The following is a 72,089-nucleotide window of genomic DNA, read 5'->3' as shown; positions in this document are numbered from 1 at the left end:
CATTACAGCTATTACATGTGCAGTGCAGCATTTTTAAATTCCAAGGTGAGTACAGTACAATATTACTTATCATATGTAATTTTCAAATATTTTCAATTCAATCGAAGACATTTGTCAATATCTGTGGTCAGCTAGAGATCATACCTGTAGAAAAGCACTGATAGTATATTAAATTTAAGTATCCGGATTTTTAATATTGTTAACAGAAAGTCAGAGTTTTGAATGTTGCTAAGGTGCCCAAAGGCTGATATTAGTTTTGCCAATCTAGCTTTTACTTCTGCGCCATGTACTCATGGCTTGTACTCATGGCGCTATCATAAAATGAAGACAAGTTAACCCATTTAACGCGCTTTTTATTCTTTGTAAAGAAACAAGTAATTAAGAGGAGGAAAGGAAGTTCGTCTAAGCAGAGAATGTCTACATTACAGGCGAGGCGGCATCATAGTACGTAAATTATGATTTTGAGCAATATTTAGCCACGATTAACACTAATAACAGAAACCGTCATTATTAAGACTTTTCTTGAAAATATAAACTTATCAACGTTTTTATCCTCACTTTAAAATGTTATTTTATATACTTGCAATTAATATTAGTTTAAATATAATAATTATACTTACTAGTTTAAATAAGTATTTGTTGCATTGTATTTTTTTAATATTTTCAAAAAAAAATTATTTAAACAAATATATTACCATCACTTTAATTATATTTGCTTTATGATAAGTAAAAATTTTTATAATAATAACATAATTTAGCTTTAAAAGTATCAATAAATTAATGTAAATTTTTTATATTATTAAATTTATATATATATTAAATATATACGAGTATTAGTTGTTTTTTTTTTAATTTTAAGAAATTATGTTATTTTTAATATATATGATTAATTAAGTTTCAATGATTTTATTAACACTTTTTAATACTTTTTCATACCAACACTATACCGTAATACACGGGTGTTAAGATTCCGCTTTAATGTTCCAGACACCACAAGTGTTTGTAAACGAATGACAAAAATTTCAGCACTCAAAGTGTGGATGTCCGTTTGGAGAGAAAGTGCTGAATAAAGAGATAGGGAAAAAGGAGTATTTTTTTTATAAAAGAGCAACAAATAACTGTTAAATACAAACATTTTATGAAGTATAGAATTTCTTTTTAAATTAAGGCATAATTAAGCAATGTTTTACCAATAGGAAGCAACTTATATTAGTAAATTTCTATGGAACCAATTTCAGTAATTACACCTAAAATGAATATATAGTATAATAAACAAAAATATTTAATAAAATTAAAAAATATTTTTATAAAATAAAATAAAATTACATTTAACAAATTCAAATACAAAAAAAATATCAGCAATTTAATATTATTTTGACAAACAAAGTCGAAGTTTTCTAAATTAGCCAGATTCCGCATTCTTCTTATTATTAAGAAAAGGGTTGCGTTATTTACAATCAGCCGAAGTATTGATTAACATAAGTATTGAATTGATTATTTTGTTAAAGATGTTATTGAGTTAGATAAAAATAAGTAACCGTGAGCAGTAACATCACAGACGTTTCAGTGTTTCTTCAATCTGCAGGAGTTGTTATAGGACAGGCTTAACCTAAATCCATGTTGTTCTATTACCCAGGATTTTAAACAATTTGCTATTATTTTATTTTTATTGTGGCTTAAATCACAAGTTCTAGATTTTGAGTATGCAACTTATGCCAGCCTTCATATAGCTGCTAATAGAAAGGCAGAAATATTTCTACTGGGTCGTCGCAAAACGTAATCATATATCAATCTTAGTCAAAAAAAGGAATTCATATGAGAGATTCTACCACATAATCATAAAGAACAATTTATAATGTTAATATTTTCTTGCAGAGAGTGACGCGTCTTTATGGGGAAAACAAACAATTTAAAAGTTCGACGAATTCGAATAGCAAAGAAAAGGCAAGAACAAAAATTTAATTAATTTATTAAAATTTGGCTGACAATTTATAATTTATCAATATAGTAAGTAATACAATTGCATTGAAGCTAAAAGCTGTGCATGCAGTTTCCGAGCGTTATTCACACCTCTAGCTATTACTTTTGAAATTTAAGAATTTTGAATTGAATACATTGATGTATTTGTTTATAGTTTTAATTTTTCTTTTCACTAAGCTTACATACATTTTTGAACAGAGAGTGAAGTTAAAAATAGTTTTTGAAATGATATTCAAGTTGTTCTCTAACAATTTTCTTTTAAAGAAACGTTTCACGCTGCGTATGAGTGATTTTTTTATAAGGTGAGATATTCTCTAAATTTGTTTTTATAATAGCAGTCAGTTTTCATTTTAAACTTCATGACATTAATTTGTAAAAATCTTTAAATTCTCATCCAAAAATATATAAAAAGAAATTATATTAAAAACAATATAAAACAAGTGTAATCGATACAAAAAAAATAATAGAAATTTTAACTTATTTCATTCCCAGAGCAAACAATCATATGTCTGTCTTTCAGATTAAATGTCGCATTTTTAGTGAAATTTATTCAAATATTGACTATGTTATAAGTCAAAATGTTCATGGAAATTGTTTGTATAAAAAAAAATCGATTAAAAAAGTACATCAATGTTTGACTGCCAGTTAAAAAAAAGATAAGATGAAATATATTAGGATTATATTTGATGAGCTAGAAATGCTTTAGAAAAACTAAAAAAATATTCAAATATTGCAAAAAAATCTACATATTTTGTTTGTTTTGTAATTATTAGTATTCGAGTAGATTTATACTCCATATTACGGAAGCAAATAAAAATCGACTATGCACTTAAACAAACAATGTAAATGTTACTACTGGTAAAAATAAAATTTAAATTTAAATGAAATTTAGATTAGAGATTTTAAATATACGTAATTTCAATTTCTATAAGCTCTCTTTGAAATAAAGTAATATTTTTTATTATCTGATAGTTGGGTTCGTTCGAGAACACGCAAACAATTCGTGAAGTTGATTGAAAACATTAACGAAAAAATGTTTTTATTTTTATTTTACTTTTAACTCTCAGATATTTACTACTAACAAAAAAAAATTTGTAACATAATTTTATTAACTAATGACCAGCAAATTTTAATTAAATCGGCAATGATGTTCGTCTGGCAGACATTTTAATTTGTGAGTAGAACTTAAATTAGGTATTGACTTCAATAAAATTAATTCATTACGCTCAAAATAATTATTTTCTTGTGGAAAAGTTTATATGGAATGCAAAAAATATGGAATTAATATTTGGATGACATGAAATAAACTTTTAGTTATACTTCGGCCTGACGCAGAATGTCTCCCCAGACGCTTCTACTGCGTGCTTGCCTTCTCCAGTCTCGTATATCAAGTCCAGTTAGTGCTCCCTCAACTTGATCACTCCACCGGAGACACGATTTACTTCTACGTCTTCTTCCGCCAACTACTGCTTCAAACACCTTTTTTGCCGAAGCATCTTCATCCATTCTCACGACATGACCAAGCCAGCGAAGCCGCTGGATGTTAATGCGCTGAATTATATCAATGTCATGAGAAAGCTCGTACAGCTCGTGGTTCATTCTAATGCGGTAGTCGTCGCCATCGAAGAACTTTTCTCTCGAATTTTTCTCTCGAAAACTTTTAGTTATAGTCTTTGATAATAAGCCACATAACATTTAACTAAGCTAACTAAATTGGAATCAGATTATTGTATGGAAGAATTGTAGATTCTTCTATGAAGGACAATAAAAATTAAATTTATATATTAATTTTATTATGCTCTGTAACTGATTAATTATCAATATATCTTTTGTAATAACATATACTGCTTATTTACTTGACAAAAAAATTCGACAACAACTGTTTGCTCTGTTGAGAGCTTATATAATCGTTGTATGAGCTCACTTAATTTCCAAAACACTTGCCTGACAAATTTTATTTATCAAATTATGTCATAAAAAGGCGCTGACACAAAACACATTTTTGTTTTAATATCCTTAGAGCGATTTTTAGAACACAAATACACTCAAAATGATTATGCAAATATATAAAAAGGATGCGTGGGTTGATAATTAGCTTCATTGAAAATCGTTTTAAAATGCTTAGAAAAATAATAATTATGCAATTTAGTTTAATATAAATTTCACTTAATTATTCAAAATGTATAAACATGAAACGGCTTCAGTATCACTTAAATGTGATACTAATTAATATTTTTTAAATTTTTATTTTAGGTTTATTTTTAGCATATATTATGTTATTAACGTAATGTACAAAGATCTGCTAAATCCAAAATATTGAATGACGTCCTTGTCATGAATAATTATATAGCATTCGTCATTGGTGATTCTTACTATGGTTGCATCATCAATATAAATATCCAAAGATTTCCTTATACTTTTAATGTTAACTTTTCCAGAATATCTTTGTGAATTCTCTCAATGTTGATAACCTTGGCAGCCTCTGAACTTTGCACTATCCTTTGGCTAAAATGCGACGTCTTTTTCTCTTGTACTATACAGGCAGCTTTTCTTGAATTTCAATCTGCCGTATTGCAAAAGGCTGAAATTCTTAGCTAATGCCCAGTTTCACGGCTGAACTTGTTCAATAAGCTCTATAAAATCATCATAGTAAGTAAACTGAAGAGATTGTTTTTTGAGAACCTGAACTTTTCCATCTTTGAGTTTGACTACACTAACCAAGTCTTAACTATCTACGCTTTCCACCACCTCCAAAATGAGCTAGGCATTATGAAGCCTACCTAAATTAGCTGCAAGTATTTTATCATTAAAATAATAATAAATACAATAATATACACTGAAATTATTATTCTTTTATTGTTTATTGTAAAGATGGTATAGAGTGCAGGAAATCCAAGTATATAACTTAAAATCTATTTTTCTTAATATGTCACGTTCCTATAATTGCTTTTATTGGATTTTCTTAAACATTAGTTGAAATATAATTACTTTTAATTGAAGATTAGTTGAAATATAATTACTTTTGTAGACTGCCTTGCTCAATTGAATTGTATTAAGTAAAATAATATTAAAAAAAAGATGTTTTAGTTGTTTTTAAAAAATTAACTTATTTAGTCTACATTTTCCGTGATAGATCAAGAGAAATTATTGTTCACTCACTTTTTAATATATCTTGAATTATAAATGAAGTAAAAAAAACTTATAACTTATATAAGTTATAACTTAAACACAAAAAACTTTGATTGAATAAAATAGTAGAAGTAATACTAGAATATATATTCATATAAATCTTAACGATGACAGAATGGTATACTTACTAAAAAGCAAATTTAAAATTTTATTAAGAGTACTAGTCCCAATACTAGTATCACTTTACAAAGGAGATACATAACTGTTAATGAATAAAACCTTTTTAATTTTCAAATATATCCATTTTAAATATTTTTTACTCAAATATGTATAAAGTGACTTGTAGAATTCAAAATTAATTTTGATTTGCTGCTTTTTACTTTATTTTGGCAATGTAATATGTTTTATTGAAATTTAAAATTTTTAAAATAAATCAGATAAAAGATTTTCAGATTAGTATTATTTCGATTTTATAAGCAATAATTTTTTTTTATTTGTCATTGCTTTAATTATTTTTTCATCAACATTTGTTTAATATTCAAATTGGCTTCTGTTCAAGAAAGGATCATAGCGGAAACCTTTAGAATGAATTAATTAACTTTAATGCAAAGCTACCCTCGTAGTAAAGAGTCGCTGGTTTTACATTTATTCAATTAGGATACAGACATTGTCTTTTCAGTAAGAATCCTTTTGGCAACGAACAAAATATTAATATCGCTTGAAAGAGATTATAAAAATATATCTAAAGGATTTTAGAAAAAAAAATCACTCTTGTTCATATTCGATTTATTGGATTATTGGATTTATGTATATTAGTTACTAGCAATTTCTTTTCCTTTTTTTTATTTTTTTAGTCTAATATTGAATTTTTTTTTTGGAAAGTTGAGAATGACAGAGCTGGATATGAAGTTATAATCTATTTTATTTAATACATAAACTTTTATAGAAAGAAATATAAATTTCAATTTGTTGTTGTTGTTGTGATTTGAGTTAGTGCTATTGCGCACTTTTACTCTTTTGTGGCTGGGAGGCTTATCCCTGCCCCAACTAAGCTACAACTATACTGCAATTATTAACATTTATTTATCTTTTCACTGATGACGGACAGTAGATCAACATATCTTCCTGTGCGTCCTGAGGTGAATTTAAGATTTGTTAGGGCGCGGTTGGGCAATATTTTTAACTTTTGTAAATAATTTTAGGGCTCTGTCCGTGATATAATTTTTCACTGAGTCGATCCTTAGATCTCTATGGATGTCTGTTGTTCTAATATACCAAGAAATCCTAATTAGTCTTCTTAATGTTACACATCCGTACAGTAGTGCTGGCCTAATTATTTGTTTATACCAATTAATACTTACAAATGCACAGAAATAGTTTTTTCTGCATATTTCTTACTAAAATATTATTTAGTAGTAAGTGAGTTTTTGAAAAAATCCTAATGTAACAAATCCTTCATATTTTTTAACATGTAGGTAGAAATCTAAAATCTTTATTTATTTTTAACTTTCTTTCTATATTTTTAGCTTTAACATAAGACATGTTTTTGATAATATCTTATGTTATTTAAATTCTTTAATGTATTTTTACCTCATACACTACGAGTGCTTAACTTATTGACATTTATATTCATGATTTGATATTTGTGCCCACTTCTAAATCAAGAAAACTTCAATTAAATCTTTTATCCTTAATAAACTTCATTATATGAATAAATATTTTCTTTGATTATTTTGATGAGATGCCAAAGAATGTAATACAATATTTTCATTTCTGCTGATTTCAGTATTGTTGCTACTTGTTGACCTTTTCTAGGTCATTCATGCATGGACTAGCATAATCCTTTAACGAAGCACATATTGTTTGTAAATAGTTTTAGTTTTGTATTCGTGTACACATGGGTTGTTTACGATAATGAGATTTTCATTGATTTATGACCACTTCTAATACAAAAGAAAAGTTATTATTTGTTATAAACATTTGGAAACGTTATTAGCTCTTATAATTTGAGTATCTCTATTTTAATAGGTAAATTAAAAAATAACGACTTCTTGCATTCCTCAATATTTATTATCCGAAAAACTATATATTTAGCATATATAGCAAATAAGTTAACAATCCCTTTTGTTGAAGATTAAAAAAAAATATTTAAAAAAGAATTTTTATTGATTTGCACATAATTTTGATGTCAAATAATTGGAAATATTTTTATATTTAATGATACGTTTGAAATAACCTTTTGGAATAAAGTTACATTGAATGCATTAACGTTTAAATTTTGCAATAAACAAAGGATAAAAATATTAACTGAAAGCCATCAACGTCCTTTTATAAAAAAAAATGTTGTCTTTTACATGAAATAGAAATTATGAAAAGTCAAAAATGTACAAAATTGTATCCCAAAGGATACAATTTTATGATATAATGTTTGCAATTTCCTTTCAATTTTAAAAACGGAAATTTCTGGTCAGATGCAGAGAATTTGTTCAGGAGAATTGGTTAAATGATGCAATTGCTGTCCATTTCATGTTTAATGAAAAAACAGAATTTTATTTGAAATAAAAGGATTAAAAAATAAATAATTAAAATAAATAATAATAAAAATAAAATTTTTGTTGTTGTAGTTCACTACTGTACGAAAAAAAACCTCTTTAAAAAATAAATAATGTAATTAAATTTAAAAAGATTCGTTATATTTGTTATATTTTTAATGGTTACAATTTTTTAAATATAATATAAAAAACAGTTCTGAAAAATTTATATATATGATAAATTAATATATATAAATTTTTATCTATAAACGCTGTTATGGCTGCTGGTCGTGGATAATATTCTTAATACACTAAATAAGATAGGCGTAAAAGGGTATGCAGATATTGTGGTTATTTTAGGGTCAAATATGTTCCCTAATATAATAAGCGAAATTATGCAAAGCGCTTTGGTTAATATAAGTATTTGGTCCACAGGCTGTAAATATTCCCGATTGTTTTAAGCAAATAAAGTATATTAAAATGAAAGTTACTGAAAGTGCGATAAAGCATTTCCCAGAAATTAAATTAAGTGGAAAAATATTAAGCCAAAGCAAGACAGAAGCTATAAACTGCAAAGTTTAAATTTATTTTGCATTTTATATTTTTTTTAAACTGAATATCCACATTTTATAAAAATTTATGGATAATTTTACATGCTCTACATAGCACTTTTACGTTAAAAAAAATTAAAACGCTTTACATAGAAAATCTCGATGCTTATTTAAATAAACAAATTTTATATTCCTTATATATGAATAATTTAATATATATTCGCACTTGATGTGAATGTATTAACGGGCAATTTCTGTGAATTTTAATGTAATAAACGCTGTTAGTTTCGTAATAAATTACTTATTGCCACATAAACACATGGATATCATTATATAGACTTGATATCTATATACTGTATACATATGTGCACCACATAATTAGTGTAGATTATTTGCAGGGTCCATAGTCATATTGAAATAAATAATAAATTTGAAATGGCGATAAAGTAGCATTATCATCATATTTGATTAATCACTATTTTTGTAGAAAGTCAGGCAATCAAGGTTAGGTACCTCAGTGATGAACATCAAACACAAGGTCACTCTTTGTTAGGTTCCTGGTCATAGAAACATTAAAAGGAATAAGTTAGGACGAGTTGATCAAAACAGGTTCTGAAATGCTCATAAGTAAGGTCGACTCAAATAGTAAGGTATTGACTCAAATAGTGATGTATGAAATTATTTGAAAAATAGGAAAACTTACCATTCCAGTGACAAATAATTTGTGGATTAATCGCAAAGACTGTAAGGTTGCCAGAATTCTATGCCACACTTTAGATAAGAATAAAAGAAAAAGCCTTTAGAGATTCAGCAAACCTGCAGTTCGTCTACGAAAATCCATTGCTTTCATTTTGATTAAATTCTGCTTAAAAACTTTAAAGATGAAAAAAATCCTTATCAAAAACCAACTTTAGTTTCAAAAACTAAAATCCGAAACTAGTGTACTTTTAATTACAATCAAACTGCCAATCAACGGAACACTTGACTTTGATATGTAAAGTACTCGTATATGAAGTGATTGTCCAAAAAGTGATTGCGTGGTTTAATTATCACTTGATTTAGGAAAATCCAACGAAAAACAAAACAAACTTTTCCTTTTTGCCAGTTTTAGTAAACAAATATTGTCACTCTCTAAATAGGTTTTGACATTTATTTGTGTATCTGACTAAAAGCCAAGTCCTTTAGTGGTTTTAATTTACTACCTTTAAAGTGAAATGCATTTGTTAAAGCTATTTTCGAACTAATAGAATTTAGTAAGTAAATTTAGTTATAGTATCGATTGATTTTATTAGTTATGTAGCACATATTCTTTTTTTTTATTTATATAAAAAGTTTAATATTTTCTGAAATAAAGATTATAAAAATTAAATTTCCGGGAAGTTAAGAAACGGACACAGAAAATTAATGCTGAACATTTCGTATACCTCAAGAAAACATCATCATCAAAGCTTTTATTAGCTATTATAAGAAAAATATCCAGTACACTGCTTAGTAAGTATATTTGTATGTTTGCATGTATCGTGGCTGACTTACTTTTATAGAAAACATTAAACAAAATTCAAGGAACAGGATAATCGTTTTAAAGCAAATTCACTAGTGATGGATGTACAAAAGGAAAACCAAGAGAAGGGAAAAATATCATTTTTAATATCCTCTTCATGGTTGCAGTTTTACCGTAGAACGAATTTCCGTTACTTTATTTCATTGTCAGTATTTCGTCTTCTTTGAGCCTATCATGATAATTATATCCTTGAAGGAAAAAGAAATTTTAATGTAATTTGAAATTGAGAAATTTTTAAATGACAAAGAAGACATTCAAGATTCACAAAAAAATAAAAAAAATTACCTACAAAATGAATAAAATTATTATATTATATTATTCATGCAGTATACAAATATTACTTACACAAGAAAGCATGTAAATGCTTTCTCATCCTACTAAGAGGTAAAGATTATTTATTTTGATATGTGAAAATCTTTTTCGATAGTTATTTGAAGTGATTGTGAGTTGTTTTCAATGTATAACAGAGATATATTGAAGACTTTTCATTATAATCTACAAAAATTTTAATAACTAATGCTGCTCTAAAGGCTAAAAAATCTGACAAAATGGATGAATAATTTAATTACTTTCACTAAGAATTTAATTTAATGTTTAATATATGTACAACTAATTTAATTTATTTATAGGAAAAAATTTAATACTTTTTTGAACGGCATTACTTCAATATTCTTTCGCTTCGAGTATACGGCTTAGCAATTCATGGAAGATTTTATTAAATAATATCTTTAAGTACTTTAAGCTATCCTTGATGTATGAGTTTCACTTATTTTTATAAATAAATTGATTTCCTACTTTTCATTTCGTATTCAAACAAAAATTTGGTCTTTGACCTTCCTTAAGGATTTGAACGTTGCACAAAAAATAGAAAGTTGGAACTGATAAAAATTGGTGTGTTTTGTATTTGTTTCATTTCTGAGAGTACATATAAGTACATATCAATATTTAAGAATTTTAAATCTGTTTTGAAGATTAAAAGCTTTTACAGTGATTTTAAGATATTTTCTTTTCAAATTTATTTAAGTAAAATACTTTGAGTATATTCATAAAGGTATGAATAATATATATGTATGAATAATATATATTTTCAAGCATTATTCTGGTCAAATTTTTATTCAAAATCCCACCGAAACCCGTGTTTGCGTTTACTGTTTTTTTGTAAGATCTAGAATTAATTAATCCAGGCAGGTAAGATCTTTCGCACTATATAGTCCACATAAAGTATCTATACGGTGTATTATTCTCAAGTAAAAGGGAAAAATTTATTGTGAAAGGAACTAACCAATAAATATTTTAAGTAAATATATTGATGAAAAATTAACTTATGACTGAAAAAAAAAATTGCTATTAACTATAGTGTGAATAAAAATCAAAAACGATTTAACCCCAAATGTAATCATTTTTATAGGAATTTTTTTAAAAAATTCAAAACCGAATTGTGTAAAAATTTTGTAGAGTGCACTTTAAAGCAATTTTAAGCAAATCAACTATTTCATGAAAAATTCATCTTTGAAAATAAAGGTCATTTCTGGTTTAATAGCTTCGTAACTGTGCGAAAATTTAACATTTACATCTACAAAAACTAACAGTTTTGTGTGGTTTATTTTCCGGAAGTGTATACGAAGAACCATAGTTCCTGAAATTGAAAATGCCATTTCAGTTACCATCAATGTAGAACGTAACGCAAACATGATTACTGATTTTTTGTGGTTTGAATTTGATGATTTCGAGTTGGACGATATGTGGTCTCAATGGTACAACATCCAATTTACTCAGAGAAATGTTAAAAATGCCTATTGCACTCCTCATCACCATTTATTTTAATTGGCTCAAAATATCATTTTAAATATTTTAATATTATTTAAAGTTATTTTTTAATAATTTATTTATTATTAATGCAGATTTTTAAATCAACATTGCTATTCATATGAATTATTATTTTAAGTGCCGAAAAATTCCAGCTTTTTTTTTTTTTTTTGATGACATAAATACATATTTCGATTTGACTAGACAAACAGAAATGATAATAAGAAATCAATAAATGTTTGTTTGTATTAATAATAGAAGTATATTTACTTGTGTAAAAAATATTTATATATTTCTGAATATTTATCTGCCTTTTTTATGTTGTTTTGATGTTCATTTAATTTTGACGAAATATTAAAATATTATTTCGTTCCATTTCACATTCATAATGATATGACTTTTACTTTTGACAAATTGTTCACTTCTTACAGAAAAACATTTTTGAGAAAATTTGAATAAATTACATATTTAAAACCAAAATATTTAAGAAGCTCTACATTGGAAATTTTAAATGAATGAGAAGCAACTTTTCGTCGAATTATAATAATAGCAATATTTTATTTTTCTTTTTTCTTTTATATTTGTTAAATTTGATTTTAATGTCAATTATGAGGGCAGTGACTATCTTATTTAACAGAAACTAGTGTATTTATTAAATAGGTCTCGAATAATAGTGAATTACAATAACAGAATGTTTTATTTATTTTTAACTAATTGTATTTGTGTACCAGGCCGTACCTGAAGCCATGGGTCAGATGGCTAATGAATACTCATTCTGAGTTTCAAATTAGGTGGAGACTTCAACCCTCAAAAAATAATCTCAAAAACTTATTCGAATCTGACTAACCGCCAGAAACATATGTAAACATAAAGCGCAATTGAGCATAGTTTGGCCTGTAAACAACTTAAGGACATGGCGTCAAGGCATTGATGTAAAAATCGATGATGCCGAATATAAGTGGGAAGAAAATAGCGTCAAATACACAACAATTAATATAGACAGTGAAAGTTCTATATTAAGGAGATGTTTTTTAAGCGTAACGCAATGTGGTTAGTTTTTAGTTTCAACAAATTTGTTGCCAAAAATGATTAGTACAAAGATATTCTTGGTAATAAAAACTATGCTCGTTTCTTTTAATTTACATGTAATAAATAATGTCTAATGCCAAAAATAAAAAACTAATTGTTAGTCTATCGTATTGTACTGCACACTTTCATTTCTTTTAGTCTGAGCTTCATAGTCCAGTTATCGCTCTATACTGTGCCACCCTATTTATATGTATATAAAGTTTAAAAATAATCAATATTTTTTCTAATATTTTATTGGCGAAAGAACTTCATTAATGAAAATTTTTCCATATTATCCAACATGTTCTGTTGAATTTCAAATTTAATTTAATTTATATTTTTAAGAACAAAATTAATTGCAAACATCAAACAATTTATACTCATTTCAATATTATTAGCTTTTCATTGTTTGTATTTTTATTGCATTTAGCCATTAAATGCTATTATTATCTTCGGGTAAATTAGTTTCCTCTATTTATGTGGAACACATAAAACGTATAAATATTAAATTTTGTTGGGTTTTCCAAATTAGAGTACAAATAATTTGCTTGCTAATTCATTAAAGTTACGTATACGCCATGACGAACACTCAAAGTGCTTACTATGTATTTTAAACTATAATACTAATTAAAATGTGACTGTAATTAGAGCATTGAATATTTTAGCTACTAACGTTTTTGATTTTAATTAGTTCTTAAATAATAATATTTTTTTTAAAAATGGTTTGAAATATTAAGCTTTTAAGTTTAATGGGTCAAATGTTGTCAGAAAAGTCAAATGAAACGAAATTATACTACTTCATTTATCTTTTAATCAAACATTATCCTTTGGTTATTAGTTTTAAGAATTTTTCTAATAATATAAAAAATTTTTCTTTGAGATATATATATTATAAATTTTTTTTAACAAATATTTGTACTATTTAAATTTATTTGTACTATTTATCTTATAAGTAGAGGTAATGTGCCAGAGCTAGAGTTTGCATCGGAGTACATACTAGATGTATTTTTATGATCAATTGTTATCGTTTATTTAATCATATAATAATAGTTTTGCAAGCATAATCTAACAATAAGCTGTTCACACGACACGAGCAAATGTTCATTGACTGTTGTTTTCAATCTATCTTTATAAAATTTAGATAGAAAAAGAGACTTGATTTCTTTTAGAGATGTTTCGGTTTCATCTGTATAAACTCTAATAATATGATAGCATCTTTAATATATCTGGTACATCATGTCGTTTAATACAATTTTGTAGTTTTTCAAATTATTGCCAAATTAATTAGCAAAATTGCTTGTGAATATCGATTTAAACGCAATAATAATATCCAGCTTAAATTTTACTATGTGAATTTACTAGTTTTAAATAACTTGTATAAAATAGTCGGCGGTAATATAGATTGAAGATTATAGATATTGTTTAAAATCGTAGATCTCATAAAAGATATGATTTTTAAAAACCGGGCGTAATTTTAGTGATAAGTTCTGAAAAGATTATTCTTGCAGTTACAATGAATTTTAATGAGCCTTATTTTAATAAATAAATTTTATAACATTTTATGTTTAAAAATTTTTAATGAAGAGAACTTGCAAAATATTCCATTTCGGAGGACAAATTTTGAAACATTGACGTTATGCGAATTTGAAGTCTTTTACCGGACAATATATCTTATGAAAGCTACCATTTTTATAATGCAGCATAAAAAGCACTTAAAGTAAAAATTGTATAAACTAAAGGAGTTTATACATATATTATATCATTTATAAATATTAAAGTATATCAAATATTATGATTTTAATGCTTTTCAGTTTACATTTTCTTAGGAAATCATTTGTTATAAGTGCTCTAAAGGTTTTAAAATTGATATTAAAAATGTTCATAACATTTTCTTCTTACGTATTTACTAAGTGCTCATAAATAATATTTGAATTAATCGATACACGAAATAAATTTTGTAAATGCTTACAAGATAATTTTCACTTAATCATTTATGGTTTTAACAGCCATTCCAGTCAAGGAACCCTTGAAAATGAAAATGACATAATAAAGAATTTAACGAGAATTTAAAGCCATCCAATAAATACTTAGGTTAGTATTGATACCACAAATGAGATTTATACTTTAACCACAATGCAGAACGTGTTAAAAAAGAGTCTCTCACAGTAGGAAGCAAAAGTTATGTTACCCTTCGTATCCTTGATTTGATGCTAGTATTTCTCTGTTAATAGCATTTATCCTTGTTACTTTAAGCAGACATTATTTTTGTTTTTTAATTTGAATTTTCTACCTGTGTGCTCTTTATTTAATGTAATTATTTCCTTGAATTGTTACAGCATCCTAGACAAATTAAAGTAATTATACTCAATTTGCTGCTCAATGGCTAACCTAATTAAAAGTAATTTTGCTTGTAATTGCAAAATATTATCGTATAATTAAATAAGTAATGGGATATTTTTGATATTACAAGTTGAGTATACATTTATTAGTTTTAGAAATTATTTTTGTATTTTTAAATAAATAAATAAATACATATTCATATTGAGTCTTTTTTAAGTTATGGTAGTGTATCTGTGCACTTTTACTCTATGATAGCTGGGGAGGTTACTGCAGAGTCCCACCCTTCTTATTGGTTAATTCATGCATTTCTCAAAAGCTTTGTGACTATTCGATGACTGGTCTAAGATCTGCGTACCGCCAGATACGGCTACAGATTATTCTGAAATTATATAGTGCTAAGTAGGGGATAGCCTATCTGTTTTCGCAAATAGCTTCAGAGCTCTGTCTCTTATGTGTTTTTTAACCGAGTCTAGTATTCTAAGGTCTCTTAGCATGTCATTTGTGCGGATGTATCAAGGCCTGACTGACTTTAAGCAACTTGTAGCTTCTGAATAGTAGAGTTGGCAGTTTTGCTATACGCGACACACCCATAGATTAGTGCTGGTATGATTATCTAGCTGTAGATCAGGTTTCTGTTCTTCACGCTAAAGTTATTGTGTTTGAAAAGTGGTTGTAAGCAGTGTCACTACTTCTTTTGACTTGTATGTGCTTGTGCCAAGTGAACCGCTAATCAAACGTGATTCCCAAGTATTTGTTGCTGTTTTTCCAATTTATCGCAAACATAGTAATATAGTTAGATTTTCACAATTGTGCTTGTACTGCATTTTTTACCGAGTAGAATTAATTTATACTTGTAGGTTGTAGTTCAAGAGAGATTCGTTAATTCTGTGCTAAACTTTAAAATGTTTAATAAAATATATAGTAATAATAAAATATATATTATTACATTGTTTCGTATAATAAAAAATAAAATGTAATTATAAACAAATATTTTATATCATTAATACAAATTTCAAAATTATGTTTTATATATAATAACTTAAATCAAAACAGTTTAAATTGCTTTTATCTGAAAAAATATAATGCATAGCATATATATGCTCATACCATAGTTAATCTCTTATTTTAATATATATATATTTATTGCTAAGTAATTTAAAGTATTATATTTAGTGTTTAAAAGCTTAAATTGACTTAAATTTATAAACACTAAATAAAAACCTCAATGAGCATTAAAAACTTAATTTTATTGCTTATTAATAATTTTTTAAATTTTTAATATTGATTAAAATTTAACTTTTAAAAATTCGTTAAAAATGTAAACTTCATTGAATTAAGGACTTAATAATTTGAGATATTTAATTAAAAATATTTTACTCATTTTTAAATTATCACAGCTTAATAAAAATAATTACTCTATACATATAAAACTACAGCATTTTATAAGTACACATATATATATATTTGCACATTTTGTGTAAATGTATAAAAGCATAATATTTAATAAATATATATATTCTATAATTGATATATTAATATTTCATCATAAATTGAATGTATATAACATACATACAAAATATATTATCATCACAGCTTAAGCTTATGATAAAAGTATGAACAGATAAAAAATGATTACGTCAAAAATTTATCAAAATAAATATATTTTTTATAGAATTGAAACTATTACCAAGGACTTAAATATAAATTTTAATATCCATAAAATATTTAATTAAGTTCTTTGTGCATAAATTTTTTGCAGCTGAAATAATAATTGCTATGCAAATATTATGAATATAAATACAAAATAAATTGAATTTTTAATTTCTCATAATTATAAACGTAAATGTTTATAATGCAACAAAAAAGAACATTATAGAAAATATACATTATTATGAATAAAAAGTGTTAATATAAAAAAATAATAAAACTATCCAACAAAAAGTTGCATAAATTCTCAATGGAATTGAATAAAATAAATTTAAATCAATATTTAAATATAAATATTAAAAATATGTGTATTAACGTTAATTTAATAACGTCATAATAAAATAGTGCTATTATTATTGGAATAATACAAATTTAAGGAACATTAAAAGGATTTTAATATTTTTGTATAAATGCAAACAGCCAGAAGCACAGCTTTAAAGCAATTTTGAAGCAATTTGTGTCTGGATTATGTCTTCTTAGCACATAATGAAAACAAAATGGCTGTGTAAGTTACTTCCGGCGCGATAGCCATTATTAGATGATGATTGAGGTCGTTACTGTGACGACTGCTGCGTGACTTTCTCTTTAATATTTCAATTTTTGAAGTCATTTAAAATTTTCAAAATTATTTAATGTAAAGCATTTTTTGCAAATATATTAATATTATTATAAAAACTTCAACACAATAAGAAATGTTAGTTAAAGGATTTTGTTAAAGTTTGAATTTGTTTTATATATGAACCACATGACGTGCTTTGAATAATTAATTCTTTGACTTCACAGATTTAAAGAATAAATTCTTAACATATATTTTTATACAATTTTTAATGATATCATTATTTTGTCATAAATTTGTAAGCATAATAACACACATTTTTATTTAAAATGTTTTTACCAGCAAAAATCATAAATTTTGTATTTATATTCAGTTAATAAAATCAGTATGAAATTTCCATTTTAAATGAAATGATATCATCTCAAAAAATGTTGACCATGTCACTTCATTTCACTCTTCAATAAAAATTGTTCGTAACTTTGTTAACATGAGGATATTGCAATCCAAAAAGGTATCCGTTCAAAAAAAAAAAGGAAAACGTTGGAATAAAAATGGCACATAATTGCAAAAAAAAAAATTTTATTAATTCTGTGTGAAGTGTTTTTATAAAATATTGACAGGTTGTAAAGACACGGTTTAAAGTAGACACAGAAAATTCCAAACATAAAATTCTTTAAAAAGTATTTAAAAAAAAGTCTTAAAACGAAAGGAAACTATCAATTATAACACATATAAATAATTTATAGACTTCTATATATAATAAATAAAACTAAATAAATATATTACGACATTATATATTATATACATATCACAATATAAATATAAAATATAATTTCTTTAATTTTATTTTTTTTAAATATATTTTGAAAAACATGCGAACATAAAAAAGCCAAGTACGGCTTTGGATCACTTGGTTAAGGTACGCTGATTCTGAGGTTTACATTTGGCAGGGCACGTGTTCGATTCCTGGTACTTGCAGTCTCAAAAATAATTATTTAAGAATAATTAAATACAAGAATTATATTCAAGACCACTGATGATGGGTATTTGGCAATACTCGCAACAGCTGTATGGTCAGCCAAAAATTCAATTAAATATGGTAGAATAATATAAAAAATAAAATTTTTGTTGTTGTAGTTCACTACTATTTGAAAAACCTCTTTATAAAATATATTTTCTAAATAAATCTTAACAGCAATTATAAACATATTAACTAAGGAACAGATTAAATTGAACTATAAAGTAAAGAAAATTATTTGTTGAGTCATTCTTTTTTGTGTACTGGTTGCACTGCTAGTGAAGTACGTCTTAACTGATATGTATTATGATGTTTGGCAAGCTTTTGAGAAACAGAATATCATATTAGAAAGCTTAGATAATATTTTAAGTTAAAAATGAATATAAATGCAATGTAAGTTTCAAAATTTCAAAGAAGGCTTTTGGTGATGATAGTACTTCACAAGCTAATGAATGGTATGAACACAAACATTTTATATAATTTCTGTAAGACATTGACAATGCTGATGGGGTGAGCATTCTAAAACGTAGAAAAAACAAAGCCGATTTTATTCGCTAAAACAAAAATGATCATTAGAGAAGTAACTGAAAAAAGGCTTAAGCAAATAAATACTTATTGAGCCTTAAATACTTAGGCTCAAGTACATTTATGGAAACATTAATGTCTTATGTTTTATGCGAAGTGATTTTGACAAAAAATTTGAACATAAAAATAGACTCAGTTATTTATTACAAAAATTTATTAGTTCTTCAATAGTTTACAATAGTGGTAAAACATAATACTACTGTGTTGCTGCAACTACCATAGCATACTTTCAAGATGGTAATCATGAGGTACATTATTTATTAGGTCACTCAATAATTTCATAGGATAATATAAAGAGTGACATGGATAAAAAATAGATACAAACATATGTAGATATACTGATATATAGAAATAGATATAGATATGTAGCCGTAAAAATATATATGTATGGTATATATACCATTCAGATACATTGTTGATGTGTAGACGCATACTGTGGATATATAGGTGTCATTAAATTATTAATATTTTTTGAAAGTAACAAGTTTTGAATGATATGATGGTACATTGTTACATTGTCGTGATCTGCCTCAGTAGAAATTTCAGTTCTAGCAAACATTGTAAGTAAATTTCTCTCTGTGGAGCAAATTTTAATTAAGAAAAATTTTATTTATATTTGTTTGAAAAAATTTGCTCCATAAATTATTTTTTAATGTCTCAACTGCGAATACAAAATAAAGTTCTTAAAAATCTTTTTTATGATAATAATATGTAACACACTTTGTGTTCAAAATATTTAGACACCAATTTTAAATGTATTTACTTAATTTTCTTAATTTTATTTTTTATGTGTAAAATATGCGAATAAATTATTTCTAACACTAATAGAAATTTTCTTCTAACACTCACAATTCACTGTCAAATTATTTTCTGAAATATTTAGCAAATGGCGTTAAAACCGTTTTTGAATGACATCCATGGCTTTCCAAGAAAAAGTAATGGAAAGGTAAACAATTCCTTTACGTATTTTCACATGTCAGACTCTAATTAATTGAAAATTCTGTTTTACTTCGTTAATTGTTTAAACGTTTGAGAAACGTTCTTTGTAGGAAAGTAAATATTTAAACACTTCATTATATATACACACTTAAATGGAATGGCAATTATGGACGGATGTGTTTTATTTGAAAATTTTCTTTAACTTTAAGGTGTGACGTGAGTATTTTGAATACAAATTTTCACTAAAGTCATTAATGATGTTTGTTTTAACGAGAAACCGAAATTTTCTGTTAAGAAAAGTTTTATGTACTACAGTTTCTTTCCATTGTTGGCGTATTATGGCAACATTTCATAATGTACATACTAATTAAACTGAATAGATGGTGGCTAAATAGTAGACAACTTGTTGCTAAATAATTAGTGAAAAATGTATATTAGTTATTTTAAATAATCAAAAGGAAAAGTTAATATTACATGTAGATAAGTGAATTGAAGGGAAGAAGAATTCTTACCTATTTACTATAAAGCCTCTCTCGTTTAACATTTCTCGTGATTTTGTCGGGTGTTTACCAACTAGCTGAACCTTCTAACGAACGCCAGTATTTGTTTGATTTTGGTATTGAATATCTGATGAAAAGAGTCAGGAGACTAACTAAGATCTCCGGCAGCTTCCATCGTGGGAGGTTATTTCGCACGAAAATCAACAGCGCTTTCTCGTTAGTCCGATCTATAGTAGCAGGGGTTCCTCAGGTATCTCCACTTTCCCCCACTCTCTACAACATTTTTACATCTGATTTTCCAATGTTAGGTTCTTTGACTCTGGCGGTATATGCTGACGATAGGTAATTCTATACTCAGATAAATGTACTCTCAACATAAACAACATACTTCAAGAACACTTCTGGAGTATTTCCAGAAATGAATGAAAAAAATTAAGGCTCTGTTTATTACGCGTAAGTGGAGACAGTATCCGTCCAGAGTGAGAGTGGGAGGTATGGTAATTAACTGAGAGGATAGCTTTAAATATCTTGGCATCATGTTGGACAAACGATTCACATGGCTTAAACATGTTCAACTGAAAAGAATTAGCTATATAAAAATTCTTCATCACCTTAAACTGCTAGTCAGAAATGAAAATCTCAATGCTAAGAACAGGAAACTGATATATAACCAATTAATTCGTCCGTCACTTCTATATGGATGTGTAGTGTTTAACAAAGCTTCAAACACTACTATTCGTCAACTAGAAATTAGATAAAGCCAGGCTCTGAAAAGACTTTTCAAGGTACCGTGGTACATTAGGACAAATGACAACCTCAGGGACCTCAAGATTGATCCGATTAAAAAATACATAATGGATAGAGCCCTGACATTATTTGCGAAAACTGACAGACTTACCAACGCCGCGTTATCGAATCTCAGAGGGGACACAGGCTCTTCGGGGAGGTATGCAGATCTGCGGTCAATTATTGCTTAGTCTGATGAAGTGATAAACAATGATCTAGTCAAGGCGTAAAAAGGGGTTTTAAAAATACCTCGAGTTAAGAAAGAGTAAAAGTGCTCAAGTGCACTGGTTCAAATAGCTTCAACATAATAATATAAATTTTGTAATAAAAGTTTAAATTTTTTACTTTGGTTAAAAATGGCTTTTTTGAGATATCACTTACATATCTACAGTGGTTTATAGTATGATTCAAGTTGATTTCTATAGTACGCACTGTACTTTCATAAACCTTATTAAGCAACTTTATTTCGGAAGTCAGTAAAATGTATGCAAATTCCAGAAATTTATTAACAGGAAAAAGAACTTAAGAGAAGTCATAATTACTTGATATTATGACATCTACTTCAATGACTTGTTAATGCAAATAGTGTTGTTCGAAATTATAATCCTGCATTGTAAATTTAAACATTCATGTTGTTAACATTCATATGAATCGTAAGGAATGTAATAAGTAAATTCTTAAAAGGAAACTCTGAATCCAACTATTTGTATATTAATGTAATCAACATTGACTTTCATCAAAATTATAAAACAACTTTTTGAGTCAAATACTTTTATACTCCACTAACAATAACTTAGAAAATTTTTCATGGAAATATTCCTCTGCTTCCAAAATGAAATATTAAATTATTGTTTTATGAAATTTTTTGTGAATTTTAATAAAAATAACACGTTTCTCATTTATGTGATTTAAAGGAATGCTTTTTAATTTTTTTTTCTCTTTGCAATAACATATTTCATTTTATATGTAGAAATTTAAGTTAAGGAAATTTAAGGATACAATTGAAGCTGTAAAATAAGTTTGTGAATTGAATTTTTTGTTTTGAATAAATTTATACATATTTGATTTAATGAAATATTTAATTAAACATTTCTGAGTTTAATCAACTATAACATTTCTTTTATTCAACTCTCGACTTATGTATATTCTATTTTATTGATATATAAATAAAAAATTTTAGAGATAAAATAATATTTTAAGATAACTTTATCAGTTTCTTAATGAAAAATAAATCTTTGTATATAAATATGATAATATATAGGTTTTTCAAGATAACAATTTAACGAAACATAAATATTAAACTTTAAAATAAATCCTTAAATATAAATTGATAAGTTTATATATACCATTGCAATATAAATAAGCAATGATTATTGAAATTCCTAAAAAAAGGCGAAAGGACACATATGACTCAGTATAACACAACATCCAAACGTCAACAAAATCTTTACTAAAACATGATGAATAGCTAAGCTACTGTACTAACCTATTTCGATGTTGAAGATTGTCGGTTTCTATCCAGCACAATTGTATCTGAGCCTTAAGTATTCTTAGTATCGCAATTAAATAAGTAATTGAGTTTAGCTTTAATATCTCACTTTAGTTGGTTTTGAAAAAACGTGCTTTGTGGTTTTATATAAACTAAAGTATCTTCAGTCTTCAAATTATCTTAATGCTAAAAAAATAAACTTTATGTGGAAAGTAATGGAAGCGAGAGTTTTTTATAAAAAAAATTGTTAGACTAAAATAGAAACAGCTATTGACAAATTTTGGAGCTCTGAGTAATTTGGAGTTCCGCTCTGAGTAGTGGAGCTCTGAGTAGATTATTCAAAACATCCTGTAAAATGAGGCAGTAATGTGTTTTTATATTTGTAATCATTCTCGACACTCTTCTTAAAATTCAAAGGTAGCAACAATTTGGAATGAACTAAATAACTTCAGATATAGCAATAACCTACTGTTATTTCGGTATCCAAACGAATTTATTTGCATTAGTAAAACTAACATATGTGCTAAAGTGGACTGAAACATATATAAAACCCAGAAAGAATCTGGGAGTACCAATACTTATAATCACGTAAATTAATAGTGTTGAGAATGACGGCCAATTAGGGCATATGGGCAATCTGTTACGGACGAATGGTAGCATCACAGTCAATATCGATAACAATTTATTTAACACAGTAAGAGCATTTGGGGAATTGAAAAAGTATGGAATACGAATATGTTGTCATATGCAGCCTATTCCTATATAAAAGTAAAAAAATTCACAATATTTGAATTACTGTACGTTCCCGAAACTTAGTTTGTAACTACTGTGTTCATTATTTAAGCAAATCATTAAACGAATTAATAGACAATTGAAAAAAAAACACTAAAAAAAATGTCATACTGAAAATGAATTCCATCTTTAAACAAAAAGGAAACGTGAAAGAAGTATTAAAGAAAATAATCAATTTCAGTGGCGCTTCTAATTTGACAGGCACGAGTTCTAAACCACTTACAGTCCCAACAAATTATAAATGTACTATAAACTATTATGAAAAATCAAATCGAATAAGACCACTGATAGTGAGTGCTAGGCAATTCTCGAAACATCTGAAGTATCGAGATTAATATCTGTCTTTACAGGACACTGGTTCATAGGACGGCATAGAGCTAGACTCGGCCTAACCTGTGGTACCTCTTGCAGTGCGTGTGTACCAGCTCTTGAGGAAATGACTCCAGAATACCTGATGTGTCCGTGTCCAAGTTTGGGCAGAACTAGGTTTATGTTTCTTTTTCAATTCCCTTTTTCAATTCCCTTGACTATATTTCCAGCATGAGTATTAGCCAGATTCTTGCCTCTGGTTGGTTCTAGCTTGACCTTCTATCTACTACCCACTATTACGAGGTTTTTGTGAATTTAAAACGGCTTTTAAACTAAATGAGGAGGACTCGTCCTCCCTCCACCTCAACTAACTAACTAACTAAATAAGTCTACCACTTTAACTACTAAAACTTATTCGTCGGTTTCCCAGCACCATCTTCAACTGAACACCTTATTCGTTTCGACCATCGTCCAACATGTTTAATAAATGTTTTTATTAAGGACTTAAGTGTTCAAACTTCAATAGAGCATTTTCATTTCTGTCATATAACATCAATTATCTTGATTGAGTAAACTACTAAGACTTCATTAAAGTTAGTTTGTACTAATTTGCTTGCGTGACTAATTCGTTCCCAAATTTTAGATATTATTTACCTATACCTATTATTGACAGCATTTAATAATTTACTTAATTAAGATGTAAGTATAACTACCTGTAGAGTATGTGCCTTGTAAGTATGTATAAATGAATAATAATTGATTAAGTTAATTATAAATTTAGTGCTGACAAGCAATTTATTACTTAATTGAGAAGGATTTAAACTTTTGCATACAAAGTGACATGTAAATTGACAAATTTAATTGTGAAATTGATATAAATTTATATTAATTGTGTGTTTAATATATTTGACAGTATTTTACATATCACAAGATATAAGAAGTGAAATTTTGGAAAGCATATAATAACTTTAAAATGATTATTACTTGAATTTAAGTAAAGTAAATCATTAAAAATTCAGAACACATGAATATGCATAAATGCAAATATATTTAATGTAAAAATATTGCTTAGACTTTGATATATTTGATAGCATCATTACATGGCTCGTTAGGTCTGAAAGTGATATATTGTTTTTTTCTTAAATAAGTAAAATGTATATATTTGGAGAATAGAGGGTTTGTTTGACAGCCACTGACAATTGTGAATAGATTTTTTATTTTTTTGATAGTAGTATGTAAAATCAATTACTTAGCTTAACAAACAAATTACAAAAAAATTTAAGAATTAAAAATAAAAATATTAACTATTAATTCAATTATTTTACAGCTGACTTATGATTTTGTTCTAATATAAACAGAGCAAGAAAATTTGTTAATAATTAGAAAAATGTGCAAACATAAAAGTCAAGTACGGCTTTGGGTCAATTGGTTAAGAAGCGCTGACTCTGAGCTTCAAATTTAACAGGACACGAGTTCGATTCTTGGTACTTGCAGTTTCAAAAATAATTATTTACGAATAATTAAATATAAGAATTATTTCCAAGACCATTGATGATGGGTATTTGACAATTTACGAAACAGCTGTATGGTCAGTCAAAAATTCAATTAATTAAAATAATATAAAATTAATTTTTGTTGTTGTACTTCATTACTGTTTGAAAAACTTTTTAAAAAAATTTAATTGATAAATTTTATTTTTATATTTAAAAAATAAATTTAAATAATCGTGAAATAAAAACATATTGAAAAAAAACATTTGAGCTCATTCGGTTTTGTATTTTGTAGGAAACTCGATGTAAAAAAATTAATAATGAAAAAAATGGAAATGCTTTGATTTAAATAATGGCCTAATGTTCTGATAATCGTTTAACCTACCCTTTGAAAAAAAATAAATTTGCTATTGATGTCTGTCCGTAAAAAAAACCTTCAGAAATCTTTCCAATGAATTTAACAACATTTATTTAGCTAATAAACAGAATATTAAAGCAATCGTTAAACACTCCATTTTGTAAAATTGCTATACACCATCGCGATACGTTTTTTTTTTTTGGATTTATGCTTTTATTTTGCTTTTTCTTTTATATTCATAATAAAATAGGAAGCCAATAAAAGTAACGAGGAAGATAAGATACTTATGTATATTAAAATGATTCATAGCGCTTCTCTTATTATGTGACCTAGTGTTAGCTCTTTAAATCATTGATTTTTCCGAAAACTAAATGTAACATCTAGAAGTGATAATTTGTAAAAATCTTCTCAAAATTTAATCAAAGTAAGATTTCTCAAAATCGAACATTTCTTTTAAAAATTCAATCAAAAAGATACAAGATGCTACACAATTTCTCGTACTGTATCTGCAATTGAAAGTGAAGCAGAGATAGTTTTGCTAACAGGATATCTGCTTAAGACTCTGTGCATTTCAGAGAGGAAAACAAATTTTATTTGTGGTAAATTTGTTCACTCACATAAGAAACATACGAAAATTGAAAGCATTTGTGTGTTAGATTGAAAAATTGATTACAATTTTAAATTGTTTCTACAATCTAAAACTGTTTACATCCAACAAAAGTACTTGAATTTGTCTAAGACTAAAAAAATGAAAATACAAAATAAAGTAACAAATTTGGATGAATTTAACAAGAACTAAAAAATATTTCAAAACACATAGAAAGTACAAGTTCATTGTAGAAATCCATGGTTAAAAATGTAAATACCCTGAATTAATTATATGTTGTTAAATAAAAAATAAATTGCAGATTGAATACCTATAAACAGTATCTTACAAAAGTTTTTTTTGGAATGACCATTTTCAATCACCAAAAACCATCTCTATTTAACAGGTAAGTGATTAGTTTCTCCAAGGCAGTACAACAATTCATACTTTGATCGTCACCGGATTAACTGACTGTCTATTCAGATCTTGTCACAATATATTATTTATAAGAATTAAAAAAACTTTGAATATTGGTTAGAGAACTCTTTTGAGATAAAAGTATGATAACTTTATGGAATAAACTCAATATAAACTCCTTCAGGAGTAATACAATCAATCCAGAATAATTCATCTTTCAGTTTCAGTTTCGGCAATGATTTGGGACCAAATCTCTTTTTCTGAAACATTTTTTAAGCTTTACGAAAAGGTAATAATCGCTATTCTTAGTGTAATTAACTTAACTTTTTACTTTATCATTTGGGGTAGTGGATTTAAGTTTTTCCTTCCTGAAACGCACCCGTTGGTCCATATAGCGAACATTATAGATGATTTGTTGTTTATCAAAGTAGTCGATGAACAAAAGTCCACAAGCATCTTTAAACAAGGACAGCATAACCTTGCCAGCTGTCTGTTACATGTTTGACCGGCTGATATCTACTCAGTTGACTGCCGATTCAAGAGTAAAGTGATGCTTCCAAAATTCTTTCATAGTCAGATCCGGTGTAAAAACTGTTTTAAGATAAAAGAAGATTTTGTTAAATGAGAATATAAGCAACACAAGCATATTTTAGAAAGACGTATTTCTATGTTAAATTAAAAAATTGTTGAATACTCTTTTATAAATTCAATTAAATTATTTGACTTCGAAATTTTAAAATAAAGGTTAAATATAAGGACAATTTTTATTTATTTATGCGTTCGCTTTACTTTTTTTTGTAAATAGAAAAATAGAACAGGATTTAACCGGATACCTATTTCCTGCGGAACGGCATACTGTGACCGTGTTCTGCTGCAAACTGGCTTTATTTTAACATGAGATAGTAATCTTTTTAAAGGATGGCTTAATTGGCACCTGTTCGTGATTTGTTCACATCAGGCGGAAGCAGTTTGTAGGCTGTCATTCTCTTCGTGTCCAAAAATAACAGTGAAAAAGAATTTGGATAGTGAAACCTCTTTCAAACAAAGTCGATGTTTTGCTTCCTCTAACAGAGGTGGAAATAAATAGAGATGGAAACTTGGACCATCCTAATCTGTACTATTACTTTGTAACAAATAAGTAATTCTTCAGTTTTGCGACTATACGGTGTCGTTTCCGTTGATTATATTTCACTATTTTATTAAAAACTTAGTTACATTGCAATATTTTTCCTTGCGTTATTGTTTAAATGAAAAAAATTTAAAAATAAAAACATAAACTTTTCTAAATTACAGTACATAATTTAACATATAAACAACTTAACCAACAATTTATAGTGATTTGAGATGATTTAAGTCTAAAAATAATGATAAATTAACTTAATACATGGCTGTAGTATTTTTGACTGTAGTTTCACATACGTATATTTTTGATTAAACTACTAAATAAAAAGATAAAAATTTATCATAGTTCAGATATGTCTCCAATTGATTAAAATCAAGAGCAAAGCATCGCTCACATAGCATCGCTCTTAGTTTGTTGTATTTTATTTAAATTACACTCACTTTCATTTCACAGAAAACCATATTCAGTTCACCACAAATTCCCAAATATATCATGTTTACATATTTTTTTGACATTCTTGCAATATTTTATCCTAAGACAAAGTTTTGCTTATGTGAAAAAATGTTTAGGATGTTGTAAAGGAAAATAAAAGGAAATGCTTTTAACTGCTTATCATGAGTGCAAGTTTGTCAAGTCTAACTTTCTTAAAAGTTATGTGAAGTATAGAATTATGGGTACTCCAAGCATTTGGTATTTAAGGCAAAGAGCAGTGCAGTATTCAAAACAACTACTCAAAAAAGTTAAGTTCAGCAATTTTCAAATCATTGCATTTCAAGTAGAGATTAAAGCGAAAAGTTTGAAAATAATATTTTTATAGGATATTAAATGTCTACGCAGAATTCAAATAATTCAAAAAAGTAATTATGTTCTGCTGATATATTTATATTAAGAATAGAAACAGGAAATTAATTTCATATTTTTTCTTTTGTGTACAAAGTATTTAAAATAATAAATAAATAAATAATATATGAAAATGTTATAAATCAATAAAAATTTGCAATCCCACCTTTAAAATATACCCCGTCGAGTGCAATACAACTATGCCAGAGCTTCATAACATATAGTTTTCAACTCCTTCATCGATTTTCTCTTATGTCCGCAACCGATTCGAAACGTTTACCTCGGATTGATATTTTTAGCTACTGAAATAGAAAAAACGTTGAGCCCTACCGACTTCGTACAGTGATAACTTCGTACAGTGACATTTGTTAAGCTTTTCAACAAATTTACTTTGACAACGTTGAGTTTGTGTGATTCTGCACGATCGTGTTAACAGTTTTTGGCGAGCTTACCCACATAAACGATTAGTATTTTGTACTTATTATACCTTATTCACTTCTAGATCTCGAGCAGAAATTAATAGTGCGTGATTCCATGAAAATTAAAAAAGACTGGGAGTTAACCTTAATTTTAGAACAACTTCGATATGATTTTTCAGTTTTATCACATTTTCAAAGCTGTATTACACAGACTACAGGCCCGTTTCCATTGCATATTCGTATTCCCTTAATTCGTTGTCAGATGCAGTGTGTTTTTGTATAGATGAGATACATAGAAGCTGGGAAAATCACAAATTTTGTAAGCTATTTCTGATTTTTTTTTCACAAAAGCAGCTCTGTCGGGTCCAGTATTGGGTAATGCGTTTTGCTTTTAAAGTATCAATCAAACTTCCTGAACAGATAAATGCGTTTATGCTTTTGGTATGTTTAGAGTCTTTATTGTGTCAATTGTTTGAGTCAAAACTGTTCAAACAACATTTTTCATAGAAGGACTGCATTTGGAAACCTTTTTTGTTAAAATATGCTAATATTTTTTTTTTTGCTTAACTTTGATTTTTTAATTATTCATTAACATGAACATTAAACATTATTCTTAGAATGTGTTAGAATAAATATTGATAAGTCATTTTATTTTCGAATGCCTGTGCTTTTTTTTTAAATTGTTTTGTTATCTGTTCAAGCAGATAAGAGTAGGAATGGTCTTAAATGACATCATCATTTCTTAAGCCAACTGATAAGTCAACATATAAGAATCAAATGTCGATTTTCCAGTCCCTTCTTCTTTTGAGTGCTTATTCTGCTTCGAACATTGGTTAACATAATTAATATATATGTTTTGTCGAGAATTTCTCAAAAAAGTGAAAAAATGACCAGCTTTTTGATATTATTAATATTTATTTTTTTTATCTATTAATTTTTTTGATTTTATTAATCTATACTAGTTATTTAAAACTAGTATAGATTGGGCAAATCCCATATTATGTTAAAGTTCAACCTTTTTTAAATATAAGTATTGTGTCACATTTTCAATGAATCGGCGCAAGAGCTTTCGTTTAAAATCTAAAATGTATGGTAAAGTTATAAATATCGCAGAACACTCACAAGTATAATTATAAAAATAATTGAATAAACGTATTGGGTAATAAATAAAACTGAAATCCCACATGGTTCAGTGCTATTCATTTATAGATAAAATCGTACAGTTGATGCTATATTTTATATGTCATTTTTTCGTCATAAATTCTATATTCTTTTTATATAGTATTTACTTTAATTTATTAAATTGTTAATATATATTTCATATGTTTAAAAAGTGTTCACCGTAAAATATTAAATAATTAAGTAGCCATTGAACTTCTGTTTACACCTCAGATATATTCATTTTTAAATTAATATTAAGATTAAAAAGTATTTAAATTAATAAAAATGTTATTTTTTTTTTAATATATATTTACTTGCAAATTTTATGTATTAAATACTTCATTATAATGTGGTATATTTAAGGTAACCCAATGATTATCTGACAGCAAATAATTTGATACTTTAATCTGCCATTACGAATATAATTACCTGTCAATTTATTAATAACTTTGTCAATTAGTACATATCGCTTTGAGCTCATGTTAATAATATTAACACTATTAATAATTGAATACAAATTAATAAAATTCGAACTCATAATTAGTGGTAATCTTCACCACAACTTCATTAAAACTATATTCTGTTGATTAAGATTCAGTTTTTTAAGAGAATAATTTAAAATTTATGCAAGCATTTATTTGAAAACTTTATAAGCCCTTCATACTTTTAAATAATAATAAATAATAATGTATGAGTAACAAATACATAAACTTCTGGACGAGCACATGATAAGGAGAGCAAAGGTAAGGTGGCGGAACTTAACCACCTGTAGAACAGCTAGAATTATGTGTAGACACATATACGAAGAAAAGTACACCAAGAATGTTATATCGTTTAACCGAAGGAACTGTAGAACATTAATTGGTGTGTTAACAGGACACTGTTCGGTTGCATCACATGCCCGAAAACTAAACCTAATTCCCAACGATGCTTGCAGGAAATGCAATGAGCCGGATGCAAAGGAAACTCTAGAGCATCTGATGTGTAATTGCCCGGCTCTCTCGAGAACTCGATAAAAATACTTGGGAGCTTTCAGTTTTGCAGGACTGGAGTACATACCTGAGGTTTCTGTTGGAATCTTAATAAATTTTGTTAATGAAACGCGCATCCTAAGTGATGCATACAATCGCTAAAACAAGACTCTGATCTGGTTTCGCAATGGACCTTAGTGGTCTACGCGTGGCCTTTTTGGCCTGCCAGCATAATCTAATCTAATGTATGAGTACACATTTTCTATTATTTATTTTTAATATGATGAATGACTTAATATATGAAAATATTTAAGAAAATAAAAATATTTGTACAATACAATACAAAGAGCTTAAAATATGATTTAAAAGAAAAAAGAAAATTTTGATTAAAAATATGTTAAAACAAAAATATCGAATATATACATATTTATTTCACTTTATATATATATTTAATTTCCTTACGAGAAAGGGAATGCAACTCCTTAAGAAAATTCATGGTTAATTTGTTATTATTATCATTGCTTTTGCCAGTTTGCAAATTAATGACAACGCAAAGAACAAGGATTGCAAGGACCTTGCACAGATTGCAATTTTAACAAAATATGCACATAAATTTTAAACGTTTTACAATGCAAAGAATTTATTTCCCTGATGATTATGCGAACCTCTGCACATGAATAGAGCAAAAGTTCGGAATTGTGAAATTGTAAGCGTTCCTCATATGGAGAATATTTTAAGTTTTAGTTGCTCTTATAAATATTATTTAAAATATGCGCATATAAATATGAAATTAATCTATATTTTTTATATATTGATAACCTCTCACAAAGACAATGTGCACTTTGTTGTGGATTAAATTAATATTCTATTTCATCATGCAATATGCAAATTTCATTTTAATTATATTCTGTTTGGTTTAGAATAGTTGAGAGTTCACTTTTTTAAATGTTTTGAAAAATTTGAAAATTTGAAAATTGTAAATTAGTTTTTATTTTTATATAGTCGTCTATATAAGTATTGCCGACGTTTCAAATTTAGTTTGTTATTCTTCAGGGTGGAGTATTATTACAACTTACAACCTCTGTTTTCTTGATATTATTTAATTTTAATTCATTTGAAATTATAAGCACCTAGTATATATTGGGTGAGTATAAAATATTTACTATTCCTTTTAGAAAAATTCGTTTTTTCTCTAAAAACATAGCTTAATAAAACAGTTGCTATCGTTTTTCCAATCATTTTACACCATTTCCTGATTATAACAACTGTCTCTCACTAAAGAATTTTAGGAGTTCTCTCTAAAAAACGTATGCAAGTGCTTTCGCTGCCCTTCTTTGAGAAGAAACATTATTGTATATTCTCTTAACATTTTATTAATATATTTGGTTTATTAGATATATATGTGATTTATTTTATTTATGTTGAAGCCATTTGAGGTGAGTACTTGAGCAACTTTTACTCTTTCTTAACTCGAGGTATTTTCAAAACCCCTCTTTACGCCTTGACTGGATCATTGTTATTCACTTTATCAGATTATGCAATAATTGACCTCAGATCTACATACTCTTCGAGGGGCCCATAACCATTCTGAGATTTGATTTATAATACCTTTTTAGTTTAAAAATACACAATTTTCATCATTATATCAATATGATACCATAATCAAATTTTAAACAGATTTTTAAATGTAAGCTCCTAGCTTATACACACAAAATCTGTCTCAAGATCAAGAAAGCTGATCTCAAAAAAACAAATAGAAATCGTTTTAGTTTTAATTTCTTTTCATTTAAAATATTGTCCTTCCAAGTCTATACAGTGCTGAAAACGTTCAACGAAATTATCTAAACATTTTTTATACTCAACAGTCGAAATTACTTTGAGTAAGTCGGCCGAACCGTTTGAAGTTATTTTCTTCACCGGATAATGTTGGGACATTTGGAAAATGGCTATATATCACATAAGGTCTATGTTATTAAGAATTAAGAAAAAACTTTACAATACTGAACTGTCAGAATATGTCTTTTTTGTCAGAATATGTGACAAAAAATGGACTCAGGCCAATCATTTTTCTAAATTTTTGATTAAAATTCGATGAGTTGTATTTTTCGATTTCCTGTTTCCTTATCGCAAAGACCTATAAATACGTAACGTCCACTTTGTAAAATTTTCGTAACTTTTTCCACTCGAAAAAGTGGTCGAGCGTTACTCCATTATCATTGTCTTCAAGGTCCTTACCAACGTCACGGAAGTGGCTAAATCCACAGAAAACCTGTATATATGTGATTATCGTTCATTCTCGTACATATTCAGTTTGTTGTTTCTAAAACACTGACATAATTTAAAGAAAATGCAATATTTTATTTGTCGAAAATATGTACAAAGTATGATATAAGAAAAAGTGCTCAATCACACCAAATTTTGACAATAAGTGGATAAAGTATACACCATTTACCAGTCGTTATGGATTCTTAGATATTCTTGTGCTAAAAATTTTTATGGAATCAGGTCCAGTGCATCCATGACATACTGTATATATTACGTTGGGCAAAAAATATGTTATGGGTTTTAATAAAAATTAACTAAAAAGTATTTTCAAAATGATTTTATTACTTTATATATTTACCATAATTTCGATAACTTTCAGCTAATATACTATACAGAATAGAATCAATTTTATAAGTGATACTAATTTAATACTAAAAAGCAGAGCATTGTGAATATAACTGAATTTTTGTGCTGAATATATTATATAGGAAGTATACAAAAAATATGTTTCTGCAAATGCAAACTTTTCATATAATATTATATATTTATTGAAACCTATTTTTCAACTTTTTTCTTAATTTAAACTCAAAATTTGTTAGTTTTCTAGTAAAAAAAGCACAAAATTTAACAAAAACTATTTTAATAAATTTAACTTCAATATTTTATCTTAGATTTATTTCCTTGTGCAATATTATGTCTTTAAATATTTTTATTTATTTTTTTTTAAACATCAAATCAAAAAAGGCAATAAAGTCAGAGTAAATAGAATATACTAAAGAATTTACGACAAATATACTTTACTTTTACAGAAGTTAATTCAATCAATGATCTTGTAAAATATAAATACCAATTTAATATACCCAAAAAGTTTTAAAATGTTCCCCACTCTGTCATTGACAAAATTCAATCAATGACACCCTTCACAAAACAAATACGAGTAGAATTTTTCTAAGTATAAACCAAACATTGAGATATAAAGAAATCAAATAATCGCTACAATCAGGTAAAGTGGACACTATATTTCTTTAAAGCACATCCTTAAGCCTTTGTCAATTTAAGATGCAAAAGAATTTCTATGAGATACTTTTCTAAAGGTAGAAAATGTAGAAAACTCGAATGGAATAGATTATAGGTAAAGCAATTCAAGAAATAAAAAACTGAAAAAGTATATGGCAACTTATTGAAAGCGTTAGAGTTTGGAATGCTTGCATTTTATTCAAGGTGCATGAGAATGAAATGCATTGATGGAAAACTAAAAAATATAGAGAAAAATTGTATTTGTTATAATGTGAAGCATTTGAGAAAATTTATTGATCTTTTCTAGAAAATTGTGTGTATTCTAGGTATTTGCAGAACTATGCAATAAGTAAACAAGCTTGCGAATTTGAAAAAAAAATATTTATTAAGGAAATCGTGTTGAAAGTGTGAAAATTCTTTAATCGATAAAGAAGGATTTTATTTAAGAAAAAATTCAATATTAGATGCTTTAAATGCTTTTAAAAACTTTTTATAATAAATCTTTATCTTACCTTTTAAAATTTCTCTAAAACAATTTAATAAAAATCAACAGATGCTATTTTAAATTTTATTTATTATTATTAAATTTTCTTAATAAGTAAATTCGTAACACCTCAGGTTTATATTAATGTAGGCCACATAGACCTAAGACATCAAATCAGTTAAAAATAAATGTTAAAAAAGACATGGATAAATTTCTTTTAAAATATAAAGAAACAGTAATTTAGCAGTTAGAAGTGTAAAAAATAATTTATCAATACAATATATTATTACTTATTTCATTAAATTTTTAATTTATTTTCACCTTTTATTCAAATAAATGAAGAAACATACTTGCGTTATACTTGATTGATGAATATATATTAAAATTGCAATTTTTAAATTTTAAAACCATTAGCTTCAACAAAAATCATAATGAAATCAAAACAAATCGACTTAGGTATATTTTAATTATAATATTACCTATAAGTATTTGTGTACCAATTATAAGTACCACATATGTGAACCATACAGGAACTTCAGCATAAATATATGGAAACTATAATAATACATACTGTTCATCTCCCACGTTAATTATGCCATGCGGAACGCCAGGTTTAGGCATATTTAACTCACAAATGCACTTCGAAGACACAACGAGCTCAACTGCAAAGCTGCTCTGCTATAAGCAGCTAATTCGCTCCCTACTTATCTACGCCTTCCCCATTTGGCATGGTATCTCGTCCGCCCAAACTGACAAAATCCGCCTATTTTAGCTAAAGCTTCTTCGACATTGCACCAACTACAAGCGCAAGCCTAACGGCAAGCACTGCTCTAATAAGCACTTGCTTTCTGGCTTATTACTAGAATGAAATTACCACTCTGCTGTGGTAATCTTCTTTCTTCATTCCTAAGAGGTGATTTTAGTGGGTTCAAGTCTCATACTGTGGCTGTTGATGCTTTCCACCTACTGCAACAAAAACAAACTCTTTAACAATATGTTACAATTTGTGATGGTGATATGTAATTTAACTGCACTGTTTAATAAATAATTATAAGAATTTATCATTAATGAGAAAAATAACTTTTCTCCTAACAATATGCTATTGAAACCTCAACTAAAAAATACCTTCATCAATATAAGAACCAATGATATCTATATAAATGATTGAAATTGTTATATATCTTAGGAAAAAAATTTTATTTATCTCTGTAATATATTCAAAATAGATTCACCTGCTTTTATTTAATTTATTTGGTTTCTCAGAACAAGATTTCATATGTTAAATTTATGTTACTTTACAAGAGTGAACTCTCTATAAACAGATTTAGTAATTTTGTATTCATATCTAATTTATCAAATAATTAGCCTTATACAAATATATGTAATTAAATTTAATAAAAATAAAACCAATATTAATCAAATATAATTAACCGCAATCTGACAAGAAATTAAGTATTCAAGTCAAGATATTTGCTCTGTTCTCGGTACACCACGACGTATACGCAACTTTAATTAATTTAACTGATAAATGTTTTGCCTGCCGTATATATTTCAATATCTGTTCTATTTACTCTAAAAGGAATTAAATAAATTTATACCTTTAAGCTAAATAAGCCCAAGTGAACTTCGAAAGTATAGAAAGGATATAAAAAATTAAAATGGTCAACTTTAATTGTGTATTCCGCGCCTGCGGTGCCAATTTATACAAAACGTGTAAAGGAAATTAAGTGTTACTTAGATGGAATGTTTTGGTATTATTTAATTTCCATTTTCTAAAAGCATTTATACTGTGCGAAAAAAAAATAATAATAAGACAGTACTTAATATAAATTAACTCAGTTTTCTTATAAATAAACTGTTTTTTTAATTTTTCAGGTATTAAAGAAAAGAAATTAAAAATTCTTTAAACATTTTTTAAAAGCACTTAATCTTTATACATTCATATATACTGATAACTACATTATAACTTTATATTCTATTATAATCAAAATTCAATATACTAAAGAATTGTGTTTATTTTGTCATTAATTTGCAATGCTTACCAGTAGTTTAAGGATTAATATCAAAGGACAACACAAGAACATTATATACTTTACCACTCTGATGTGATTCATGCATTTAAATTTGTTTGCAATGCACTCTAAGCCAGAAATAAGGACTTTGTAAACTGATAGATTAAAAGCTACGTATTTTCTACTAAGGCAAGTGAATTAATTATCTTTTGTTACCATGTTATGTTGGTACATCTAATGAAGATTGAGTATATTATTTAGTGTGTTTATGTCTATTTTACGTATTTAGTACTGATATATGTAAAACAAAATTTTCTATTTGAAGAACTGTTTCAATTAATCATTTTATAGATTAAATTATATAAGTTTTGAAGGGGTGTGATAAATAATACATAAGCTAATAAGATCACTTAACGAATAAAACAACAAGTTTTTGGCTAAATTTGACTTTATTCACCAACGCAGTTTACTGGAAGAGTAACACAATCATTGCAGCATTTCTGTAACATTTCAATACCTCTCTTATAGAAGGATTCATGGTTGGCCTAAATGTATGCTTTGGTTTTGGTGACGACCTTTTCATTGGCGCAAAATATCTTTCCCTGTAGCCATCGACTTATGACAGAGCGCATTCTCTTCGTAAAAGAAGACTTTTCATTTCTTCATATAGGGTCGCTGTTTCGCGACTTCATCCTTCAAACTCCCCAGTTGGACCATGTAGTGATCGTCTGCCTTTTTTAAGGTAGTCGATGAACGAAATTCTACGTGCATTCTAAAATACGGACGTCATAACCTTGCCAGCTGCCTGTCAGCTGACTCCGTTTCAACTCTGGAGTGAAGTGGTGGATCCAAGTCTCATCTAATTCAAAAATTTCTATTTAGCTGACTATAGTTACAGTTACAAAGAGCTCATAAAACCGTCTCCACGTTTCTTTACCATACAGTATCTATAAAAAAATTATTGCTGGAAATTAATTTATATTAAAGGCAATGTCATTTATATATAATTTCGTGAATTTAATACTTTAAGCATTTGAGAAAACCTTTAAAAATGTTTAACATTTGAAATCAGTTTCATATCACCAATTAAGGAAATATTTATCTTTTTACCTTTTCGGAATTAAATTGCCTTGTTATTTCTAATCAATATTTCACATTCTATGTACCTTTTCACTACAGGAAAACAATTTGCTTTATTTTCATGCCAAACACGTTGGAAATTAGGTTTTCCCCTAACGTTTGTTTGAACATTTTTTGACAAGGAACTTTTGATAGCTTAACAACCGCAGACATGAAGCCTTCTTAGTTCACACGAAATTTCAGGATTTGTTTTAATTCTTGTTTTTTTTTCGTTTAATTTTTTTTTTTTTTTGTTCAGAAAATTTGCATAATTTTCCATTTGAATGTTTTCTTTGTGATACAAAACTTTAAGGAAATTTTTGCATAAATTCGAAGGTGAATTATAATTCCATTTTTTTTTTTTTGAAAATTTAATCATTTATGTCACCTTTGGAATAAATTAACAGAATACTAAGAACCAGCAATTTCAAAGTAAAAAGTAAAATTTTAAGGCATCTTACGTGCAGTATTTAAGATTTTCACAAGGTTTTTAATCGAATATTCATGAATTATGGAATTTTAATTATTTATTTAACTCTAAAATTTCTGAAGTTAAAATATGACAAATCGTTAAGATAAATATACTACTGTATAGATTCACTCAAGATACTCTGCCTAGTGCCTATTTAATACGATGTAAGCTTTTTGTAAACTAGCTAAAAGTTATAAACAGATTATTTGATTATAGATTATATAGTGCCTATTTAATACGATGTAAGCTTTTTGTAAACAAGCTAAAAGTTAAAAACAGATTATTTGATTATAGACTATTTGATTATAATAAGTAAAAACTTTTAAAAATATTTTTCACAAATATCTTCTCAATTTTAAACAATTGCAATCACTTTAAAACTATTATGTTTGCTTTCATCAAAAAAGGATTATATCTCAATAACACAGAAAATATAATGAAAACTTTTCATTAAGCAATTCAATCCAATCAACAGAATGTGAATGTGAAGAACAAATTTTCATTTCTCATATTCTTGAATCAAATTCATTTGTATGATTTTAGTTGTACCACATAAGTTTTCATTGCAGTGCACTAAGCATTCGATAAACTAAACACTCAGGAGTTCGATTACAGTAATGCAGTAATCCGGGCACTGCAGTTATCTTAATTGCAAACCCTACAGTAAAGCAAATCAATAATAAAGAGAACCACTTTTTAGTCTTTTTTTTTTTGATTTTATTATATATTATGTACTTCCTACTTGTTTTAATCATCAAATATGAACACATTAACTATAATATAGCATATAGTGAGTTCTTCAGCAAGAGTAACAGAATATATAGACGAGCATATCGTAACCTTAAGTTTAGTTTGATAAAAGTATTGAAGTGAAAATGCTTTATAAAATTTGATACAATTTTAGCAACAAAATTTGTGACTTTACTACACGTCCAGGTATCTCGTTAAAATAAACAATAAAAACATATTATTATAAATACATTGCTTAACAGTAATATAATATATATAAAAAATAGTGTTCTATATTATTGATAAAATTGAAAATTTCTTAAAAATTCAGACTGTTTAGTAATTCGACCAACTCGATTACTTTCAAATAATCGAGAGCATACTGTATATCGAATAGAATACTAAACATTGCTACTCATTTAATTAACTGCAATAGACACAAGTATTTGAAATCAATCGAAAGATTTTGAATTAATTGAAGGATATATGTGAACTGGAGCGAAAACAAAACATAATTGATTCCTTCCGAGAACACAATTTATATTAATTCGTCTTATGTACTTAATTGGCATTAAATCATGTACAAAATATTTCTTAATGTTAAGATAAAATAATCCTCAATTTAAGTCATTCCTGAATTTATGATTTACATTACAAATGCTTGTCCAAAAGAATTATATTTAGATTTTTAAGGTATATACATTAACTTGGAGGAACTGTAGAACATTTATTGGTGTATTAAGAGATCACTCTCTGGTCGCATCACACGTGCAGAAACTATATTTAATTCGCAGCGATGCTTGTAAGAAATGCGACGAGTCGGATGCTAAGAAACTCTGGAGCATTTGCTGTGTAACTGTCGGCTCTCGAGAAAACTCGACAAAAATACTTGAGGGCTGTCAGTTTTATAGAACTGGAGCACATGCCTGGTGTTGTTGTTGAACTCTAAATACAATTCACTAATAACACATGCATCCTGACTATGGATGCATCCATAGTCAGGATGCATGTGTATCAATAGAAATAAGACTCGGATCTGGTATCGCAAAGCACCCCAATGGTCTACGTATGGCCTTTTTGGCCTGCCAGCATAACCTTACCTATCCTAACCTAGTTATGTTAAGCCTTTTCCGAGATTCTGCATAGTCCCGGCCATCTCACTGACTAATTTGAGTATTTTTGATAATCTTTATGATTATTCAATGATTGATCTAAGATCTGCATACCGCCCCGTGCGGGTAGTGATTACTCAGAGATTAGATAGTGCTAAGTAGGGCAGCCTGTCAGTTTTCGCATACAGCTTCAGAGCTCTATCCCGTATGTATGTTTTGACCGGATCTATTCTAAGGTCTCTTAGCATGTCATTCGTGCGGATGTACCATGGAACCTAACCTATATGGAATAAATTTTTTCCATTTGTTTATTTGATTTAATGTTTACTACTCTATTAATTTTAATTTTGTATATAAACTTTCGGTAAGCAAAACTTTAACGACAAATAAGAAACTGACTCACTGATATCCCCATATTTACAATACCCCATATTATCGGTATCCGGAAATCTTTATCTGAAGACTCCGAAAAAACAATAGACTAAAATGTATCGATATTAAAGAGCCAATTGTAATCATAAATTAATTATATATAAAAAAAAAATTTTGAAAAAAAGTCCAAAAACAAAACAAGAAAATAAAAATAAAAAAATTTAAGAAAATAAAAAATAAAAATAAATAAACAAAAGTAGCAAAAACCTGTATCTGATTCGGCTGTTTATATAGCAGTTAAATCTAAATCTGAAACGATATAAATAAAATTTTGTGTGTTCCCCCATATATATATATATAAATGTGCATGCAGCATCAAATTTGATTAAGCTTTGTATTAAATAAAAATATTTATATATAAATAAAGAAAACAAAACAATTCTAAACCACAAGTAACAAAATAACTTTCTATTTAAAAATGTCAGTCTAATTTACACTAGTCCTTTAATCATTCCCTCAATATAGTCTAAAATAAGCTTTTACATCTACTTTCTTGTCATTTTAAATTTAATCTTAATTAAAATTATTTTTTAATTAAGTTAAGATTTCAGCGAAAGAAGTAGAATATTCCAGTATTCAAGGTTTATTAAGGACAAGAGATGAAATTTCAAATTTGCATACTGTAAAGAGTTTTCCGTGGTCTCCTGAGTGCACTTAGGTATTTAATTCCGTTTTAATTTTTCTAAGATTAAACATATTTAAAAAAAGAGTTAGAATGAATTGAAAAAAGTAGAAAATTATTTTACATATTTAATGGTTCGTTCGGATAATTCTAATCAAAATAAGCATCTCTATAGAAGTGCTTTAAAAAATTACTTTTTTATCTTTAATATTTGTTTGAGTAAACAAATTTTGTGGTTTTTATATTTTTAAATAATATAATATTTTAAATAAAATTTAAGTAAAAACTTTTACAAATTGTCTCATATCATATTTGACGTTAGCTATTTTTAATTATTTCTGTAGCTGTTAGGTAAAGTTATGTATGTTGTTTATCAGACAACTTTGCTTAAACTAAGAATACTATATGTTACTACGAGTAGAATGCCAATATAATATTAGTTATAGTTCTTGCCATATAAATTACTGATTTTTGATCAACTTTAAATAATTTAATCCATAAAATTTATAAAACTCATTTTAAATAAATTAATAAAGTAAAGGAGTACTTTTATCCAAAGAGGATTTATCACGACTTTGAAATTTAATTAGTATCAAAATGTTATTTAATGTAAATAATCTCTACTTAATGTAAAATAGTAATTGTTAATACGTGATGCCATTATCAGTTTCATCAAAACATATAAATGTTGGTTAATCCATTTATTCTGAATATCGCTAGTTTTCTTAAGGGATTGTTCATTTTAAAATCAATCTAAAATAAATACATTAGAATTGAATCGTTTGAAGATACTTACAAGACTCTTCTTAAACTTCACTTTACTTAACTAACAATTTATAAGCTTAAATAAACAAAAAAAAAATATAAATTATTATTTCGGTAAATATGATTTTTTTAAAAGAAGCTAATAAATTACTTAAAAAAATGATTCGAATCAAAGTGAATGTTGCTTTCATTTCAAAAGCCTTTCATTATTCTTTGCTTTTATATCGCAGTATATTATTTTATTTTTTCTTCTGAATTGAAAAAATATCAACTTGTTTCCTTTTAAAATTCATTAAGCTTTTCATAAAAATATTGCTTTGACTAAAATGTTTTAGATAGTAAATAAAATAAAGAACGCAATTACAAGCAAAATTGAAAGATAAATTAATTCATAAAAGAATATTAAAAAGAAAGAAAATTAATTATTTATTTAGTAATTATTTTTTGTTAATGAGATTTTAAAAGATCTGTTTGAAAGCTTTAAATTTGAAAGTTTTAATAAAATTGCTTATATATCCTTTTTTATATTGCGTTTTATTTAATGTTATAGACCAACATTTGGATTAAAGTGATTGACTTCCTAAGTTGTTCAATTCTTAAACTGCCAGTGCCTCGGGACTCATACTCATAAATCATTGTAGTCTTTTCAGCATCTTTTAATTAGATAAGTATTGATTCTTCTACCTAGTCTATTTCTAATCGATGGCTGACTAGTTTATTTGCAATTTAAATTTCCTTGTCCTTATCCTCATGTGATAAATTCTAGAAGACAAATGACTGAATAATGTTATGACTGAATAATGTGAGCAATGTCTATTCACTTTTTTCAATTGAATATAATTTTGATTTTGAATAATCAGTAAATAGTGTGAGTATTTTTACTCTAATATCCACCAGTGCAATCCACTGGTTTGGAGCTTTACTTCTGAAACCCACAAACTATTGTTTCTGCTAACAGGTAGCGCGCTCGACATAATAGCAAGAACTTAATTTTGAAGTACACTGAACAAACTTATATGATAAAAGGAACAAGAAGAAATGCATAAATTATTTATTTATAAAATATTAATTTTTGATTTCACCGAAAAAAAAAATATATACTTTTCGCCCACTCTCCCTGTTTGTTCTTTTAGCTAAAACTTACTCTAGTCACCGATGTAGAGTAGTCCGAGTATAGTCCTTGTACTCATATGTTGTCCATAAATTATCAAAACAACCACAACTACTTGTCAGCTCTTAAAAATATTAATGTGTCAACAAAATATTGCAGTTAACTTTAAAAACTTTCGACTTTATTTCAAAGCAACCACACTATCACTGCTTCTGCATCTGTAAAACCAGAAACTACAGTTTTTGTCAACTTTTACTGAAATTATTTAACAAAATGTCTGTGTTCAAATGTGTTAGATGTCTGTTCTCAACCACATCCAATGTAGGTTCATGTGTAAACATGTAAAGTCTAAAGTCTGTTATATTTCTGAAGCAATGCTTCAATAGCATCCTTCAAGACTGAAGGCAACATAAGTAGCTTTTCACTCATGTGATGGAAAACTATTTGAATAAATTTAGTTATATGTTTAATTGAAAAGACATTTAACAATTTATTTGTACTATATGTATGACGATTAAGTTTATTTGGAATAAAAAAATCTATTTTCTTAAATTACCTACGCTGTAAACCCTTCGTATTTATTGTTTATAACTTTGATTTTGAAGAAAACTTACTTTGGCAGGCACGAGTTCTAAGCCTGGCACTTGCAGTCCAAACAAATTATAAACGGACTTTAAACTTATTAATATTTGCAACATTTATATGTTTTGAATATAATGAATATTTCCTAAGACTACTGATGATGAGTACTTGACAATTCTCTTACTCTTACAGCGTTGTATGGTAAGCCAAATTTCAATAAATTAACTAAAATTTTTGTCTTTGTCTTTTCTCTGCTATTCGAATCAGTCTAACTTTTAAAACCTTTAACGTTTATTTGTCATTATCATCGTCAAAGCTTCTATATTTCGCAGTAGCTTTGACCTTTGTCTCTACTACATAAGTTTAAATTCGCACGAAATATGAAGTTTAAAAAGAACGAAAAGAAAGTAGAAACTGAAGATTAGGTTTTGTTGATGTACGTAATCCGATGTGATATCATTTTGGTTGATATCTCACATAATCACCAACCACTAATAGAGCTGGACTATATATACTAGAAGAAAGTTATTTCATGAAATTTGCCAACAGAAATTTGAATGAAATCTGCAAGAAAATAGAAGAAATGCAAACCATAATGTAAATGGAGTTATTTAGTAAGAGTGGTTAAAAAAATAGACTCTATTGATAGAAAAAAAACGCTTATGATTGAAATATTGTACTAAAGGGAAGACTTAACAAAGTAGTGGATCCTTGCGTTTATGAAACCCATTTTAAACTCTCTTATCATTTAGGTATGAAAAATTTCTAATTCGCTACTTATTATAAAGTAAAATTAATTTGAAGATGTAAATAATTATAATCGTCTTTGCTATTAAAAATAATTTTTAATAATAATTGTTTTTCTTAATAATTCAATTGTTGTTTACAAATAGGGACTACCTAACGTTTATAAATTCCTACTAGAAAGAGTTAAAAAAGCTGTTCAATTAAATATTCAAATTTTATATATCAAAATAGTAATAGAAAATTTGTATAATTTCTTAAATTAAAAAGATTATTCACCTCACCAGTTATTATTAAATTATAAATGCGTACAATATGCTACTACAACTAATATTACTCATGGAATTTTACAAATTCCAATTCAATTCAAAATTCAATTTTCAAATTGCTTCGTATAAAGCTAAGGATCCTTACAAAAACGATTATAAAAGGTCTAATAAATTTAATTTTCATGCCAGACAACCCAACCTCCTCGGTACTCATAGTGCCATTTACATAAATGCTGGGTCATGTAAAAGTGTTGGGATAAATGAAATATAAGTGGGAGGATAACTATAACTACAGGCACTGACATAAAAGATGACATGAATAATAGTGAATCCATTACAATAACAGTAATAAGAAAGTAGGGAGAAAATTTCTGTTTCTGCTTAAAAGAAGCAAACTCTACAATTTCCTGTGGACGTCCTTTTTCCAAATAGAAAAAGCAAACAAATTTTCTCAAATTTTTATTGAGAATATTTTATTTACTTTAAATATTCTATACAATGATTTATAACTTTCTTTAAAACATTTTTTTTTTCTTCGCTACAAGGCTCAATAACATAAACATTCCATTTGTATTCCCATAGGAAGAATTGATAGCATAAAAGCGCGTTTTCGCTTCAAAATTTGAAATAACATGACGTTTACAAGTGATGACTGCATTGACATGAAAAAATATTTATTTTTATTTTTTGAGAATTTCAGATACTGTATCCTTTTTATTATCATTTTTTTTTTAATTTTTTTTTTTTTGTGGTAGAAAAAAGGACTATAAAAGTAGTGAAGCACTCAAGTCATATGCAGTTGATATCGTGTGTTCAAAATATCGTAGTTTTGTATTCTTTATTTCGGGTTTCAATTGAAATTATAGTCTGTATATTTTTTTTCAATATATCAAAGAAAATATATAATTTTGATAAAAATTGGAAAACCCACGCGATATTTAAACAGAAAAACGTCTATGCTTCATTGACTTTAACATTTTGCAATAAAAGCAAAAGTAAATTTTCTTTCTTCAAAATCTTTTGTTTCTATATTGTTTATATTAAATTTTCTTGGATTTTATAACAAATTGTAGTTATTGATTTTATTTATAAACAGAAATTTAACTGAATATTTAAAATGTTTTCAGTAAATGACAGCTTTTTGACTTTACTTGTATCATGGCATTTGGAATTATAGCAAATAATAAGAAATTAAAGGTCGCGAAGGAAGTATCATTTATAAATATTTAACTATTAATTACCTAATTAAATAATAAAATATTAATTGTTCAGGAACATGCCTACCTCGACTTTATGTATACATATTTTAAATAATTTTATTTTAACTTCTAAAAATTTCCTTGCTAAAAAGGAAAAATTTATTTTTTATGTTGATTATTGTTAACAAAGATTATTAATGATTAAAATTTGGCAAGTATGATGATACTCTTCACTATAAAACCTCTTCTGTACATAAGTAGATAACTTTATCGTTATAGGTTTAAAGTAATTATAAACCCAAAAAAAAATTAAAAAAATAAACACATAACAGACATTTAAAAAAAAAAGCAAGCAGAACAATAACAATTAGAAAAACTAATAGGTCAGTATAACAAAGACCATTATGGTATTAATCTTAGGATTTAAATCGATATCAAGACGCAGTTGAAACTATAAAGAAGATCAATTAACACTTAATTTCAATTTTGACATTAATTGAAGTTCGTCAAAACTTCGAACCATAACTTAAATCTGGAATCTATACTATCAAAAAACCCTAAAAAAATTGGGATTGAAATTCTTTATTTCTACATATTTAATATATTAAAATTATTACTGCAATACCTCCAACGTTACTACATTACATTAAATAAATTTATCGTAATATATTTCCAAACTGAATGAGAATTAAAAAAAATTCACTATTTTATAAAATACATTCAGTATATTACAAATAATTTAGTTTATTTGTGATAGTAAAAATAGTGCAGTTCGACAGCCGGGAGAACAATATAAAATGAAATAAAAAAAGAAATAAATAAGTAAAAATTAACTAAAAATTTTCTTTGCCACAACAAAAGCCTTCTTGAACTTGAGGTAATAACAAATTAATGTTGCCTATTTCTTTTTTATTTATTTTTAATGCATTTTTATTTGTTCTTTGTTGTTTAAATTGCATTACTTTTACAACAATTTATGTTTATTATATTTGAACACTGCTTTTACCTTGCAGCTAATAAATATACATTTTTCATTCAACAACTTGAAGAAAAAGTAAATGCAATCTTTCAGTTTCTAAGAAACGTTGCCACAAAAACCATTTGTTTGTCAAATCAATTAATGTTGCGTATACGCCATGTTGACCACAAAAGCGGGTACACAAAGGAAGTGCCTCGAAATTGCTTACCAGTTTGCGGTTGATTTTATTTAATTTAAAATAATATTGCGTTGTCTTGTTTTCTTCTTATTTTTTTTTTTGGTACAAATGTGAAACTTTAAGAGATGAAGAAAGCAGTTTTTAAATAACAAAAAAAAACTATTTAATTTTTAAAAATGGTCAGATTATTCAAATGGTTTTGATATATAATTTGCATTTCAACATATAGTATAGAAATATGTCTAAATCTACACACTTTAATTTCCTAATTTGGTTTTAATCTCAATTTAAATTACCATCTTTTTTAAATTATTTTATATTTTTTTGTATTTTTTTAAATAAGTCCATAGGAAACACTCTCAAACGAGCAGAGAACAATATTGCTCGAGACGCCGTAATATGAAATCCACAAGGATCTAGACGAAGTGGTGCACCTCCCATAAAATACGAATTCTAGAAAGTGCATTGTGTACTAAACGACATCGTTACTAGTTTTCATAATGAAATTCGATTTTAATTGATAACAGAGGTAGAATAAAAAAATCGCAAACATGCAAATAAGTTAATATTAAACTTTTCAAAAAATTTTTATAGTTTACTATATTACAAAAACAAAAGTTTTTTATCTGACATATTTGATAAATGTTACCACTTAAAAAAAAATTATTTTCGTCATTAAATACCAACTTTTTAAGGCACATATTAAAATTTAATCACACTTTCAATAGTTAGTCAACAAATTACCATCAGTTATTCGAGAAAATACTTTTAATAAATACAGGTTTAAAGCAAAACCTTAGCATTAAATTCTTCTAGAACTTATCTTAGAAATGTCAGTGACTATATATTAGAACATTTAATTTGAACGATTTTAGCATCGATAATGTAGAAAGCATATAAAATAAAAAAAAAATCCATAAATTGTTTAAAATGTCAGAAAATTGAAGCTTAAAGAGGTAACAGACAAAGAATAGATTTAAAAATAGTATATTCTCTAAATGGAATCTATCAAACACACAGGAATATATTGATGTGACAAAATACTTTAAAATATTTAAGCACTGTAAGCGATCGTTATTTTCTGAGATGTCTAAGTACGGCTCAATCACAATATTCCGTAGACAAATAGTCAATCAGTCGACAGGATAGAAATCGATGATAATGGCATAGTGAATGGAAAAAAATAATTCTATAATTTCCCCAGGGAATAATGGAAGACTTATACATGTTATATATTATATTAATATATGTTTTTCAAAGGACACTAAGTAGCTATGTTGCGACAAACGTCAATTATATTCCCAACGGTACTGAATTTAAGCAAATCAAAGCAACATCTGGACATGAAGCTAATGGCAACTGTATTTTCAAATACTATATATTTATTGATTGCCTCAAAAACGAACAATTTTTAAAAGTAAGATTAAGATAAAACCTATAAATGTAGAAGTTGTGATTATAATAAATAAAATGAACTATATGAGTGATATCGATCTCAATATGAATTTCAACACAAATTGTCTCTAGTTCGAAATGTTCTAAAAAATACTTTAGGGAGAGCATAGAGTATCCATTCTTTGGAAGCAATGCAAAAATTATTAAACAGTTCATATCGTACATTTCATGAATACTTTATATGGCTATCTGGAAGATTTAATATATAATATTAGAAAGAATTTGTTATTTTTTATTTATTTATATAGATCAAAGCTGTATATAATGTATTTACATGTGTTTGAGAAACAGTCTTTTCTGCCAATCGTTATATTATATTATAGTTGTTAATATCTTATTTAAAAATCTAACTACTCAATTTTAATTTGCCAAATAAAAATTTATTTTGATGCACTATTTCATTGCTTTAAATTTATTTTTTATCAATAATCCGTTTGATGTTGGTAGGCTTTTTTGTAAACTTTTTAAGAAAACTATTTTTTTTTTATTTTATGTTAATTTTTAAAATTACTTTCTATGATTTATAATTTCACTGCTTTATAACCTTCTTATATGAATAATTTGAATTAAAAATTATATTAACGCTTTTATTTACTATAAATTATTAAGTCCAATAATATCTGTAAGTTTTTGCAATCTTCTTATATATCGAAAGATACAAGACTACACAAAATTTTTTGCGTTATTATAAAATATAATCATATACTTAGTAAGTAAAAAGGTTATAATGAAATTACTTCATTGATTTTCCATTTAGAGTTATCTTACAGATTTCTGTACTACAACTACATTATGGCTTGCAAATATTTATCTTTCCACTTTTCGCAACAAGTATATACAGAACTCAACTATTTCAAAGTTGTTAAAGTTATATGAATAGGTAATGTGGTTTCAACACATACTCAGCAAAAACATCTTGTTTGAATCAATACGAGTTTAACGTACTCATAATCCCTGAACGATACACAATGTGTGGAAATGTTCGAAACTTATTCGTATGAGCAAGAAAATCGCTTCAAAAGATTTCATATTGTTTTGACAGTGTCAGAAACATTTTCCCCAGTACCGAAAACACCGAAAACAGCATTACGATAAGAGATGTTATGGATGTCGAAAAGGAAAGGACATGATAAGAAACATGAGTTTTTGGTAAATATAAAAGTTTATTTAACTGGCATGAAGGTATGAGTTTGGTTAATGAACTTGAATAAATAAACATGAAATGCTTGACATGTGAGATTATGTGATATTCTTAATGTTTAAATACAAACTTAGTAACAATGAAGAACAATCAAATTATAAGCTTTAATTATCAACAATTCCAATGTGAAAACGACATAACGACTATGTGTGATAAATATCATATCAAAAGTTCTTTTACTTATTAATTTAAGAATAGTTTCATTAATGGTAAATTTTAATGATTACTTCATTTTACTTTATATTTTAATTTTAAATTTATTTTTTTATTTAATTTATATTTTTTGTGATTGTGTAGTTTTGATTATTTTACTATTTATACTATTATATCAAAGAAAATGTATATATAGATAAATTGCTAAATAATATCTTTGAGGATATAATATTGCATTCTATAATTTTTTTTATTTTATATTGATATTATAATTATTTATAAGAGATTATTAAATACATGCAATAACAAAATAAAATATAAAAATATTTAATATTCTGAATAAAATAACCTTATATTTAATATAAATAACTGTAATGAATTATTTTATTGATTACAGTAGAAATATGTTTATTATTTTTATTACAAGCTGTTAATCATTTTATTCCTTGTTATAATGAAAAATAAGAATCAATTTAAATAAAAGGTTATGTGTAATTTACAAATATCATCCTTTAGGTATATTGCTCCTCTAATTTTTTTGTTTTGTTTAAGATTTCGTAATAAATATTAAATATATATATAAATATTACAGATCAACTGTATGTTTATATTATCAACGGGGTTGAATTCTCTTTATTGAGATCATATGGTATCAGAACGTACATGCGTACTTAATTAGTAACAGAATTAAAATTTGTGCCATATTATTCAGCGTTTATTATTGTACAACTAATACCCATAAAATAATTTAGACACATAAAGTCTATCGCCTTTTTATACCAATATATGTATGTATATATATGGGATGAAAAGAACAGAGTCGTTGTGTCTTTATCTTCTACCTGATTCCTTTCAAATCTGCCAAGAGAAAGATATCTTTATATTAGATCACCTAATTCCCTTCAAATCTGCCAATATGAGGAAGTATTAATCTTTATAAAATCATATTTTTATGTAGACAGCAGAACAGTTAAATTCTAAATTTTTCACTACTTCTTTAGAAATATCTAGCGCCGACATACTAACAGGTTAACAGTTTATTGTTCAGATAATTAAAAATCTAATTAATAGATTAACGGTTTCATTTTCAAATAATTAAAAATCTTCGACAATATGTATGGATGTTCTATTCAGGACACAGTAATTAAATTCTTTTATTCCTCTTATAATTGTTTTATATTCTCTTGTGCATTTATGAGAATGTTCCATTCCAATGCGTATATCCACTGCAAGAAAGGTGTGATTACAGGCTACCTAATCCATTTTTTAACCCTTTATATGCTTGAGTCTAATCTTAAAGCTGTTTTGAATTATTGTTATTTCCTTTACTTATATTTCTGTGGGATGCAAATGACTTTTTAGCTATTTACAAAATAAAATAAAAATATGAAAATAATATAAAATATGACTAACATAATAGCAATCCTTTGTATATTCCTTTATTCAGCAAAAAAAAAAATTATTTTATAATAATATTAAAAAAATTGAAACCGGTTACTTTTAAAGAACAAATTCCATGTATTTATGTTTCTAATATTGCCAGAAAATATTTACAAAGTAATATTTCTGGAAATTTATGTCTTTTTGAAAGTAAAAAGTATTCAAAAACATGAACTTTTAATAAATAAGTGTCTTCTTGAAACTCAATTAAGTTATTATGGTTTTTAATAACATCTTGTTGAGTTTTCTATCAAAGAGTAGTTCTTGAAAATATTTTACTAAGTATCTATTGATTAAATTTTAAGTCGAAACTACATAAAATGTATTTCATTCTTTTTTATTATTTTCAATTGGCTTTATTACTTTTATATATTATTTTTAAGAGCATTTATATGAGTACAAGGAGCTTACTGCACAAAAGTATATTTAAGAAGTCTTACATGCATTCAGAGTTAGATACTTGTAAGTTTATTGTTTTTATTTTACTCCATTAATAAAATAAATAAATAAATAAAATATTGTAACAGAATAGTATTTAGTATAAAGGATATTCGAAGTATTAACTCTGTTTTTAAAAAGGATTTATTTCATTTCTGTTGAGTAACATATTTATTTGTACACATAATACTCTTATAAAATTAAATTATTTAAATGAATTTATTCAAATAAAAATATGTGAATTTCATATGTGAGCAATAATTAAAATACATTTTTTTTTGTTTATTTAACTCTATGAAGACTCTTTTAAAAATTTAAGATTCTAGTTAATTCAATTTATTTACTCCCTAAATAATATTAACACTCTTGTTAGAAGCATAATAGAAACAGAAAAAAAATTTTTCAATCTGATCTGGCAACAACCACAGGTGGAATCTGTCCCTTTGACTCAAACTGCAAAAACTCCTCTCGATAAAAACACAACCAATGAATAAAAAGTCGAGTGTACTTTAAGATATCCTTTTCGCTTCAATTGAAGGAATATTTTCTTAATATTTATATCTTACTGACGAAGCGTGTAGACTATCCGTCGTCGTTTTATTCATTTGAAGTGGATTTCCACAGATTAAATCATTAGCGGTTCTTCTAGCTCCTTGAGAAAAATATACTATTTGTCAAATATCTGAAGCCTGTGCAATTCTGTGGTAAATGATTTACTTAGTTCCAAGTGTATTCCTTTTTTTGCACCTATCACTACAAAATAACGACACGTAACTTTTGCTACTTACATTTAACTGAATTAGTGCCACCTAATAAGCATATGGAATTCCTTCCATGTTGATAAGCATAATAAGAAATTTATATGAAGATGCTACAGGTAAAGTTGTACATGCAGACCAACTAAGTGAGTCTTTCCCAACAAGATCCGGGGTTAAACAAAGTTTTGCTCTCTCCCAACTGTTTCTCATAACGACACTTTAACTAGGCTGATCTTAACAGACGTATCATACATTTTAAATTATATGAAAAGCTAAACCACCGGCAAACGCCGATAATGTTGTATTGCTTTCTTTCAATCAGAATGAATTGTAAGGTATGCTTACCCTACTAACAAACGTCTCTTTGAAAGCTGGTTTTAAAATTGCATCAAATTTATTACGTCTAAATCAAAATTTATGTGTATCACAAAAAAAATTGGTCTAATTTAGACAGGAAACGAACTAGTCAGCTACCTCAACGGGCCTCTGCGAAATAGGAAGGCATGCTGTCAGATTGGGTCTACCCTACAATGACTTTTGTCAAGGCTGTGGTTCTGAATATGAGGACGAGGATGAGGAAGAGACCGTGCTCCATCTCATGTGTCAATGCTCTTCTTTAGCCAGAAGACACTTAAAAATTTTCGGAGCCGCTTTTCTCACCGACCTGATTGAGCTGTCATTCTGAAATATTGTAACAACTGTCAGGTTGGTTTTCCTTTACCTAATGGGGGAGTTGTTAACTTGTTCACTGTTAGCTGTACATTGATCTCAATCTATGTGCGTATCAATGCTATTCCGTGATACCACAATGGACCATCATTTGAGATCAAGTGAGTTTTTTGGAAAAATGGCCGCTACTCCAACCTAGCTACCTACAGAAAAATCTAAATCGTTTAACGCGCTTAGTATATATGGCATGGAACAGAGACAACTTGAAACTTTTTTAGAAAGACTAACTTCTTAAATATGCAATCATTTTCTAATTGTATGTGCTTTTGAAACATGTCATAATAATAATGATAATAATACTACTATCACCTAATTGCAAATTTGAAAAGATCAATTTCTTTCTGCCGATACTTGTCAAGTTTCCTATCTTCGATATGCTTAGACTTAATAATCTTCTAACTAAATAAAGTTTATGATTCAAAAAAAATCATTGAAGTTGTTCAATTTTTATATTTCAGGGGTATAAATGAAATTGAGAAATTGACAATTTTCCACATCTTCATCAAGAAGTTAATATATACATATTCATATACTTATATCTGTCTTATATCTGCGCCAGTTTTCATATGGTAATTGCTTATTGCATTCAATTTAATTGGTTTACTCGTAATTAAAATTCATTTTAAAAAATATATATTAAATATATTTCAGTTGCAGCGCGGTAATTATAAATTGGTATATGTCAGTAAAAGGTGAATTAATGAATTTTTAAGCTGAAAACTCATCAATACGAAAAATTTTATAAAAAGATTTAAATACATTTATTACGTAATATTTTTTTTATCAGTGAATAAACTTTTCTTTTTTAATTTTCGTTAAGTATGACTTCATGCTTTTTGCTTCAATGGCATATAAATTTAATTTATAAAGGCACATCCTGGACTATGTGTGCTAAAGTATGTTCAGTAAATGGGTCGGCACATTTACAACTGAAGCACAAAATTCTTTTTGGATTTATATTTGTTAGATTACGTTCGATTGGGGAGATGGACTTGCACAACAAAGTTCACAAATAATGGGCCAGTATAATATCACTGATTTGAATTGTAGAGTAAAATAAAGAAACCGAAAAGGAAAGACAAAATAAATCACTTAATGTTTCTACAATCTTTTTGTGGTTCATCATTTTAGATAACCGATCTAATATAATACCTTATATTTGAACGATGTTAGCACACCACTCTTACTATAAGAGCTAAATACTTTTCGGCCGTGAAGAATATTTAGAGTAGTTGTACCACTATTTCAAGTAGATTAACTGTTAGACTAGCAGAATATTAAAGGTGACAAAATGAGATTTTCATCACCGGTACGAGAGTAACTATACGTTTAAAGGTATATTAAGTATTGTGATGTCACAATTGTGACTTATTTTATATCGACAAGACTTACTAATGGAATATTTAGGATAGTGTCGAAACTGATTATAGAAGCAAGCAAAAATTACTTAATAACAAATATTGTGAATATATGTACACATCAGAGCAAATCTAACAAAGTGAATTCTTCTATTCTTCTATCGTTTTCTTTGTAGCAATAGGTGGAACACATCAAAACCACATAATATGACAAACTCACTAAAACCACATCTTAGAAATGCATGCTACGAATAATACCAGTCCGCTGTTCCTTAGTAATAATACTGTTTCGTGTTGTCATACGAGATCTGACGACGATCTCTTACACAGTATGTTAATATCTGCGGTAGCATAAACCCATTGTCGTTTAAGAGTTTTTTCCAAAAAAATAGTCTACTGTTATCGATCAAATATCGCTCTCACTTGTTATTTGACTTGTATAACTACTTTCTATTCCTAATGCTAAGATCACCACTTTGATGAAGGCGTTTAGAAAGCGCTGGGGTCTAAATAAATAATGATTGATTGATCATTTTTTGTGTGTTTTATATGATAATTTCAGATATTTTGTTGGAATGCACTTCTTTACAGTATATACATTTTTTTTATTTTTATTTTGCGTTTATTTTATTATTTTAAAAGAAAAATTATTTAATTTATTTTGACATAAACATTGACATCGGCGCGAGGAATATTGTAAGCGAACCACGTTGACTTTAAAATAAACGCATCGTTTGGAATTGGCAAACCTTTAAATTTACCACTTAAAAAACTTGTATCAAGTTTGTCGATAAAGACATCGTGCTGAAATATATATATTTTTTGGAATAATTAGTATATTTTATAAATAATAATTTATTGGTACGATTCTGATTTCCAAGGCAGGCCCATTTGAAAAATTTCTCCAAAGGCTAAGCTTAGCTACAAGCTTAGCTTAGTTTTCGAGATGTCGCGCCTTAAAGGACAATTTTTATATAGGAACAAATACAATAGAACTATGTATTTGTTGTTACTCAATGTTTATATAATCAATGTAAAAGTATTATATAATAGTTGTGCTATGTAATGTTTTGTTAGAGTAATCGATGTCACGAAAAGTGAACTCTACTAAAATCTGTTATCAAATCAAGGTACCCGTGAAATCAGAATGACTCCCAAGCAGTAAAATATAATAAATATACATACATTATAAGGACAAGTATGGTTCATATTTGAATGCTGGACTATTAAACCGTAAAAAAATTTTGCTATTGGATCTTTTGGCGATCTTAGAAATTCGCAAGCATCGACCGTAAAATTCGACAGGAATGGCGTATAACCATCATCTCTTCTTAAAAAAGTATAGCGAATCTGAAATAACAAATAATAGTAAAAAATTAATAATTATAATAAATTTTACATTAATAAAACACAACAAAAATAATATAAAATAGAAAACGCACCGTTACATTTGTTACTGGTATCTGAAAAAGCCTCGCCTTCACTGACATGTATTTATAAGACCGATTTACTGACCTTAAGTAGCAATATTCGAAATCGGTGAATTGCTTATCATGTGACTTGCATTTAATATTTGTGAATTCAAGTAAAGACGTAACCTGGAATGAGTTTAATTTCAATTTTTTCAGTGTTTTTTTTATTAAGCCCCATCTTACATAAGTTAAATATAAAGTAACAAAAATTGTTTTTATTAATAAAAACTTGGGGGATGACATTTTCGCAGATAATTACAAATTTGGAAATATTCTTTATAGATCTGCAATGGAAAAAAATACTCGTATATCCACCAGCTGACTTCACTAAAGATCGTATAATTATTAACTAAAATTCGATTTCCAGAACAAATTTTAAATGTATGAATATAGGTTTTAAATGTTCTTATTAAAAATGCATTAATAAAAGCATTATTTTCATTAGTTTGTATATAAATATTTTAAATATATTTAATGACTAATTACACTGACTAATTATTATAATTATAATTATTTTAAATGTACTCAGATTTAAAAGTAGCGACTTCATTCTACAATATATGTAGTGTGGTAAAATATTAACATACATACACATTTCAGAGAGAGTTCAAAAAGTGTGAAAATAATACAATAATTATAGCAATTTTAAATCCAGTTGTTAGTTTCAGTATAAATTGATTTTCAAAAATTTTCTTTTTTTCTACAATTATTTTAACTATTTTTATTTAATAAGAGTAAAAAATTTTTATATTCAGTATAAGATAAACTACAATACATAATGAATGTCGAAAGGGCCATCCTTCAAATAATTGCAACGCGAGAGCTTATAAACCAATATAAATGGAAGAACAGAGTACAGAAAGGTATTTTCAGACAGAAAAATAAAAAAAATAGATGGAGGTAAGTGCAAATAGAAAGAAATGAGATATGAAAATAACTTAAAAGTTCTAACAAAAAGTTGTCTGTGTTTTATTAGGTTTTAAAACCAATGTCTTCCACTGCGAGAACACCGAAAAAAAGTATTGAATATTGGTTAACCTTTCGAGCACAATAGAGGGATTACAAGTATTTTAGTATACATCTTACTTTTGATAACATTGAAAGTAAACTGCAAGAAGTAATTGATGAGAATATAATTATTGCTTCACCGTTTAATTGTAACAAATTATCAAAGACCATTTAAACAAAGACAAAACAACAAAGGCGTGGATAGATATATTTCTCTTACCAAAACCAACAAACAGCTCCCCGAGATGCACTCCTCGAATATCACGTTTACAATGGTTGAACTGATCATTAAACGTTCACTTGAGGGTAAAGGGTTAGAATATTCCCGAGGACTAAAATCCCGACGATATGCCGACACTGTTTTGGAGTGTGCATGGTAGTAAGTGACACGGCATTTGCGTCAACCGACCAGAAGTATATATCTGGTACTACGGGGGTCAGGTGCTGGCAGCTTTGGCTGTCCTAGCCAAGTGATGGTTGGAAGAGAAGGTTAGTGGCTGTGGTTATAACCCAAACTCACGCGGGAAAAATTATAGGTATTTGTTTATTATTCATTCAGCGTGGAGTTGCGTATTCACCACCGGGGCTCGAGACCCTAAATTCAGCAGAGATATTAGTAGGCCTCGCTCCTTTCCAAGGAGGAAGTTGGAAATTCATTTGAATTACCAATGGTTTGTTAAGGCTTAAGACCTTGGTGCTGTTAAATAGGTATCCACGCTTAATAACACTGTTACTTATCATTTAACGTAGACGACATATAAAAAAGGTTGTATACATGAACATTCTTACTGGGTCCAAATTAGATAAGAAGTAGACCATCTATTTATTTGAACAAAAGCGAAAACCACTCAGTACTAAGGTATCGATGCTGACAAATCACTAAGTGTTAGGAAGACATTATATGTCACATCTTTAGAAAATAAAAGATTAGGATCCGTTTTCTTACCAAAAATATGTAGAATATGTACACATGCAATAACACTTCGTTATCCTTTGTTATTATAGTTGTGACCTTACAGAGCTTAAAACTGTGCTCCAGTCTATGTGTCACTGCCCATCTTCGCAGAAGCAGAAGATAAAAAATTATTAAAACCCTTTTTCTTGCTAACCTATTAGAGTTGTCATTCTGTAATATTAGTGACATACCTAAGTTTTTGAAATGATTAAGTTGGTTCCATTTTACTTGAATATATCAATCTATCTTTTTTTACCAGTATTCTCCATGTATTGATTACTTCAGTCTTTATACTTTGTGGTCTTTACCGAGTTCGAGTTTGTGGTCTTGTATATTTGGTGTGTTAATAACGTTTATTCAAGTATTTTGCAGAAGGCAACTACTTCAACCACGACATTGCCAAAGTCAAGCAAATAATGATGACATTAGATAAGTCGTGTGGAATGAATAAAGGTGAATAATTCCAGCAAATAATGTATTTAAAATGGTACCATCATAAAAAATCATTTAAAAAAACAACTTTCTTAAAATGAATTATCCTTACTAGGTAAGCTAACCTAACTATAGAGAGTTATGCACTTTACGTGCTTTATTAGTATACCTACACCTTACTTTTGGTAATATTGAAAGTAAACTGCAAGAACGACTGACAGAGAATGCCAAACGTTACCAAAATTTCCATACTATACCATTGTAGATCTTTATATTGTTACTTATATTGACCATTTACATAAAGAAGAAAGTGTATATACTATAACAAATTGAATAGAGAAGTTGAAACTAGACTTATGGAAAATTATCACATTTTCATTTTAATCTACGATATGATAATAATTCCCTTTGTCATTGATTTTTAAAAATAAGAAATCTTTCGTTATATAAGTATATGCCTAAATACACTTATAATATATATATATATAAATATGTTTGCACTCAAATATGAAATGGAAATTCTTCTCAGACAATGTGTGATTTATTTAATTTACTTTAAAACAAATTTCCATAAAAGAACAGAAAATGCTTTTAGCAATAAAATATTTCTCTAACACACTTGGTAATAAAAATATATTTACATTTACCTTTAAATTTTGGTACTATAAATTTTTAAAGCTATAAAATACATAAATTTAATATGTTTTTACTTAAAATTAAAAATATAAATTTAAATTATTTTCTTAATGCAGCTCCGAACAAAATTTCAACTCATTTAACCCATTAAAGTTAATTAAAGTTCTTCCTTACTTCAATACAGAACACAACATAGTAAAATATATATAGATAAATAAATATATAGATATAAGAGAAATAGATTAAAAAAGAATACAAAAAATATATATAATGAAAAAATATTACAAAATCTGAAAAGTAGTAGTACTGAGTATAATAAATTCAGTTATTATAGCTTAAAATTTTACTTAAAATTCAAGCACGTAATGTGCACTAAAGTTTTTATTTACAACGAAGGATTCCCTTGTTGTGCATTATCCTTTGACTCGTGAGGTGTTTTCAGAAAACTTTCAATGTTGCGATTTCGTGCACTTTTCTTTGCAGGCTTTTAATATATGTATGTATGTATATGGGCTTTGTGTGCATTATACGGCACAAGACCCAGAGCGAGAGATAGCAAGTTCATTTCTTTATACTAGTATCACATTTTTTTTAAATTATCTTATTAATATTTTACTTATAACTTTAATTAGTTTGCAAGTTTCACATTTAAACTAGTCATTTTCAGTGTAAAAATTTTATTTTAAATATTAAATGTTAATTTTTTTGACGAAAGTGATGCGTCTTGTGACGAAAAGAAACTTTTTAAAAGTTAGAAGGGTCGAGTAGAAATGAAAAGACACCAACAAAAATTTTAGTTAATTTATTGAAATTTGGCTGACTATACAACACTGTTTCGAGTATTGCCAAGTACTCATTAACAGTCGTCTTAGGAAATATTCGATTTTTCTAATTAGTTTATAGTCCATATATATCTAATTTGTTTGAACTGCAAGTGCCACGCTTAGAACTTGTGCCTGTCAAATGATTAGCAATGATTAATCGTGCTTAATATTAAATGTTTTTTTTAAATATTATTAAGACAATTTTTCTTCCAACAATACTTAACTCTTTATAAAGCATTCAATTTTAATTTTAGTAATTAAATAATTTTAGTAAATTTTAAATTAAAAATTACATCATGATTAAATTATGTATAAATTGTCGAGTAAAAAAAACATCAGTTTTCTTATCATAGGAATTTTTTTAAAAAATAGAATTGCTCAATAAAATCACTTTTCATAATTTAATTCTATTCAGTTCAAATAAAATCCTATTAAACCCTTGACAAACCCTCTCTATGACAGACGCTCTTATTTAAGTCTTATAAATTACAATTTATAAAATTAAACTATTCGTTTTTGTTTAAAGTTATATATGATGAAAGCTACCAATAAAAATAAAATGCAAATAAAATAAAAATAAAATACAAATAAAATCAATAAAAAATAAATAATAAAATAAAAATGTTATATTTAAATCTATTGAAGTTTTTGGCTTTCAAGTATTGCCAAATACTTATCATCAGTGCTCCTTACGAATAACTCTTATTTCGAACTCTTTCGAATTGTATCTTTATATTGTAAAATGCATTTTAGTAAAGAGGTTTCAAAAAGTAGTGAACTGCAACAACATAAATTCTTTTATATTATTTTAATTAATTGAATTTTTGGCTAACCAAACAGCTGTTTCGAGGTTTGCCAAATACTCATAATAAGTGGTTTTGGAAATATTTCTTGTATTTAATTATTCGTAAATAATTTTTTAAGACTGCAAGTACCATTAATCGAACTCGTGCCCTGTCAAATTTTAAGTTCAGATTCAGCGTCAAAAACGTATTTTGTATAAAATAACTTACGAATCTGAAATTTATGCTATTTAATTTTAAATAGTTTAATAAAAAAATATCAATTTAAAAAAACCCAAGTGATTTTTGCGTAACATTTGATTATTTTAAATAACGTTTTATAAATTATATTAAAATAAACGAACAATAAATTTTTCAGCATCTTTTATTCAATTTCTACAATAATTTTTGGTATACTTCTAAACTGGATATTGTAGTATCCTGGGGGTATATTCCTCAACTCGACCTCAACCTCAATCTCAACTGTGAATAGTGAGTTTTTCTGTTAAAAAGTCTGTAACCTTTTCACCGTAAATTTGGCAATGAGTTTTAGAAAATATATAGAAAATTTTGTGCAAAATTGAATATAAATTTGTACTATTATTTTTGTATGGAGTTTAAAAATGGAAAAAGATTGAAAGTCAAGCGAGGAGCAAAAGTTTGCAATCAATATAGAATTTTTCAACGATAGGAAAATATTGACATATTATAGTATATATATGATATATATAGTAAGTAAAAATAACAGATGTCTCTGCAATAAAAAAAGCTTTGAAACAAAAATAGGTGACTTCAAGGATTAACTTTCAATTTCAAATTAAAATCCAGCAAACTAACCAATGGAGAATATTAAATGCTTTAAAATCCTATAGATTTCATTTATAATAGAGATAGTCCAAAGAGATGTAGAACTGTCAAACTTAAACATCTTTAACTTGATTTCTTCAACACATTCTGACTTACTGTGAATTGGACTATTTCAAACACTTTATATTATCTATCAAGAAGTTATTCTTCTAGATTTTTCAAGATTTTATTTTGATTCACTTGATTAATAAAAATGAATTTATTTAGAAAAAGGTTTGTAGTGTTTGTAAAATCGAGAAAGTGATATGCCAAGTTTCGCTTCCATATAGCAGCACTGACTCAACACATGCTTTGAATATTTTTGTCTTTGATTCTAATTGAATTGGTACTGGAAAACATCACTTAATAGGAATAATTATTATTTTCAGCTATAAATCTAGTTAAAGAAATACATTTTTTTAATTAAAATAATTTTTTTATTTTAAAAAGATACAAATTTCAGTAGAACACAAATAATAAAATTCTAAAGAAATTGCAGCCACTTATGTGCAAAGAGAGCTACTAATTGGGATGGTTTCCATGGCTTAGTATTGTTTTTTTATTTTAACATTAAGTATTTCTAATTGCTCAAAGGCAAAGAAGAAACTTTATATTTTTTTCAATTTTGTCATTATTTATTTACTTTACAGGACCCTTTTGCTTTTGTTTACGAACTGCATTTCAAATAAAATGAAGGATAATGAAAATAACTTTTTTCTAATATTTTCGTAAGCATAAATGCAAGCAAATATTTCCGAATTGCAAAATAAAACTTAAGAGAATTGCACAAGGAAAATTAAGATACACAAATAAAAAATTGCATATGTGGAAAAATTGCAAATGAAAAACTTTTTTTGTTAGAACCTTGGAAAAATTTATATCAAAATATGTTAAAAAAGGACTTTTATTAAAAATAATATTTAACAAAAAAATTATATTTGAAATGAAATAATATTCACATAAAATTTTACTATAATTATTTTTAAAATAACACCAATGCTAAGGACAAATACTTTTTATATACATAATATTCATAATATGAGCATTGAAATTTTTAATTTAATTAAATACCATTGTGAATATATATGTATATAATAATATAATAATCATATAGCATATGATGCCCTTTATTTTCATGACTTCTTTCTGAGCGCTATTTTTGAATTACCATAAATACTAAATTCTACTTTATAATTACTTATGCAGGGTGATTAAATAACTAGTATATATATTTTTAACTTAGTGATGATATTTCTTTGGAAATCTGCCATAAAAGTTGACATTTGCATTCAGTACTGCTTGGCAAATCACTATAAACGTTAATAATAATACATATATTTGGACTACGTTTTGCACATTACACAAAATTTCGACTTTCGAGATTTTGGAAAATCCAATCCATGAAAAACCTAATGATGGTACTGAAGACATCGATGCTGTGAAGCGAAGTGTGTTTGAAAATCAAAAACAAACAATCAGAGATCATTCTTAATTTTTTGAACTAAATTATATCGTAAAACCATTAAATTGATTTTCTAAACGCCTATTCCTAAAATAAAATAGTCGAGTCGAGTGTAAATGAAATGCTGTATAAAAAATTTTGATATGAAAAGTCAATGTAATATAAAATTCAATACTACCACTGGACTATCTGGATTTTTGAAAAAAAAAGACATTTTTAAGTTTCTCTATAATGATAAATTAGTCGATCAACAGACGCAGTGTCACGGATATTTAGTGTTAGAGTCATTATGACTATAATATCTATATATATTATATATTTTTCTATATTATAAATTATAAAGATATTATAGTCATACTGTCATATTATAGTCAACAATAAATGTGCGTGACACTGCGTCTATTGATCGACTAATTTATCGTTATAGAGAAACCTAGCAATGTCTTTTTATTTAAAAATCTAGATAGTCAGGTGGTAGTATTAGATTAGTTTCATGGCAATTACATGAGCAAATATGAACGACAGATGTCTCACTTTGTCCTTTACAGAACTAAGTTGACTGTTCTTTAATCCTATTATATCTAAATCATGGTAGTAAATATAGCATGTTCTGTTAAGAATTAAGGGATCGATTTATTTTGTTTATACCTTTAATTTGTCTAGATTAGCCAAGGAAAATAACGACAGAGATAACATAATTGATCTCATAGATCGCGGTGTACCATTCGATTTATATATTAATAATATTTTCAGGAAATTTGTTTTGGGGTAGATAATTTTAGTTTTGAAAATTAAAAACAAATCACCCAGTGACAGAACCAGTAAATAGGACTTATAAATATGATCACAACTGTCACTTTATACAATGAAATATTATTTTCGTACAAAAACCATGCAAACACTTGGATATATATTGATTCTAATTTTTATTGACCATCTGCATTTAAGTATCTCAAGTAGGTACATTAGTAATGCACCAAAGCATAATTCAACAAATGTTTTTAAAGAATATTTTCTAAGAGAATGCGTGTATATGTATTATGTATAATATATTACTTCAGATAGCTTAAGCCATATAAACGCAGCTACTTATTGAATAATTTTATTATATACATTAAAGAAAATTTTTATACTACAAACTAATATAAAACAAGTCATTAATGAGTGCACATATGTGCACATAAACATATTGGATCTCCTTGAAAAATATCCACTTCTAAAGTTCATTTAAGCACCCAGAAGGCACCGGTTTTAAGATCTTAAGTAATAGGAACTTAAATAAACTGAAAATACAAAACTACACATAAATATACAAAAGGAACTAATAGAGCAAAAATTGTATATAAGGAAGAAATTAATGAATACTTAAACATAAGCAGCAAAAATAATATGTAAAGGAAGAAATTCCTTATAATTGTGTCTCGTCATGCTGCGTCACAAAGTTTTTCCTAATTTCTTATTCTTATCCTGCGGCTACTAAAGTTACGCAAAAGAGATTGAGACAAGGACTACAAGTATTCATTTAGTTATGTGTACGAGTATGTCACTAAGGAAGGATATTCTTCTTACACGTCATTTATAAAATCAACAAGCTTTAAATGCTTTAATCGTACTATATTAGAAATTTATATTCAGTCGTATTTCAAAGATTTTTTTAAATTTAATTAATTTAATTAAATTAAGTTTTATATAAAAAAAAAAGATGATTATATTTTTAATGAAACTTCTTATTTGTATATATAATATTTACGTTAATATTTAAAAATATTTAAAGTATTATTTTTTTACTATATTATATATATATTATTTATATTTATATTTATTTATATTATTTATATTTATAGACCCAAAACCATGCTGTGGTCTAGACAAAGAAACTTTATCTATTCTTATGAACGGCGCAGAGGAAAAAGAAAGACAACTTTATTGGGAAAGGATACCGAGACCAACACAATCTTAAATTCTTTTAGAGACTTATAACCTAAAACGCTTTAAAGATTGTATAGCACAATCACAAAATAACTTAAGAACTATTGCGGGATTATTGACCGGTCACAGTAGATTGAATAATCACCTAACGAAGTTAGGAATTCCATTCAACTCAGACTGCAGATACTGTAGAGAAGAGAGGGAAACTGCATTCAATGTGCTTGTGGAGTGCCCGTCACTGATGTACAAGCTGAAGAAACACCTAGGAGGGTATTTCATGGATCATAACGATCTAAGACCAGGTAAGATAGGCTCTAGACAGTCTTTCATTAAAGAAATCGGACTTCGAGAACATTCTAATCTAGGGCACAATAGATCATTTATATAAAAACTAAATTTTCTTTTACGTGATTTATTATTTTCAAAGTATTTATCTATTAGCAAATGCTATAAAATGTTTTTTTTTAGTTCAGTTAAAAAATATTTTATTAAGTAATTATTAAATATACTTTTTTTTTAATTTCTTTCTAATTTGTATAATTTATTCTATTATCAAAAATAATTATTTTATTTAACTATTAAGATAATAGTTAAACATTAAATAATAGAAAAAATATTTTCATAATAAGTGTATTACTAATAGATTTTTTTTCTTACAAATAAAATATTTTTTCCAATAGAGGTTATTTCATTTTTTTTCTTGTTATAATGAATGTTACTGTTCATTAAAATACTACAATTTAACTTGTATTTTTTACTCATTGTGGTTTAACACTTTTTATTATTCTTTGTAAGGCCCAAATAGTCCTTCGTTTACTGATTCATTAATTCATAAGATCTTATTGAATATATTACTTCATAGCTCTTGCGATAATCATCGGAACAGAAATACATAGTATCCCCCATAATTAATATTAAAATTTTAAAGTAAATAATACACCAAACAATAATTTAAAATTAATTTATTTTATTTAAAATAAATGAATATAAAATAAATAAAATAAAAATTTTAATTATATGAAATTGATTAAATCCATCGAAACCAATAAACATGTCAATTAAAGATATTAAAAATTTTAAGATACAAATTAACCCATTTATGTCAAGAACTTAAAACCGGTAAACCCTAACGAAATGGACATGCACAGCGGGAATAAATTAGTTATTGATTGTTATTGTGAACACCCCTGGCTTCAGTATTTTTCGCAAATATATATTCACGCAAATAAACAAGGATGGCTTAGATTATATACACGCACATCACACATTATCAGTGGAATGAATAGCTTTATGGGTGGTACTCGTAAAGTACATGTATCTATTTTAAAATTTATTGACATTCACACATTAACAGCTATTAAGCATATAAAAACGGTACAGAAAATTACGAGTAATAATACGAATGTTTGCTCTTAATTGTGTCACTGACTTAAAGCCTTAAAGTCCTAATAAAATATGCATACGTTAAATATGAGAATAATTTATTTATATTTACGCTGGAATAAGAAAAAATTCTAAAATTCTAAAGCTATGATATTATGTGTAAGTATTATTTTTAAACTATTATACTAATATTAAATTTTTTTATTTTATTTTATTTTATTTATTTTATTCTAACTAAAATTCCTATCAGCAACAGACAACTACTAAAATATAATAGTCTTTGTCGTAAGTTCTTAGCTAAAAATAAATATAAAAATGTAGTAGAATATGCATAACTGAATAAAAATAACTACTACTATTTATTCTAATTCCTGTCAACTTTCCCATACTAAGCCCAACAAGTGTTTTATAAAAATGACTATATACGAATATACTAGTATTATGTATATATAGTTGAATTTATGTATATTTGTACGCGCTTTTTAAGAGTACCTGCTGAATAAAGAGTTTTCCTTTATGGCAAAAAAAAAATGATATCAGAAGCAAAAAATTATTTAATTTTTAATTTAAGAGATTATTTTTTCTCCTCTGATACGTTCAAATGTTTTTAAAGGAATATTAAAGAAATTATGATAAAAGTTGAGTGAACTTAATTTCTCCAACAAAGTAGCAACGTCAATGTTTGATAAGAAAAATTTTAATCTTTACCCGCACCCGCATAGCACTAGAAAGGTGCTGCTATAGAACTTTGTAATAATATTTATGAAACAACCTAGGAAACTTTTAAAACTATGCAAACTATACACATTTTTTATGCATTCAATGGCACTAGGAACTACAACTATAAGATGGTGATGGTAATGGTTTATGGGTTAAGCTAAGGCCTTTATGCACTGCGACCAGCTTGATCTATTTGTTGCACACAACTAAGAGATAGTAGAAGGTAAAGCATAAACTTATTGCAAACTAATCTTGGCTATAATAAACTTTTATTAATTTTTAAATAAGAAACTAATTGTGTGAAAAATAATTGCGTTAGAAAACTTTATAGGAAAAATAGCGAAGTGTCATATTGTTATCTTACCTTAAGAAACAATTATATAGGCTATCTTTGATAAAAAGTTTTGCTAAACTTGCGACAACATGAAACTATAAATACAGAAATAAATATTATTTAGTAATCAAGAATGAAGACAACTACTCCAAAAATCAAAATTCAAAATTAAATATTTACTAGAAATTAATAATAATTAATATTTTAACGAATTATGTTAGTAACTATATAGAAGGATGGTACGAAAAAAAAATTTAAAAAGCGACTACAGTTTCTAATTGTAATTGAAAATAAATGCAGTGCACAATGATATGTTACCGTAATATATTGTTTAAACTCCCAGAAATTTAAATACTATTAAACATACTATTATATATACCACTCATACATCTACTGAATATAATCGAAATGGTCTAGCTTTATTAACTTCATTTGTGCACATTTCTCCCGCTTTGTAAATACAAAATCACTCAGACCTCACCACGAGTAGATGGTTGTACTTCGAGATCCATCCATACCCTATCCAACCAACAATCTGAGTAGTGTGTGTTATAAATTTTTTTACATTTCATATCTAATCACATAGCTGCCCATATTAATAAGGTTAAGACCTTACTGATGTTCTAGTTTAATAAACTTGTAATCTGCTTTTTGCAAAAAACCAAACATGTGTGATCTTGTTATTAGTATTGTTGTGATTGAACCATCCCTCGCACTCGAACGAACCACCCTACTATATAGATCCTAACTATATGGTGCAGTTATCTAGTTGGAAAAGACGAATCAAATCGCGGCCTTCAAAATACTAGCAAAAATATATAAATAAAGTTGTCTAAGTATAATGGGAACGTTCCAAACGTTTTTGGAAGTATAATGGGAACGTTTTTGTCTATTTGTTCCAAAATGTGACATTGTATATTACCAAAGCGTTTTTACCGTTTCTTTGACAAACTCAGCATTGTCATATGTGTCATTTCTGCAGTTATCACTTTCCTCTAGGTCCATCTTGAGATGAGGTGCTTTTAAGAAAATGTGAATATAAGAATAAAAATTGATATCTTAGTGGTGTCCATCTATATGAAATTTTGGACAAGTAAGTGTTACTAATAATACTCAAATATATCTTTGTAAATATAAATGAATGCTTGAAAATGTTACAATAATTTCAACAAATTATCATAAACCATAATATGGATGTAATGGCATAGGAGGAAGCATCTGAATATGTCAGATTAACATAGAATCTAAAGTCACTTTAACAGCATTCTATTTCACTAGGACTATTCAACAAAAGATCCACAAATTAAATTTATCAAAAGAAAAAATATAATAAGCTTTATGTGGTCGCAATGCATATTATTTGAAAAATTCATAAAAAAAGTTAGTAAATCTTAGTTTTATGTTAATTTAAGATAAAAATTAAGCTTTTCTTTAAAATGTCATTAGTTAAATTTGGTGTCAACTAATTTATGGAAAAGGACTTATGTCCTCTAGTTATAAATCATCTTTATAGACTTTGTATATTTCTTCTATGATTTTTAATTCTTTATTCTGATATAATTCTGATATATAATACATATATTTTATATGGAAACAAATATATTAAAAAATATTGTCAATTTAATTGAAAGAAATTAAATAAAAAAAATTTTCTGTATATTAAATTTTCTTTCTTTTATTCATACTGGGACTGAATTTCGCCATAAAATGTAGGCGCATATTATAAATATCAAATATTAAGTTACATATAAGTTATAAGTTATTAAGTTATATAGATCCAATGAATTATTTTAAAAGCTTTAACATTTCTTTCGAAAGAACTATGAAGGATAGAGACTTTAGCTTCCTGAAGAAATTGATTGCAAGTTCAGCAAATTCAGTAGTGAATTTAAAGATTTTTTTTATTTAAACATTTAAGATTAACGTAACTGCTTTTGGTATTAAAAATCTGTATAAATAAATATATATGGTTTTCTTTTTATATAATAAATTTTTCTTATAATATAAAATGTATTTTTAATGTTAAAATTTTATTTCGACTTGATATACAAATCCTATCCAGAAATACTTTACTTAACTTTTTATTATAAAAATTTTAAAGTATTTAAAATACATCACTTCCTAAATACTTTACTAAAACATATTTGTTTGGTTTATTATAAATATTTGAAATATTAAAGAAAATATTTTTTTTTAATAAAAACGTAATCCTTTGTTCTCTGAAATATTGTATTTATTTATAGAAACAAAGAAATGACTTTAAGCAAGTTCTGATTGCAGCTTTTGTTAGACAGAAATGCTTTTTCGTTTCATAAATATTTAATATAACATTATTTACTTCACTATAACATCAAAGTGAAAAATATTATTAGAATTTATTAAAAAAAAAGAAAATCTTATATTTTATCATTGATTTTTATGAGAAACAGAAATGTTAAATTTGTTATTTTGTACAAAAAAATATGTACTCTTTAATATGAACCAATAAAACTGTACAATCTTTTAAACTAATTTATATAAACATGTTTTTAATATAAAACAAGCATGAACCTTAGAATAAAATTCATAGTTCCAGAAAAAAACATCGAAAAACATCGAACATCGAAAAAAATTTTAGTGGAGCGAAGATAAATTTTAAATATTTGCTGACCTATCAAATATCACACAACAGTTTACTTAAACCTCTTTTGAGGTTTCTATGAGTAAAGATTTTATTAAGATAAACTTTCAATCAAATAAAATTTCAGGAGACTTCATAAAAGTATAGGATGAAAGCAACCTTATGTAAACCCCTGACGAAATATATATTACAGCAGTTTTAAGAGGGTGCAATTCTTCTAAAAAATTCTCGATTCTCAAGTCCTTGTGTGTTTTTTTTATGTATATAGTATGGCGATTTTAGCATACGTTTCAATACTATATTCTAAAAAGTTAGAAGGAAACAGCATTGCCATAAAATACACAACCATTAAGTCTAATTACCAACGTATAAAACGGAGTCTTACATTTCACGCTCAACTTTTCTTATATTGGTCTTCTGATTTTAAAGCAATCAAATTTATATTACAACCTTACGTACCTAAATAATTAAAATTTTATATGTTCTGATATGAGAACCATTGATATCGTTATTGCTGCACTGCTATATCCACATCAATATCACTTTATTACCAATATAACCCTAAACCATTTATTTCAAACTTTTGAAGTCAGTATCGAACTTTTAACCATCAGTAGAGTTTTTAATTAAATTAAGAGTTCTGGCATACTATTAAGTCTTTTTAAAATTTCGAAGCCCTCGTATGTAACACATTATGGTAGATTAACAATCTTTTTCCTGACTCTGGTTTTTTTTTTGGAAAGTATCCCTTTGAATGACAACGTAACAAAAACCCGGGACTGTCCTGAACCAACATCCATTTACATTTAAAGTCAATTCCAAATTGCGACCCCAAACTATCAAATTGAGCCCTATCACCATAGATCTAAGTAAACAATTATATAGAAGTTCAATTTATTATCAATCTTATTAACTATCAAGTTATTGATGCCTATTTATATACCATAAAAGTCAAATTTCAAACAACATTTCTGTGAGGTTTACGCCTTTGGTTAGGAAACAATGATTTACAAATTAAGTTATGATAGTCATTAAAATTTTTAATTTATGCAATTTTTAATATGATGTGAAACTGATTTTTCTTATTTTTTTTATATCTATGAATTAATTTATTATACATTTATTATCATTGTTTTTTTTTTGTGTTATTATTGTATAAATTATTAATACGTAGTATCTTGAATTTGACCCAAAATTGCATTATCTCACAATTGGTTTTAGTAGAAAATAAAATCAATCATTTTTTCCTCAAAAGAAATTTATTGCCAATTTATCAGAGTTCATTAATCAAATCTATCAAAGATAAAAAAATTATGTCATTAATGATTTCTATTGCTAATGGAGTCAAAGTAATTTGTTCTTGTGCCAAAATATGTCACTTTAATTTTATTTTAATAAAATAACAAGAAGAAGAATGGTACATATATCATATCTAATTTTAATGATATATAGAATTTTATTATACAGATACTATTATAATCAATATTAATATTAATCAAATTATTGCAAATTAAGTAAAAAATTTAATAAATTCTTCATTCAAATAGCAGTTTTATAGTTTCAATCATTTTAATTCATTTAAATTAAGATTGCAATTACAGTAAAAAATTTAATAAGTTTTTTATTTAAATAGCACTTTAATGGTGGCAATAATTTCAATTATTTTACTTATATACCACGCTGAGTAGATTTTAAATAATTGTAATTGGTTTTATTTTATTTAAATAAAAATTACATTTAAAATCAATGTCTATAATTGCGTGATTATCACACTATGGATATATATTTATTTAAATATATATATATAGCACATAAATACATAAGTAGATAAAGAACATTAGTTTCAATTTTTTTTATATTCATAACATTTAAAGTTTTGACTTTGTTATTGTTTTGTGTGAAAATTAATTGTAATTTAAATATCAAAAAAGGATAAAAAAATATATCAGATAATTTTATAAAGAAAATAATATAAATTTCATTTAATAATGATTTAAATTAATTTGAATTATTAATATTAAACGTTTTAGAAGAATAAAAGAATATTATAT

The 72,089-nt window shown here is 26.7% G+C and overlaps 1 protein-coding gene across 1 annotated transcript; it reads right to left on the bottom strand.

The window, feature by feature from the left end:
* Positions 1–55,286: 55,286 nt before the first annotated feature.
* LOC119676509 lies at positions 55,287–68,423 on the bottom strand. The gene is made up of 4 exons (XM_038087749.1): positions 68,355–68,423; positions 56,078–56,233; positions 55,821–55,985; positions 55,287–55,439 (listed from the first exon to the last, which is right to left on the bottom strand). The coding sequence occupies exons 1-4, from the start codon at positions 68,421–68,423 to the stop codon at positions 55,287–55,289; spliced, it is 543 nt and encodes a 180-aa protein (XP_037943677.1).
* Between the last annotated feature and the right edge of the window lie 3,666 nt (positions 68,424–72,089).

The sequence above is a fragment of the Teleopsis dalmanni genome, chromosome 2, assembly GCF_002237135.1.
Source record: "Teleopsis dalmanni isolate 2A chromosome 2, ASM223713v2, whole genome shotgun sequence".
Lineage (NCBI taxonomy): Eukaryota > Metazoa > Arthropoda > Insecta > Diptera > Diopsidae > Teleopsis > Teleopsis dalmanni.
This window is presented reverse-complemented; position numbering and strand designations above follow the sequence as displayed.

Coding starts and splice junctions, on each gene's coding strand:
- LOC119676509 (XM_038087749.1), bottom strand. CDS start 68,423: ATGGACCTAGAGGAAAGTGATAACTGCAGAAATGACACATATGACAAT. Junction 56,234..68,354: donor CTGAGTTTGTCAAAGAAACG/GTAAAAACGCTT, acceptor AACTCATTCCAG/GTTACGTCTTTACTTGAATT. Junction 55,440..55,820: donor ACCATACTTGTCCTTATAAT/GTATGTATATTT, acceptor TATATATTTCAG/CACGATGTCTTTATCGACAA.